Below are 72089 nucleotides of genomic sequence, written 5' to 3' on the forward strand. Positions count from 1 at the left end.
CATTTCCAGCATTAAGCTCGGCTAAACTCCTTCAAACTTCTTTGAACCAAGGTGATTTACGACACCTTGGATATAGTCCAGCGTTGGAGCTTGGATACATAGTCCGGCTTTGGAGCTCGGATACATAGTCCAGCGTTAGAGCTCGGATACATAGTCCGGCATTGGAGCTCAGATGCAGTCCGGCGTTGGAGCTCGGACGCAAGAGGACACTGCCTCCCGGGAACAACTTCAAACCCGAGGTGTGTCATAAAAATAACAAGGCATTGATAAAGGCCGGAAACTTAAAGGGGCTCCTCGGATACCCGACGTGTAAACCTGTCGAATGCATTTCGGCGATCCTCAAGATCGAAGATGAGAAGATTTGTTGAACCAGTTTTCAAGACCGACGACCGAAGATGAAGAACGGTTCGGAAGAATCGAGGAGCATCCGTAACTTGAAGACCAGTTCAGGGGGCTACTGACAGTGTCCTGGACTAGGGGGTACTCACCATGTCATCTCCTGATCTGTTAGATTGGGCCGAAGACCGCCATGGCCGTATACTCATGGGCCAGTTCGGACACCTGCCGCATACAAGGAAGATTCCGCAAGACTTAGCGATCAAGACAAGGACTCCTCCCCACCGGCGTATTCGGCTAGGACTCTTGTTATTCTAGGCCTCTGGTGCATTATATAAACCGAGGCCAGGCTAGTCGATAGATCATATACATACAATCATACCATAGGCTAGCTTCTAGGGTTTAGCCTCTACGATCTCGTGGTAGATCAACTCTTGTACTACCCATATCATCAATATTAATCAAGCAGGACGTAGGGTTTTATCTCCATCAAGAGGGCCCGACCCTGGGTAAAACATCGTGTCCCCTGCCTCCTGTTACCATCGATCCTAGACGCACAGTTCGGGACCCCCTACCCGAGATCCGCCGGTTTTGACACCGACAGCGTGGGATCCAGGGAACCAGGTTTGAAGCCTTTGCTCTTCAGGAAGTCCTTAAGTGTGTCATACCAAGCACGAGGGGCTTATTTGAGGCCATACAGTGCCTTGTTGAGCTTGTAAACCATGTCAGGATGTTTTGGATCTTCAAAGCCAGGCGGTTGTGCAACATACACTTCTTCAATCTTGCCATTGAGAAAAGCACTCTTCACATCCATTTGATACAAAAGTATGTTATGATGATTTGCATAGGCTAGCAGTATGCGTATGGCTTCAAGCCTAGCCACAGGAGCAAATGTTTCATCGAAGTCAATTCCTTCAACTTGAGTGTATCCTTGAGCAACGAGACAAGCCTTGTTTCTAACAACTTGACCATGCTCATCTTGCTTGTTGAGATATCTGCATTTAGTGCCTATGATATTGTGCTTACGAGGATCAGGACGCTTGAGCAGTTCCCATACATTATTCAGTTCAAACTGTTGAAGCTCTTCTTGCATAGCTTGAATCCATTCAGGTTCCATGAAGGCTTCATCAACTTTCTTGGTTTCTGATATTGAGACGAATGCAAAGTGTCCACAGAAATTTGCTAGTTGTGTTGCCCTTGATCGAGTGAGTGGACCAGATGCATTGATGCTATCGATTATCTTCTCAATTTGTACTTCATTTGCAACACGAGGATGAACTGGACGAAGATTTTGCTCTTGCTGTTCATTGTCATCGTTTGAAGGATTGTCTTCAGGCTGAGCATTGTCTTCAGGTTGATCAGGTGCAGATATGATAAGTTCCTCTTCAGGCTATACTTCAAACGGTATGATTTCTCAAGTTCCCATAAGCTTGATGGATTCACTGGGTGGAATTTCATCTAGCACATTTAGCAGGTGATCTCTTTGCGAGCCGTTAGTCTCATCGAACCGCACATCCACACTTTCAACCACTTTATAGTGAAAGAGGTTGAAGACTCGGTAGGAGTGTGAATCCTTTCCGTAACCAAGCATAAAACCTTCATGTGCTTTCGGTGCAAATTTAGAAGTGTGATGTGGATCCTTGATCCAGCACCTAGCACCAAATACTCTGAAGTAATTGACGTTTGGCTTCTTACGAGTGAGGAGTTCATAGGATGTTTTCTTCAGAAGCTTGTGAAGATAAACACGGTTGATGACATGGCATGCAGTATCAATAGCTTCAGGCCAGAACTTCCTTGGAGTCTTGTATTCACCAAGCATCGTCCAAGCCATCTCAATGAGTGTTCTGTTCTTGCGTTCCACGATGCCATTCTGCTGAGGCGTGTACGGAGCTGAGAACTCATGAGTGATGCCCAATGTATCAATATAAGTGTCGAGGCTGGTGTTCTTGAATTCAGTGCCATTGTCACTTCGGATGTGCTTGATCTTGACGCCATAGTTGTTCATGGCTCGATTGGCGAAGGGTCTGGAGACATCCTGCACTTTAGTCTTGTAGAGGATTATATGCACCCATGTATATCTTGAATAATATCAACAATGATGAAGCCATAGAGACAAGCAGTAGTAGTAAGGGTTGACTAGTGAGTAGGTCCAAAGAGGTCCATGTGTAACAGTTCAAAGGGTTGAGTCGTTGTCATGATTGTCTTCGAGGGATGCTTGGCCCTCGTCATCTTTCCAGCTTCGCAGGCACCGCATAAGTGATCCTTCTTGAACTTGATGCCCTCTATGCCTATGACGTGCTTCTTATTTGCAAGAGTGTGCAAGTTCCTCATGCCAGCATGCCCTAGCCTCCGATGCCAGAGCCAGCATTCAGAAGCTTTTGCAAGAAGACATACGGCAAGCTGTGGTCCTGCTGAGAAATCTACCATGTACAAATCATCTTTCCGATACCCTTCAAAGACTAGAGACTTGTCGGATTCCATTAGAACTAGGCAATGATACTTTCCAAATATCACAATCATGTTCAAATAACAAAGCATTGAGACAGACATTAAGTTGAAACCAAGGGATTCAACAAGCATCACTTTATCCATGTGCTGATCCCTTGAGATTGCAACTCTACCTAGACCCAATACCTTGCTTTTACCAGTATCAGCAAATGTGATGTGACTCTTGTCAGATGGACGTAAGGTTGAGTCCATGAGAAGACTTCGATTGCCAGTCATGTGATTAGTACATCCACTATCAATAATCCATTCTGAAGCAGCTAGTGTCATACCTTACAGTGCAGTTAGGGGGATAGGCTTCACGAAGAGAATTGTGAAGCATAAACATTTGACGAGCAAGTGGATTATGAAAGCTTAGATCGAGGTTAGGACTGATAGGGCAAGTAGCAAGCGACTCAGGAACAAAATACATTATAAGACCATTTGGGCATTTGATCTTGCGCCCTACAAGATGTTTAAGGTCCCTAGCAATAGCTTCAGACGCATTTGATTTTCGGCTGGAGACCCTTCCCTGCAAAAGAGAGTTAAGCTTTCTTAGCCACCCACATCTTCAAGGGTGGCTTCGAAGCAATGAGTCTAAGTGCAGCATCTGAGAACTTTGGCTTTGGAGCCCTAGCAAATAGTCTTGCAGGTGGACAATAGTACTCATAAGAATAAGCAGAGTAGTTCTTGGTCTTATGAACATGGCGGTTTGATGAAACACGCTCATATTCATAGGCCTGAGTATGGTTTCCCTGCAAAACATTTGCGTTAGTGCGACTCAGGTGAGTCCTTTGTCTGTATGAAGCCTTTGGACCATATGAAGCCTGTGGTCTAGGGTTTGTCTTCTTCACTTATGGTGTCATGACGAAATTCACAGGAAGATTCTCCAGACACTTCTTCGGCACCCAGACTTTCTTCATAGGTGGCCCATTCCTGCAGTTAGTACCAATATACCTGGCAAACACTTCACCATTCTGATTATTAAACAGTTTATAGTTTGCATCAAAGGATTCATCAATGACAATGGGATTAGTACAAGTGAAGCCAGATAGGGTGGATGGATCCACTAAAGGTTCCTTTGCAGCAACCCATGTGGTTTTGGGGTACTGCTCAGGTTTCCAGTAAGAGCCATCAGCATTCATTTTCCTTTCGAACCCAACACCCTCTTTCCTAGGGTTTCGGTTCAGGATCTTCCTTTTGAGGACATCACATAGTGTCTGATGCCCTTTGAGACTTTTGTACATCCCTGTTTCAAGCAATGTCTTCAACCTAGCATTTTTCATCAGCAATAGCAGTGGTATCCTCAGCAGAGGGGTTAGTTACCACATCAACAGTTGAAGATATTGCAACAGTAGCAGCAGTAGAACATCCAGCAACAGAAGTAGCGTTATCACGCTCAATGCATTTAAGACATGGTGGTTCAAATCCTTCCTGAGCAGAACTGATTTGTTTGGCGCGAAGTGACTTGTTTTCCTTTTGAAGATCTTCATGAACCGCTCTCAATTTCTCAAGATCTTGCTTCCTTTGAAGATAATCATAGGAAAGCTTCTCATGAGTTGTTGAGAGCGTTTCATGACGACTTTCAAGTTCCTCATACTTAACATGAAGATTTTTAATGTCTTCAATTAAGGACTGAGATCGAGTCATTTCAGTGTCTAACAGGTCATCGCTTTTGTCTAACAGTTTTTGAATATGTTCCATAGCTTTCTGTTGTTCAGTTGCAATTTTAGCAAGTGTTTTGTAGCTGGGTTTGGAACCACAATCAGAGTCATCTTCACTGGATGTTTGATAGTGAGTAGTGCGTGATTTTACCTTGGCACCACGTGCCATGAAGCAGTAGGTGGGAGCGGAGTTGTCCTTGTCATTAGCATCGGCGTCGGTAACGAAGTCATTGTCTTCATGTTGAAGATGGACCTGGCAACGTAGGCTGTAGCCAGACTTGCAACGCCAGAATTGGACTCCTCCTCAGACTCCACCTCTACCTCCTCAGAAGCATACTCCTCCTCTGAATCCATTTCCTTGCCGACAAATGCACGGGCCTTGCCAGATGAGCTCTTCTTGTACGATGAAGACTTTGAGGAAGACTTGGAGGAAGACTTTGAGTATTTCTTCTTTTTCTTGTCGTCAGAATCATTTTCCTTACTCTTCTTCTTGTTGTTGTTCTCATTGTCCCACTACGGACACTCAGAGATGTAGTGACCAGGTTTCTTGCACTTGTGGCATGTTCTCTTCTTGTATTCATGAGCAGAAGCTTCATCATTCCTTGAGCTGGATCATGAGGACTTTCTGAAGCCTTTCTTCTTGGTGAATTTATGGAATTCTTCACAAGCATAGCAAGCTCCTTTCCAATGTCTTCAGGATCATCAAAACTGTAGTCAGATTCTTCTTCAGATGAGGAAACAACTTTTGCCTTCCAAGCACGAGTTCGCCCATAGTTGGGACCGTAGATCTCTCTTTTCTCAGAAAGCTGAAACTCATGTGTGTTGAGCCTTTCAAGTATGTCAGAAGGATCGAGGCTTTTGAAGTCAGGGTGTTCTTGAATCATCAGGGCTAGGGTGTCAAATGAGCTATCAAGTGATCTCAGGAGTGTCTTCATGATTTCATGTCTGGTGATCTCAATAGCACCGAGAGCTTGAAGCTCATTTGTGATGTCAGTGAGTCGATCAAACGTGAGCTGAACATTCTCATTGTCGTTTCTCTTGAAGCAGTTGAAGAGGTTGCGAAGGACACTGATCCTTTGATCTCTCTGGGGTTGAGTCGCCCTCGTTGACCTTGGAGAGCCAGTCCCAGACTAGCTTAGATGTTTCCAGAGCACTCACACGGCCATACTGCCCTTTGGTCAGATGACCACAGATGATGTTCTTGGCAGTGGAGTCCAGTTGAATGAACTTCTTGACATCAGCAGTGGTGACACCTTCACCAGCCTTGGGGACGCCATTCTTGACGACATACCAGAGGTCAACATCAATGGCTTCAAGATGCATGCGCATCTTATTCTTCCAGTAGGGATATTTAGTTCCATCAAAGACAGGGCACGCAACGGAGACTTTGATTATCCCTGCAGTCGACATAGCTAAAACTCCAGGTGGTTAAACCGAATCACACAGAACAAGGGAGTACCTTGCTCTGATACCAATTGAAAGTGCTAGTGATTGACTAGAGGGGGGTGAATAGGCGATTTTTATGAAAGTCTTCAAAACATGGAAGTTTCAAAGACAAACGATAGAAATAAACCTATTACCATACAGCGGAAGGTAGACTACACTAGGCAAGCCATAGTCAAGTATTCAATGAAGTGAAAGCACAAAGACTAATAGCAACTAGGCAGTATGGATCAGGATGGAAGATAGTATGAAGCCAATCAGAACAAGTAGTCACACAGTGAAGACAAAAGGATAATGAAAACATGCAATGACTTCAGAAGGACCAACTACAAATAAAGAGATGGGAAGGATAGAACCAGTGGCTCGTTGAAGACAATGATTTGTTGGACCAGTTCCAGTTGCTGTGACAACTGTACGTCTGGTTTGGGAGGCTGAGATTTAACTCAGAAGACCGTGTCTTCACCTTATTCCCCTTGAGCTAAGGACACCCAGTCCTCGCACAATCACTCTGGTAAGTCTTCAAGGTAGACTTCCAAACCTTCACAGACTTCATTCACCGGCGATCCACAATGACTCTTGGATGCTCAGAACGCGACGCCTAACCGGCTGGAGGATTCACAGTCCTCAAGTGTAATAAGTCTTCAGATCACATAGACAGGAAGACTTAAGTGATGCCTAACACTCTTTGTCTCTGGGTCTTTAGGGCTTTGTCCTCGCAAGGATTTCTCTCTAAAAGGCTTCGAGGTGGGTTGATCTCAAACGACAAAAGTCGTGCACTAACTCTAAGTAGCCAACCAATTTATGGTGTAGGGGGTGGGCTATTTATAGCCACTAGGCAACCCGACCTGATTTGTCCAAAATGACCCTGGGTCACTAAGGAACTGACATGTGTTCCAACGGTCAGATTTCATACACACACGACAACTTTACTTGAGCTACAAGCAAAGCTGACTTATCTAGCTCTAGATAAGATTTGCTCTCATTGTCTTCGCTCGAAGACATAGGATTTTGGTTAAGCATCACTTCAGTCATTCTGACTGTTTCACTTGGACCCCACTTAACAGTACGGTGGTTCCTATGACTCAACAAAGAAGAAAAAGAACGACGAAACAACTAAGTCTTCGCGCTCCATAGTCTTCACGCGATGTCTTCTTCTCTTGTCATAGTCTTCAATGTGAATGTCTTCACATACCACCTTTGACTTCAATGTCTTCATACATTTTTAGGGGTCAACTCCGGTAGGAAAACCAAATCAATGAGGGACTTCTACCTGTGTTATCCTGCAATTCTCACAAACACATTAGTCCCTCAACCAGGTTTGTCATCAATAGTCCAAAACCAACTAAGGGTGGCACTAGATGCACTTACACTCCCCCTGACAGCCGGGACCCACCAGCTATATCTTCACACGCAAGGAAGTGCATCCTTATCCTCCCTAACATCTGGGACCCACCCGGTCGAAGCGTACGTAGTGTTGTCACGAATGTGTACGTACATACTGGTCGATCGATCTCTCTGCAACGATGAACCGTGGCCGAGCAACCAGTGGCACATGAAGTAGTAGATGACCTCGAGTTGGTGGCGAAGGAAGAATCGGCATGCCCCCGACATAGCAGTTTAGGCAGTCCCTTCTAAACTGTGTACACGTACGTATAGCCAGATACCAAAAAATACGGCAACCTACGTACATACAGGCGGGGTCTCGAACGCCTACTCGCGCATACATACGGCTAGTGCTCATGTACATGGAGAGGCAGCAGACGGCAGCAACGGCGTCATGTTCATCGGGAACCAACCGGCTTGGACAGAACAGGCAGAACGAAGTCTGGCGTACCGCAGAACGGAGGAAACGGGCCTTATGTTCGACTGCGTGCGGTCGAAACGGGGTCCTGTTCATCGGGGAGAGTCTGGCGTAGCGCAAAACAGAGGAAACGGACATGTGTTGGAGTGCGTACGGTCGAAACAGGGTCCTGTTCAATGGGAGGGGTGTAGCGTACCGCAAAACGGAGGAAACGGACTTGTGTTGGAGCGCCTACAGTTGAAACGAGGTCCTGTTCATCCACTGTCTACTGCCTCACTCCAGCCTCCACTGACTATTGTTCATCCACCGTCGACCTCTTCCAGCCTCCACGGGCTACTGTTCATCCACGGGTACTGTTCATCTAGCCTCCATCGGCTGCTGTTCATAGAGCCTCTACAGGGTCCTGTTCATCCACCCCCAACCGTGTGGGATGCGGCGGCCTCCTAGGGGTCCTGTTCATCCAACGGCAACGGCCTACTACCATGGGGTTGTAACGCCCCGGATGTAACTTTCCATAATTGTAACTCCAACTCTTGCCATTTCCGGCTATGTGATATGCTATATCCTTCGTGGTTGAATTTTTTGCCTTTCGTTTTGCATTTTGTTCATGTCATGTATTTCATCTCATGTCATCATGTGCATCTCATTTGCATCGTGTTTGTCTCATGCATCCGGTCTTTTTACCCGCTGTCCGTTTCAGAATTCAACACTCCCACATGCACCCGTTGCACCTCTCAGATCTCGCTTCGTGAGCGCGAGAAAAACATTCTCGGAATGGGACGAGATTTGTCGAGTGGCCTTGGTACATCACTGGTAGGCCGCCTGTCAAATTCCGTTCCATTTGGAGGGTAGTTTGATGCCCCAACGGTTAACCTGGTAACCGCAAAAGCCCTTCTCTCTTTGCTTCCCAACACCTCTCCAAATATCCCACTAGCCCATCTAAACCCCCTCCATGCTCTCCGTCGTTGTATCACGATCGTGTGGGCAAAAACTGCACCTCATTTGGACTCTCCTAACTCCCCCTACCTATAAATATGCCTCCCCCTCCTCATTTTGCGGATGAAACCCTAGCTCCCACCACCTCCGCATCGCCGGACGCACCCGCCGACGGCCGGACACGTCCGCCGCCACCGCCTGGACCTATCGCGCCTCGCCACATGTGGCCCCGCCGCCTCCACCGCCGCCAGCCCGCCCGAGCCCGTAGCGGCCCCCTCCGGCCCATCGCCCGCGCCGCCGCCTCCCGTGCTCGCCGCCCGCTGTCACCTAGCACCGCCGACGACACCGCCTATCGCCGCCGTTGCGCCAGCGCCGCTCCTCGCCCCGCCGCCGACGCGCACCGCGCAACCGGACGCCGCCACCGGATCCAGCACCGACTGGCCAGATCCGGCCAGCCCCTCACCGGCGACCTCTTCCCCGGCCATCTCCGGCGTTCGCCGTCGACTCCGGCCACCTCTCCGGCGACTTTTCCGGCGACCTCGGTTCATGTGCCCCGGACAAACCCTAGATCCGCGAGGTGATATTTCCGTCCAAGTCCCTAGGATCCAACATTATATGCACCCCTTTGACATGCCATATCTCCATGCTTGTAGCTCCATTTTGCGTGCATGATATATCGAAATGTTCGTCTCGTGATGCTCTTCATGTTAGTGTCATTTCCATGCATGTTACTATCAATATCGATGCCCTAATCCTTGTTGCAAAAGTGCAATATGATGTTGTCTACTGGGATTTATCATAACTTGTTGATTTATCATTTTCATTGCATTTTGTGTGTGCATCCTATGAGGATGATGTCTGCATGTTTCTGGAGCATCTCCATGCCATCTTTAAAGTGGTGCAAGCCTTGTATTTTTATGTGCTCTGTGGTGACTAGCACAAGCATGCAAAGTAGGCTATATGATGTTGCTGATTTCAGGCACTTAGTATTTTTGCGAAGTCCTTTCCTGTCAGATTATGATGCTATGTTGTCTTGCTGCTACAAGTAGATCCATGCACATTTTGAGGTAGTTCAGTAAGAGTGTTGTGAAGATATGGTTATGCTCTATTCGTTCATGCCTCTGGTTGCAATTATGGAGTCCTCTAGATTGTCATTACCATGCTCTACATTTGCTAAATATTGTTACTTGCAGATTGTTAACATGAAGTTCATTTTTGCCATGTGTTTTGCTATCGATCCATGCACCCTATGAACTTGCTCTTGCCATGTTTAGCTTCATAAATGTGTCTACTTACTGTTGGTTACTGAGGGAGTCCTGGATTAGGGGCTGTCCGGATGGCCGGACTCCTGGACTATGAAGATACAAGATTGAAGACTTCGTCCCATGTCCGGAAGGGAGTTTCCTTGGCGTGGAAGGCAAGCTTGGCGATACGGATATGTAGATCTCCTACCATTGTAACCGACTCTGTGTAACCCTAGCCCTCTCCGGTGTCTATATAAACCGGAGAGTTTTAGTCCGTAGGACGAACAACAATCATACCATAGGCTAGCTTCTAGGGTTTAGCCTCTCTGATCTCGTGGTAGATCTACTCTTGTACTACCCATATCATCAATATTAATCAAGCAGGACGTAGGGTTTTACCTCCATCAAGAGGGCCCGAACCTGGGTAAAACATCGTGTCCCCTGCCTCCTGTTACCATCCGACCTAGACGCACAGTTCGGGACCCCCTACCCGAGATCCGCCGGTTTTGACACCGACATTGGTGCTTTCATTGAGAGTTCCTCTGTGTCGTCACTTTTAGGCCCGATGGCTTCTCCGATCATCAATAGCGATGCAATCCATGGTGAGACTTTTCTCCCCGGATAGATCTTCGTATTCGGCGGCTTTGCGCTGCGGGCCAATTCTCTTGGTCATCTGGAGCAGATCGAAAGCTACGCCCCTGGCCATCAGGTCAGATTTGGAAGTTTGAACTACACGGCCGACATCCGCGGAGACTTGATCTTCGACGGATTCGAGCCACAGCCGAGCGCGCCGCACTGTCATGATGGGCATGATTTAGCTCTGCTGCCGAACAGTGCCCTGGAGGCCGCACCTGTGTCCGCTCCGACCCCTAGCTCGGAGCCGATCACACCAACCGAGGATGGTTGGTTAGACACCACCTCGGGGGCTGCAATTTCTACGGCAATCGAGCAGAACACCAGCCCTTTTCTCTGCGAAGCCTGTGACTCCAAGGAGCCGGACTCCTCTCCAGACTCCGAGCCCTCCGCATCCCGACCGATCGAACCCAATTGGGTGCCGATCATGGAGTTCACCGCCGCGGACATCTTTCAGCACTCGCCCTTCGGCGATATTCTGAAGTCACTAAAGTCTCTCTCTTTGTCAGGAGAGCCCTGGCCGGACTATGGTCGGCAAGGTTGGGATGTGGATGATGAAGAAATTCAAAGTCCACCCACCACCCACTTCGTAGCCACTGTCGATGATTTAACCGACATGCTCGACTTCGACTCCGAAGACATCGACGGTATGGACGCCGATGCAGGAGACGATCAAGAACCAGCGCCTATAGGGCACCGGAAAGCCACCTCGTCATATGATATATACATGGTGGACACCCCAAAAGAAGGCAATGGCGATGGAACAGCGGAGGATGACCCCTCCAAGAAGCAGCCTAAGCACCGGCGTCAGCGACGCCGCTCTAAATCCCGCCAAAACAAAAATGGTGATTCCGGCACGGTGGATAATAACACCCCGACAGTGCCGAAGACAACCACCTCCAGCAAGATTCAACACAGGAGGATAGAGAAGCCAGCCCTCATGAGAGAGCGGCAGACAGAGAGGTCGAGGACGATAATTATATGCCTCCCTCCGAAGACGAGGCAAGCCTCGACGACGATGAATTTGTCGCGCCGGAGGATCCCGTCGAACAAGAGCGTTTCAAACGCAGGCTTATGGCCACGGCGAGCAGCCTCAAGAAAAAACAGCAACAGCTTAGAGCTGATCAAGATTTGCTAGCCGAAAGATGGACTGAAGTCCTTGCGGCCGAAGAGTATGAACTCGAACGCCCCTCCAAGAGCTACCCAAAGCGCAGGTTGCTACCCCAATTAGAGGAGGAAGCACCTAAACCTACATCACCAACACATGATGCGGCCGACCGGCCACCCCGTGGCCGCGACAGAGAGGCCTCTCGGCCCTCCACTCAAGTCGCACCTCGGCGCCGCTCTACAACTACCAAGGCATGGGAAAATGCGCCAGACCTGCGAGATATATTGGAGGACAAGGCAAGGCAAAAAAGATCGATCTACGGATCACGTGGGCACCCCACGGCACGAGACGGTACTCGTCACGCCAGATACAGTAAATCCGGCCGGGCTGAACACAGTAGACAAAGCTCGTTTGAGCTGCGTCGTGATGTAGCCCAATACAGAGGCGCCGGGCACCCACTATGCTTCACAGATGAATTAATGGATCATCAAATCCCCGAGGGTTTCAAACCCGTGAACATCGAATCATACGATGGCACAACAGATCCTGCGATATGGATCGAGGACTATCTCCTTTATATCCCCATGGCTCGCGGTGATGACCTACACGCCATCAAATACCTCCCGCTCAAGCTTAAAGGACCAGCCCGACATTGGCTTAACAACTTGCCAGCAGAATCAATTGGTTGTTGGGAGGACCTAGAAGCTACATTCCTCGACAATTTCCAGGGCACTTATGTGCGACAACCAGACGCCGATGACCTAAGCCACATAATTCAGCAGCCAGAGGAATCGGCCAGACAATTCTAGACACGGTTCCTAACCAAGAAAAATCAAATCGTTGATTGTCCGGACGTAGAGGCCCTAGCAGCCTTCAAGCATAACATCCACGACGAGGTCTTGCACGGCACCTAGGACAGGAAAAGCCGAAATCTATGGCAGCCCTCACGACACTTATGACCCGCTTTTGCGCGGGAGAAGAGAGATGGCTAGCTCGTAGCAATAACATGACTAAGAGCCCTGGTAATTCAGATACCAAGGACAGCAGTGGCAGGACGCGTCGCAACAAGCAAAAGCCCCGCATTAACGGCGACAATGCTGAGGATACGGCAGTTAATGCAGGATTCAAAGGCTCTAAACCCGGTCAGCGGAAAAAGCCATTCAAAAGAAATACTCTGGGCCCGTCCAGTTTGGACCGAATACTCGACCGCTCATGCCAGATACATGGCACCCCCGAAAAACCAGCCAATCACACCAACAGGGATTGTTGGGTGTTCAAGCAGGCAGGCAAGTTAAATGACGAAAGCAGAGACAAGGGGCTGCATAGCGATGACGAGGAGGAGCCCCGGCTGCCGAACAACAACGGACAGAAAGGTTTTCCCCCACATGTGCGGACGGTGAACATGATATACGCAACCCATGTCCCCAAGAGGGAGCGGAAGCGTGTGCTAAGGGACGTATACGCGATGGAGCTAGTCGCCCCAAAGTTCAACCCATGGTCTTCCTGCCCAATCACTCTTGATCGAAGGGACCACCCCACTAGCATCCGTCATGGCAGATTCGCCGCATTGGTTCTAGACCCAATTATTGACGGATTTCACCTCACTAGAGTCCTTATGGACGGCGGCAGCAGCCTGAACCTGCTTTATCAGGATACAACGCGGAAAATGGGCATCGATCCCTTGAGGATTAAACCCACCAGAATGACCTTTAAAGGCGTCAAACCAGGTGTAGAAGCCAACTGTACAGGCTCAGTTACACTTGAAGTGGTCTTCGGATCTCCGGATAATTTCCGAAGCAAGGAGTTAATCTTCGACATAGTCCCGTTCCGCAGTGGCTATCACGCACTGCTCGGGCGAACCGCATTTGCCAAGTTCAATGCGGTGCCGCACTACGCATATCTCAATCTCAAGATGCCAGGCCCTCGAGGCGTCATCACGGTCAATGGAAACACCGAACGCTCTCTCCGAACGGAGGAGCATACGACGGCTATCGCAGCGGAAGTACAAAGCAGCCTCTCAAGGCAATTCTCCAGTCCGGCCATTAAACATCCAGACACCGTCAAGCGCGCCCGGAGTAACCTACATCAAGACCGCCTGGCAGGTTCCAAGCAAGCGTAGCAATGCGGCCCCAACCCTAGCCCTCGCGAACTTGCGAAACCAGTGTTGCACGTACATAACTACGCTCTAGAAATACCATGGGCACAGGGGGAGGGGCACCATCACGACACGCCCGAAACGCGGCTTAAACCGCACTAGGGGCTGCCAATTTCTTAATTTTCTCTTATTTTCAAGACTCCATTCTTCGGAAGGCTTGTCCGGCAGTACAATTGCCGCACAAACGATACAACCAGGGAAGCAGAAAGCCACGCCGCACTACGGAACTCTAAGGTGGTCTCTATAACGAGCAGTATACCTGTTTCGCATAACATTCCGCAGCTCGCCCCTGGAAAGGACATATTTGATAGTCCCATCTTTTGCTTATCGCACTATTTGTATCGTTCTGCTTTGATCGCAGCTTTTTTAAATAAACAATGCATAGCTTCCGTCTATTATCGCATTACCTCTTTTTTTATGAATATATGTTCATTAATGACATGTTGCACCCGTACACTTTTGTACGGCCAATACGCCAGGGGCTTAAGTACCCCACAACATGGTGTGAGAAGTCCGAACACTTTCACAAGTGCGGCACCCCGAACTTATAGCATTATATGCATCGGCTCCAAATCATGTCTTGGGTCAATAGTTGGGTTTGCCCGGCTCCTATGTTTTGGTACCTTACGTTCCGTCATATCGGCTAAGGTAGCACTAGGAGAACAACTACGATTGTGCCCCAGTTGAGCTAGGCTAAGCACCTCAGTAGAGAAAGCTAAAACTGACCGTCATGATGAGGCGAGAGCTGGTCGCTGTTCGAGAGGTTTTCGAGTCCCTAAAGACTTATGCCGCTTAGAGCGAGGAGTCGGCTTTGTCTGGCCTAGGCGTCAATAGCGCCCCGAACTCGGTCTTCCGAACACTAGGGGATTCGCCAAAACTTAAAATTATAGGATTCTATGGCTAAGTGAGAGTGTTCAAGCATTATAGTCTGATTGCCTTGTTCGTTGTGTTGAGCGCCTCCCTCGAAGGACCCAAGAATGGGAAAAAGAGCGCTCATGTTTATCCCGAACACCCCAGCACTCGTGGCATGGGGGCAGAAGCCGACGACTCGCCATCTCTCAAATTTGATAAACGGCCGCACAGAAGGTAATACTTTAAATTCAAAAGTGTTGCTTAGCGCATATGAACAAGTTTTCAGCGTACAGGATCACAAATGCAAGTTTACTCAAAAATTACATCTTTGGAGCATTTATCCGCTATAAGGCGGGCACCCTTCAGGACGCCCTCATAATACGCTTCGGGGACGCGATGCTCCTTGCCCGGCGGCGGCCCGTCCTTCACCATCTTCTCCGCATCCATCTTGCCCCAGTGCACTTTAGCACGGGCAAGCACCCTACGGGCACCTTCGATGCAGACGGAGCGCTTGATTACTTCAAGCCGTGGACAGGCATCCACCAGCCGCCTCACCAGCCCGAAGTAGCTCCCAGACAGAGCCTCTCCAGGCCACAGCCGAACTATGAGGCCCTTTACGGCCTGTTCAGCAACCTTGTGGAGCTCGACCATCTGCTTCAGCTAGTCGCTCAAAGGCACCAGGTGTCCGGCCTCAGCATACTGAGACCAGAACACCTTCTCCGTCGAGCTCCCCTCCTCGCCTCGGTAGTAGGCGGCGGCATCAGACGCACTGCGGGGCAAATCTGCGAATGCTCCTGGAGAGCTCCGGACTCGGGTAAGTAACAAATAATTCACTTTCACGTGCTTGCTTTGCATAATGAATGCCTTACCCGTCGCTATCTTCTTCATCGCGTCAATTTCTTTGAGGGCTTTCCGGGCTTCGGCCTTGGCAGACTTCTCGCTTTTGAAGGCTGTCACAAGCTCGGACACTTGCGTCTTTGAGTCAAGCTCCAAACTCTCGTGTTTTTTCACGAGAGCCTCGAGCTCTTTCTGCACCTCCTCCACCCGCGCCTCCTATTTCTCACTCTCCGTGCGCTCCGCGGCCGCCCTGTTTTCGGCCTCGGTGAGCCCTTGCTTAAGGGTTGCCACCTCGGCCGTGGCCCCTATAATAGCACGTTGATCCTGTCATTTTTTGCAACCAAATCTTCTCTCTATAATTGCGCAAGGTATTACTTACCTTCCTTCTCCTCGAGTTGCCTCTTGGCATGGCCGAGCTCGTTCTCGGACCGCGTGAGGTTCTGCTTCAGCGTATCCACCTCCGCAGTCAGTGCGGCGGAGGCCAGCAGCGAAGCCTGCATAGGCATATTGACTTGATTATGTTAGACTCATGCGATTATTAGATCCTCTATTTGGCTCTTCTTTCCGAACGCCGAACAGAGCATCAGGGGCTACTATCTATGCAGTAATATTTTTACATATTCTTTACCTACCTCAAAGCCTGTTAGAAGGCTGGCACATGCTTCAGTCAGTCCGCTCCTGGCAGACTGAACCTTCTGGATCACCGCACTCATAATAGTGTGGTGCTCCTTGTTGATGGAGGCGCCGTTAAGTGTCTCCAGCAAATTGTCAAGTGCCTCCGGTTGGACGGAGGTCACCGGCTCGGTAGGCTCGCTCCTCTTGGAAGGAGGCCGCCAACTGGAGTCCGGAACCATTGAAGGTTCCGGCGCAGTGTCTGGCTCAAGGCAGGACTCGGAGCCCTTGGGGGTTTTATCCCCTTTGCGCCTGGAGTCCGGGAGGTCGCCTTGCGGCGCCTCCAGGACCACCTCCTCCTGGCTTGGAACCTGTTGGGACAGCACCTCGGCGTCGTCCGTAGGGTGGGGGGAGGTAGCCGTCGGAAGAGAATTCACATCCGACGAATCCAGGGAACCGCTCGACGACACGTCGAGCTGGTCTTTGGGTGGACTGCATAAACATGTTCGACATGAGGAAAAGTTGTGCAATGGAAGAATACTATGAATCACTCTGGTATCCGGACACTTACGATCTCGCCAGGGGCTTGGCCCTGTGCGTCCACTCCTCTTCACCGTCGTCGGCGTTTGTGGAGCCGTCCGGAGGAAGGGTATTCCCCTTCTTGGACCCTTCGGCCTCCCCAGTTGGGGCGGCCTTCCTTTTCTTCTCTCCCCCCGCTGGAGGGGGAGAGGTCTCTTCTTCCTCCTCCTCGTCTTCATGGGAGGAGTGCGTCTTGGAGTCGTCGGATGATGAATCCGACACCCCCAGGCGCCGGGCACTCTTCCGAGTCCCCGTGGCCTTCTTCTTGGCCTTCTTCTCCGGCACCACATAGGGTGCCAGAACTAGCAGCTTCGCCAAGCGAGCGTCCGCTGGGCCTTCGGGCAAAGGAGCCGGACAGTTGATCTCTCCGGACGTCTCCTGCCAATCCTGTCAAAGGTAAGGGAGCTTAAGATCCCGCATGGAGTCAAACTATGAAAAACTAATACCCTATAAAGATAAAAACAGCTTACCGCACGAGCGCGACGCTGCGTGCTGAATCCGCGATCCTCGGTAGCGGATGCGGGGGCCTCGGCGCCCTTGAAAAGCACCCTCCAGGCATCTTCGTACGTTGTGTCGAAGAGCCTGCTTAGAGTTCGGTGCTGCACCGGGTCAAACTCCCACAGGTTAAAAGCCCGTTGTTGACACTGGAGGATCCGGCGGATGAGCATAACCTGGACTACGTTGACAAGTTTGAGCTTCTTGTCCACCAGGGTTTGGACGCATGTTTGGAGTCCAGTTAGCTCTCCTTATTTACCCCACGACAAGCCCGTCTCTTTCCAGGAGGTGAGCTGTGTTGTGATGCCCCAAGACCGGACCTTCAGATGCCTTCCATGTTTTCCGAGTTCCGTCGGGTGTTTTGTTTTGTCTGTTGCATGCATCATTGCATATTTTGCGTTGCATCATGTCATCATGCCATCATGTCATTTCTTTTCATTACTCAACTAAATAAATGGCATGGATCTTTGATCCATTTAAATCGAGGGAAGGGTGACTTCTCTTTATAACATATCCTCCCGATATTAGGGAGCTATAGTAAATATTTCTTTAATTTGGAATTCACCTTAACACAGTTGCATATTAAATCCCTTGGCCTTTTTCTTCTTCAACTGTTGACTCTCTAACCTTGCCATTTATTCTTTCATCATTTTCCGGAGCTCTACAAAAATTCTCAATATTTTTTGGAAACTCCTAAAACCTCGTCCTAGTTCAAACCCATTTGAATAAAATTCAAATGAGTTTGAATTCTTATCGTTCGATCTGGCATTTTCTAATTTTCTCGGACCAAGCATTTTTTTGTGAGTCCAAGAAAATTAGCCACATGCCCTAATTCTTCTTCCAACCTTCTCTTGTCTTCTTTCCTTCTAGTTCTCTGTTAATGTAAAGAGAAAGGAGGAAGAGAGAAACCCAGCCGCCACTTGTGTCCAGTCGGACCAATTTGGCCCAAGGCCTAGGCTACTGCAAGCCCTTTAGCCAGGCCGGCCCATTCTGCTTCACGGCCTGCTAGACCCAGCCGCCTCCCACTAGTGTCGCAACCCTAGGCCGACCGAAACCATCTCCTTCTCGATCCCTCTCTCCCTCCTAGCGCCGTCACCAGGAGACCCATGCTCGACCCCCTCCTCTCGCCGTGATCCTTTCTCCCTTTCTCGATCTCCCACGCCCGAACCTCCCATCTCCCTCTCGTGCCCTATGATGCAACCCCGTCGTCGTGCACCACCTTTCGCACCTCCCGCCGCCTCCCATGGCGCCCTCACCCGCGCACGAGACCTCCCCGTCGCCAGCACCGCTGCCTTGCCGCGCCTGAGTCCTCGTGCGCCTCCCTGCTTCGTCCGGCCGCAGCGCCGCCAAGCTCCTCCAACTGCCACTGCCGGAGACCGGCAGGTCGCTTCCGTCCGTCTCCTCCACATGGAGCATGCGCAGCCACGCGCCCAGAGGCCGCCGCCCACTCCTCCCTCGATCCCGCCGGATTCAAGCGCCGCGAAGCAGCTCCCTCTCCTGCGCATCTCGCTGCCGTCTCCCCGCATCAGACCTGGCCTCCACCACCTCGCCTTCATCTGCCTCCCCACCAGGGTCCCTCGCAGTCTCCACCTTGTCGCCTTGCCTCGTCGCTGGCCCTGCTCCACCTCGTCGCCTCGCTTCCCCAGAACCAGGCCACGGCCGCGCCATGGCCGCCTCCCTGCTTTGCACCCGGCCTCGACTGGAGTCGCCCCTGTCATCAACCAGCACGACCACGAGGCTGCACTCTCCTTCCCCTGCACAGGAGCTCGCAGCTACCACCATCGCCTCCTTGTTGTTGGCATCCTGAGGCCCTTTTGTTGTTTTGTGTTGGACGCGGCAAGATCGACTACAACGACGCCAAGTTCCACCACCGACAAGACCCGGACTCTGAATGCAAGTACAACTACAAACCTGAAGAACTCAGATGCATCATGTCCCCGAGGAGACCCGTTTTTTCGTCAAGTTCGACTACATTGTGACGCGTCAAGTACCTATGCCGTGTCTCCGGAATCGCCAAGACCGTCCTGAATATTGCCAAGTACCACTTCGATTCCAGAACGCGACAAGTACCATGACGCCCGGAGTCCTCTGATCCGTCAAGTTCCATTATGAGATATACAACTACCGTCGACCTCGAAGACCTCGGATTCACCAAGTTCTCGCGACGACAAGTGGGACCCTTAGGATGCGCCAAGTTCGTCCACAAAAAATGCCAAGTACCACTCATGTCAGCAAGACCCGCAAGTCGGACCCCGAATGATTGACGTCTCGTGGACCGTGTACAACTACCGTCGCCCCGAAGACGTTGGAGTCATCAAGAACCTCTCCAAACGAACGTGAACGACTACCGTCGCGAGATCGCGAGAACCTCTACCGTCGACCCTAGAGCGTGCAAGAACGACTACTTCCACTACCGTCGTCGCGAGAACGTCTACTTCCTCTGCTTTGCACCAAACAAGAACTGTCCCGCTTGCACGCTTCGAAGGTATAACCCTGAGACGACCGCCCGTGAACGAATGCATGTGTGATGCATGAGATGCTCGTGTTTGCTCCGTGCTCGAATTGCCGGTGCACGTTGCCCCTCTTTTGCCTGTCACCATCGTCGACTCATGGGACACCCGGTATCCGGGAGTGCCCCACCATATTTTGCACGCATCCGCACACTTCTCCTTTGCATCGGTATCTCAATCGAGTTACCGGAACCAGGACATTGTCGTGGCACCGTTTCGGTATCGTTGCCGTGGCACCCCTTTCCTTTCCACCATGGTGACAAATGCTTCATAATGCTCTTGTCAACTTGTAATATAAATTGCATAAACTTGTTCATGTCATCAGCATCATGATAACAACAATTAAAATGTTTAGATTGTTGTTGCAATAAATTACTAAGGGATATGGGGATTTACCGGATTCGTTATTTGTTATATCCGGCCCCATTTAAATTGTTAGATGGTATAGTTTTGTTATGCTTCACCTCTTGCCATGTTAATCAACATTTAATATTGTTGAGTACCTAAATGAGAGAGAACTAAATAATTGATGTGGTGTTTCGTCAATATGCAACTCGTTGCATATTGAGCTCCACTTAACTTGTAGTTTTGTTTGTGCCCATATTGACATGTCATGCATATTTAAACCAAACATGCATCATACTTGATTGTGCATCATGCCATGATTCTGTGGTGGTTGTTTACTATGTTGTTAGTATCTTTCCGGTGTTGCTTCTTCTGGTCGTTTCCGATAACGTCGCGTTTGTGAGGATTCGTTCGACTACGTCTGTTTGTCTTCTTCATGGACTCGTTCTTCTTCCTTGCGGGATCTCAGGCAAGATGATCATACCCTCGAAATCACTTCTATCTTTTCTTTCTAGTTGCTCGCTCTTTTGCTATGCCTATGCTGCGATACCTACCACTTGCTTATCATGCCTCCCCTCTTGTTGAACCAAGCCTCTAACCCACCTTGTCCTAGCAAACCGTTGTTTGGCTATGTTACCGACTTTCTCAGCCCCTCTTATACCGTTGTTAGTTGCAGGTGAAGATTGAAGTTTGTTCCTTGTTGGAACATGGAGATGTTGTTCCTTGTTGGAACATGTTTACTTGTTGGGATATCACAATACCTCCTATTTAATTAATGCATCTATATACTTGGTAAAGTGTGGAAGGCTCGGCCTTATGCCTGGTGTTTTGTTCCACTCTTGCCGCCCTAGTTTCCGTCATATCGGTGTTATGTTCCCGGATTTTGCGTTCCTTACGCGGTTGGGTTATAATGGGAACCCCTTCACAGTTTGCCTTGAATAAAACTCCTCTAGCAAGGCCCGACATTGGTTTTACAATTCGCCACCTAGCCTTTTTTCCCTTGGGTTAGGCCATCCCAAGGGTTATCTTTATTTTTAACCCCCCCCCCCCCGGGCCAGTGCTTGTCTAAGTGTTGGTCCAACCGAGCGATGTCCGGAGCTACCAGGGGCAACTCTGGGCTGGTCCACCCGATGTCTTGCTCATCCGGTGTGCCCTGAGAACGAGATATGTGCAGCTCCTATCGGGATTTGTCGGCACATCTGGGTAGTCTTGCTGGTCTTGTTTTACCATTGTCGAAATGTCTTGTAACCGGGATTCCGAGTCTGATCGGGTCTTCCCGCTAGAAGGAATATCCTTCGTTGACCGTGAGAGCTTGTGATGGGCTAAGTTGGGACACCCCTGCAGGGATTTGAACTTTCGAAAGCCGTGCCCGCAGTTATGGGCAGATGGGAATTTGTTAATGTCCGATTGTAGAAAACCTGAAGTTGACCTTAATTAAAATGCACCAACCGCGTGTGTTACCATGATGGTCTCTTCTCGGCGGGGTCCGGGAAGTGAACACGGTGTTGGAGTTATGCTTGACGTAGGTTGTTCTAGGATCACTTCTTGATCATAGTTGTTAGACCGTGCTTTGCTTTCTCTTCTCGCCCTCTTTTGTGAATAGGTTAGCCACCATATATGCTAGTCGCTTGCTGCAGCTCCACCCCATACCTTTACCTTACCCATAAGCTTAAATAGTCTTGATCGCGAGGGTGTGAGATTGCTGAGTCCCCGTGACTCACAGATACTTCCAAAACCAGCTTGCAGGTGCCCATGAGTTCGTGAAGATGACGCAACCAAGCTCAGGAGGAGCTCAATGAAGATCTTGTCCTTTTTGTTGTTGTGTTTTCCATTTGATTAGTAGTGGAGCCCAGTTGGGATGATCGGGGATCTGTGTAGCATTTGGGGTAGTCTTCTTTTATTTTGATTCCGTAGTCGGACCTTGAGTGTATCTGGATGAATGTAATGCTTTATTCATGTAATTGTGTGAAGTGGCGATTGTAAGCCAACTATTTATCTCTTTCCCTTATGTATTACATGGGTTGTGTGAAGATTACCTCACTTGCGACATTGCTTTCAATGCGGTTATGCCTCTAAGTCGTGCTTCGACACATGGGAGATATAGCCGCATCGAGGGCGGTACAAGTTGGTAATCAGAGCCTTCCCCGACCTTAGGAGCCCCCTGCTTGATCGAATTAGCTGACGAGTTGAGTCTAGAAAAATGTTTTTAGTCATTTAGGAATTATATATCGGAGAGTTAGGAATTCTTTTACTCCTCAGTCCCTTCATCGCTCTGGTAAGGCATCCTGATGTAGAGTTTTGACTCTTCTCTTCTCAAATTTCACTAAAAAAATTTAGGATCACGCGGGTATCTTGGAATCGTTCCGATCGATTTGTGACGAGAACATTGTTCTTGGTGCCTCCTGTCATTTAGGGGTTGTGGCAGTGTCCCGGGGAGTTGAGCTCCGAGGTGTTGTCGTCACAATTTTATCGTTGCAGTTCTGGAATACCTGAGTTTAGTTTCGCCGACATCGAAAATCTCTTTTATGCAGTTGTTGGTGAGATAACCTCAACGCCACCCAGTACTGGGGCGGGAGTTCGGGAGTATTTCCATAACTCGTATAACGGATGCTTTTCGAAGGTTGAGGTAGACGATTTCTGAAGGTTTCTTGGTTATGTGTTGAAGGATGGATACAGCTGGATGTAGGATTTGCTAGTTTTGGGTGAGATATTATGCTTCCCCTGTATCCCCAACACCTGATTGCATAACCGGAAAATTTCGGGAGTTTATAAGTGGGAATTCAAGTAGCTCTTAGGATATCTTTCCGACAGATGTATGATACAAAATTGGGGTTCGACGTCTAGTGGTCCGCCTATTCACGGTTGGTTTTACAGTGGTCTCGTTGTGTCTTAAAGAGTCCTTGGCTATGCCGACTCGGGGACGCTTCGTATGTCATGTGCACTGCCTTGTACATGATGGTGCTGTACGATCGAGCCCGTGTAGGCCCCACCACGAAAACTTCGGACGAAATCTCTATCATATGTTTGTTCAGGCTTATTCTGCAAGCCAATCCTTTGTTTGTTTTGAGTTGTGGTATTTGAGTTGCTTCGAAGTCAAATGTTAATTTCATACCTTCTCTACACGGTGTTCTCATACTCCGATGTGAATACCAATCCTTCATGATCATCGATATTGTCATGTCAATCCTTTTCAACCGGCGTGTTTTCTTTTCAAGTGGATCGAACATTTCAACGTCCGCAAGATCAAGTATCAGTTCTTCTCAACGGTGTTCATTTCTTCCGTCTCCAAGTTGCCTTTGTTTTTCCCACCCTCCCTCCCTTTGTTTTCTTCAAGGACTCTCCATTCTTTTTCGTTAATGTTCTTACCTGGTGGATCTCACGAAGATTCTAATGGAGCTTCAAGTTCTTCATTCTTCATTCTTTTCTTCTCCGGTGGATTCAATTCAATTTTTTGGTGTTGATCATATCCTTTCCTCGTTTCAGAAGTTTTATCATACCGGTGCACCTCTTAATCATCCACTTCTCGCTCTTCAATTATTTCGGAGTGCTCAAGATATCCCGAAGATTCGTGTTTCCACTCTAGATTCGTTCAAGATCTTTCGAGGATGTTACCTCTTTCAAGCCATTTATTTCAAGCGGCGCAATCTATCTTCTAAATCATTCAACAATGTATCTTTTCAGTGGGCCCTAACCCACAGGTCTTTTTTCCAGGATCTTACCTGACTCTTCTTATTTTCCGGAGCTATCCTCAAATTTCATTTCGAAGTTTGACGTAAGAATGAATTATCATCAGTCAAATGTCTTTCTCCAAGATCGGTTAAATTCTTTTCATCGTTGGCTCAACATTCCATTTTTCATCCCGGAGTATCTCAATAATTTGGTGGTGTTTTTCATCGTCATTCTCAGATTTTGAAGACCGAAGAAGAGTTCCTCCTAAGTCCTTATCCGTTCTCTTGAAGATTCATGGTGCTAGCTTGTTGCCATCCTCTCATAATTATTTTTGATGGTGAGAATCCTTTTCACCCATCAGGAGATATTCAAGGGTATTTTCAGTTCGATTATCCAGAGCCCATCATTTCAGAAGACTTGTTCATTCTCATCTTTCAGCTCTCGTTCCCCAAATCTCACCGGTGCATCATTCAATATTCTTTAACCAACGCATGATCTCTTCGTTCTCATGTATCTAAATCCTAGCAAGTATTTTTGTTCATTTGCTAATTCCTCCCGGTATTTCTTTATCTTCTCTTCGTTCATTTTTAATTCTTACGGTGGTTCGTTCAAGATTTCTCTTCCTTATCAATTCATTCGTGGTTTCAATTCTACCGGTGGTTCGTTGAAGACCTTCCTCAAGTTTGCGCTATATCTATATTAATCCTTTTTACGAGAATAAGTAGTATGCCAATTCCATTGCTTGTCATCAATTTAAATTGGTGAAGGATAAGCATAATGTAATTCTTATTCTTGTTTCATCCAGATGTTAATCTTTTCTTCCGGAGTTTGTTCACGATGATTATATTCTTGGTTTCAAGTGCTCGTCTTTCTTTCCCTAAGTTCCAAGCTCTAATTATCACGGAGATCCATCTAAATCATTACAAGGTGTCACCTTGTGTTTCCGACTTCTCTTTATTTTCGTTATTCTTTTTTGTCTACCGGAGTTCTTCATGAAGGTTCTACATGTTGGTTCATCAAGGATTTATATCCCTTCTCCAAGTGTTCATTGAGATTCTTTTCTGAGGAGCTCAAGCATTCTTCATCTTGCTATCTGGAGTGCAATTCTTTCTATCGTATCATTGGAGGTGGTATTATGTCATTCTTGATAATTTGAGTTCATGTTTCATGATTCACACGTTGTTAAGAATGAGATATTTTAAATCCATCAACCTTTTCGTTGGAGTTATCTTGGGTTATATTTCACCTAAAGCCTTCCCTAAGGATTGTTGCTATTTATGGTGCTCATAAAGGACCCAAGTTCGTCTTTTATCCTCCCGGTGAAATAAGTTTTCTCGTCTCCTTGTTCATACCAGTCCAATTCTTCTTCCCGTGAGTGGCAGGGTGTCACCTCATAATTTGAGATGTATTCCATAAGACCATATCAAGATTATTCTTTTCGTTGTTTGGTTTTTTTCCAACAACTCTGTTTGACCCTTCTCCTAAGGATACCTTCTCAAGCTCTTTTGTGGCAGAAGTTGTTTTTTTATTCTCCATTCTTTTATTTAAATTATCTATCTTCTATCTTTTTGTTCCGGAGGCATTGTGTTGTTGCTCTCTTCAACCCTTCTTCTTGTTCTTGTCAGGACCTTGTTCTTTTCATGCTTATCTATTTAACCAGAGTGTCGCGTCCTCTTTTCAAGTATCCTCTCATCTTGTCAAGATCATGTTCAACTCCTTTCTTTTCCAACTAGAGTGTTGTCGTATTTGATCTCTATTCTTCTGTGTGCTCCTTCTTTCAACAAGAGTGTTTGCATGTACTTCTTTTTCATTGCAACCTTTTTCTTATGCCTTTCAACCTACAAGGTTCTAGTATTGTTCCTTGTTTCTCTTTTCTAACGGAGGTTTTCAACTTTATTCATCTTAGTTGTTTTCTTCCTTTCAATTTGGCTTAACCTTTTCAAGGTTCTTTGGTTTCACTCGTTTGTCAAAGGAGCAACTTAGTTTTTACCTCTTCTCTTCCTTTTCCGTTTCCGTCCGGTGCCATTCTAGATCTCGGGACGAGATCCTCTTGTAGTGGTGGAGTGTTGTGACGCCCCAAGACCGGAGCTTCAGATGCCTTCCATGTTTTCCGAGTTCCGTCGGGTGTTTTGTTTTGTCTGTTGCATGCATCATTGCATATTTTGCGTTGCATCATGTCATCATGCCATCATGTCATTTCTTTTCTTAACTCAACTAAATAAATGGCATGGATCTTTGATCCATTTAGATCGAGCGAAGGGTGACTTCTCTTTATAACATATCCTCCCGATATTAAGGAGCTATAGTAAATATTTCTTTAATTTGGAATTCACCTTAACACACTTGCATATTAAATCCCTTGGCCTTTTTCTTCTTCAACTGTTGACTCTCTAACCTTGCCATTTATTCTTTCGTCAAATTCTGGAGCTCTACCAAAATTCTCAACATTTTTTGGAAACTCCTAAAACCTCGTCCTAGTTCAAACCCATTTGAATAAAATTCAAATGAGTTTGAATTCTTATCGTTCGATCTGGCATTTTCTAATTTTCTCGGACCAAGCATTTTTTTGTGAGTCCAAGAAAATTAACCACATGCCCTAATTCTTCTTCCAACCTTCTTGTAACGCCCTCGATGCGGCTATATCTCCCACGTGTCAAAGCACGACTTAGAGGCATAACCGCATTGAAAGCAATGTCGCAAGTGAGCTAATCTTCACACAACCCATGTAATACATAAGGGAAAGAGATAGATAGTTGGCTTACAATCGCCACTTCACAAAAATACATGAATAAAGCATTACATCATCCAAATACAATCAGGGCCTGACTACGGAGCCAAAATAAAAGAAGAACCCCAAATGCGACAAGGTCCCCGATCAACCCCAACTAGGCTCCACTACTGATCAATTAGAACGAAACAACACAAAGGACAAGATCTTCATCGAGCTCCTCTGTGAGCTTGGTTGCGTCATCTGCACGGTTCAACGACACCTGCAAGCTGGTTTGGAAGTATCTGTGAGCCACAGGGACTCAGCAATCTGTGAGCCCATATAAGGGGATAAGGATCCACCTTTTCATCCACGCCTTCTTCCTCCTTTTCCTATCCATTTCCGCGCACTCGAGCTCCAGCGCCCAAGTCCACACACCCCACCTCAACCTTCTCCAGCCATGTCCAGAGCGGGAGGCAAGTGGATGGTCTCCTCCGTCACGGAGGAACACATCAAAAAACTAAGGAAGGCCGGATACTTGTCTAACGACATTGCGCACCGGCTTCCCGAAGAGGGGCAGCTCATCCCCACCCCCAGGCCCCATGAGAGGGTGGTGTTCCTCCCCCATTTCCTCCGCGGACTGGGCTTCCCTCTCCACCCATTTGTCCGGGGGCTCATGTTCTAATATGGCCTGGATTTCCACGATCTGGCCCCAAACTTTGTCCTCAATATCTCGGCGTTTACCGTCGTATGCGAGGCTTTCTTCTGCATCCGCCCCCATTTCGGCCTATGGCTCAAGACTTTGATTGTCAAGCCGAAGGTGGTGCGCGGCACTCAGGCGGAGTGCGGAGGCGCCATGGTGGGCAAGATGCCCAACGTCCTATGGCCCGAGGGCTCCTTCGTGGAGTCCCTAAAGGGGTGGCAATCGGGGTGGTTTTACATCACCGAGCCGCGCGACCCTGGATGGGTCGCAGCCCCTGAGTTCCGAACCGGACCCCCTATGCGTGTAACTCCCTCGATGCGGCTATATCTCCCACGTGTTGAAGCACGACTTAGAGGCATAACCGCATTGAAAGCAATGTCGCAAGTGAGGTAATCTTCACAGAACCCATGTAATACATAAGGGAAAGAGATAGATAGTTGGCTTACAATCGCCACTTCACACAAATACATGAATAAAGCATTACATCATCCAAATACAATCAGGGCCCGACTACGGAGCCAAAATAAAAGAAGAACCCCAAATGCGACAAGGTCCCCGATCGACCCCAACTGGGCTCCACTACTGATCAACTAGAACGAAACAACACAAAGGACAAGATCTTCATCGAGCTCCTCTGTGAGCTTGGTTGCGTCATCTGCATGGTTCAACGGCACCTGCAAGCTGGTTTGGAAGTATCTGTGAGCCACAGGGACTCAGCAATCTGTGAGCCCATATAAGGGGATAAGGATCCACCTTTTCATCCAGGCCTTCTTCCTCCTTTTCCTATCCATTTCCGCGCACTCGAGCTCCAGCGCCCAAGTCCACACACCCCACCTCAACCTTCTCTAGCCATGTCCGGAGCGGGAGGCAAGTGGATGGTCTCCTCCGTCACGGAGGGACACATCAAAAAACTAAGGAAGGCCGGATACTTGTCTAACGACATTGCGCACCGGCTTCCCGAAGAGGGGCAGCTCATCCCCACCCCCAGGCCCCATGATAGGGTGGTGTTCCTCCCCCATTTTCTCCGCGGACTGGGCTTCCCTCTCCACCCATTTGTCCGGGGGCTCATGTTCTAATATGGCCTGGATTTCCACGATCTGGCCCCAAACTTTGTCCTCAATATCTCGGCGTTTATCGTCGTGTGCGAGGCTTTCTTCTGCATCCGCCCCCATTTCGGCCTATGGCTCAAGACTTTGAATGTCAAGCCGAAGGTGGTGCGTGGCACTCAGGCGGAGTGCGGAGGCGCCATGGTGGGCAACATGCCCAACGTCCTATGGCCCGAGGGCTCCTTCGTGGAGTCCCTAAAGGGGTGGCAATCGGGGTGGTTTTACATCACCGAGCCGCGCGACCCTGAATGGGCCGCAGCCCCCGAGTTCCAATCCGGACCCCCTACGAGTGTAACGCCCTCGATGCGGCAATATCTCCCACATGTCGAAGCACGAATTAGAGGCATAACCGCATTGAAAGCAATGTCGCAAGTGAGGTAATCTTCACGCAACACATGTAATACATAAGGGAAAGAGATAGATAGTTGGCTTACAATTGCCACTTCACACAAATACATGAATAAAGCATTACATCATCCAAATACAATCAGGGCCCGACTATGGAGCCAAAATAAAAGAAGAAATCCAAATGCGACAAGGTCCCCGATCGACCCCAACTGGGCTCCACTACTGATCAACTAGAACGAAACAACACAAAGGACAAGATCTTCATCGAGCTCCTCTGTGAGCTTGGTTGCGTCATGTGCACGGTTCAACGGCACCTGCAAGCTGGTTTGGAAGTATCTGTGAGCCACAGGGACTCAGCAATCTGTGAGCCCATATAAGGGGATAAGGATCCACCTTTTCATCCACGCCTTCTTCCTCCTTTTCCTATCCATTTCCGCGCACTCGAGCTCCAGCGCCCAAGTCCACACACCCCACCTCAACCTTCTCCAGCCATGTCCAGAGCGGGAGGCAAGTGGATGGTCTCCTCCGTCACGGAGGAACACATCAAAAAACTAAGGAAGGCCGGATACTTGTCTAACGACATTGCGCACCGGCTTCCCGAAGAGGGGCAGCTCATCCCCACCCCCAGGCCCCATGAGAGGGTGGTGTTCCTCCCCCATTTCCTCCGCGGACTGGGCTTCCCTCTCCACCCATTTGTCTGGGGGCTCATGTTATAATATGGCCTGGATTTCCACGATCTGGCCCCAAACTTTGTCCTCAATATCTCGGCGTTTATCGTCGTGTGCGAGGCTTTCTTCTGCATCCGCCCCCATTTCGGCCTATGGCTCAAGACTTTGAATGTCAAGCCGAAGGTGGTGCGCGGCACTCAGGCGGAGTGCGGAGGCACCATGGTGGGCAAGATGCCCAACGTCCTATGGCCCAAGGGCTCCTTCGTGGAGTCCCTAAAGGGGTGGCAATCGGGGTGGTTTTACATCACCGAGCCGCGCGACCCTGAATGGGTCACAACCCCCGAGTTCCAATCGGGACCCCCTACGCGTGTAACGCCCTCGATGTGGCTATATCTCCCACGTGTCGAAGCACGACTTAGAGGCATAACCGCATTGAAAGCAATGTCACAAGTGAGGTAATCTTCACACAACCCATGTAATACATAAGGGAAAGAGATAGATAGTTGGCTTACAATCGCCACTTCACACAAATACATTTATAAAGAATTACATCATCCAAATACAATCAGGGCCCGACTACGGAGCCAAAATAAAAGAAGAACCCCAAATGCGACAAGGTCCCCGATCGACCCCAACTGGGCTCCACTACTGATCAACTAGAATGAAACAACACAAAGGACAAGATCTTCATCGAGCTCCTCTGTGAGCTTGGTTGCGTCATCTGCATGGTTCAACGGCACCTGCAAGCTAGTTTGGAAGTATCTGTGAGCCACAGGTACTCAGCAATCTCGCACCCTGGCGATCAAGACTATTTAAGCTTATAGGCAAGGTAAAGGTCTGAGGTGGAGCTGCAGCAAGCGACTAGCATATATGGTGGCTAAACATATGCAAATGAGAGCGAGAAGAGAAGGCAAAGCACGGTCGATAAAAGTATGATCAAGAAGTGATCCTATAGCAACCTACGTCAAGCATAACTCCAACACCGTGTTCACTTCCCGGACTCCGCCGGAAAGAGACCATCACGGTTACACACGCAGTTGATTCATTTTAATTAAGTTAAGGTTCAAGTTATCTACAACCGGACATTAACAAATTCCCATCTGCCCATAACCGCGGGCATGGCTTTCGATAGTTCAAATCCCTGCAGGGGTGTCCCAACTTAGCCCATGACAAGCTCTCGCGGTCAACGAAGGAATAGACCTCCTCCCGAGACATTCCGATCAGACTCGGTATCCCGGTTCTACAAGACATCCTCGACAATGGTAAAACAAGTCCAGCAAGACCACCCGTTGTGCCGACAAATCCTGATAGGAGCTGCACATATCTCGTTCTCAGGGCACACCGGATAAGCTAAGCGTACAGGAGCCGACGTAACCCAAGTTGCCAAGGGATGACCCTTCACGGTGCTCTGGGTCGGACCAACACTCAGAGGAGCACTGGCCTGGGGGTTTAATAAAGATGACCCTTGGGCTGGCCGACCCAAGGGAAAGAAAAAGGCTAGGTGGCAAATGGTAAAACCAATGTTGGGCCTTGCTGGAGGAGTTTTATTCAAGGCGAACTATCAAGGGGTTCCTATTATAACCCAACCGCGTAAGGAACGCAAAATCCGGGAACATAACACCGATATGACGGAAACTAGGGCGGCAAGAGTGGAACAAAACACCAGGCATAAGGCCGAGCCTTCCACCCTTTACCAAGTATATAGATGCATTGATTAAAATAAGATATATTGTGATATCCCAACAAGTAAACATGTTCCAACAAGGAACAACATCTCCATCTTCCAACAAGGAACAACCTTCAATCTTCACCTGCAACTAACAACGCTATAAGAGGGGCTGAGCAAAGCGGTAACATAGCCAAACAACGGTTTGCTAGGACAAGGAGGGTTTGAGGCTTGGTTCAACAATATGGGAGGCATGATAAGCAAGTGGTAGGTATCGCAGCATAGGCATAGCAAAAAAGCGAGCAACTAAGCAAGCAAAGATAGAAGTGATTTCGAGGGTATGATCATCTTGCCTGAGATCCTGCAAGGAAGAAGAACGAGTCCATGAAGAAGACAAACGGACGAGGTCGTATGGATCCTCACAAACGCGACATTAACGGAACTAACCCGAAGAAGCAACACCAGAAAGAAGCAAACAACATAGTAAACAACCAACACATAAGCATGGCATGATGCACAACCAAGTATGATGCATGTCCGGTTTAAATATGCATGACATGGCAAGTGCAACAACCAAAACTACAAATTAAGTGGAGCTCAATATGCAACGGGTTGCATATTGACGGAACACCACATCCATTATTTAGTTCTCTCTCGGTTATGTACCCACCAATATTAAATGTTGTTAAACATGGCAAGAGGGTGAAGCAAAAGAAAACTACCCATCTAGTCCAATTTAAACGAGGCTAGGAACAACAAACAACAATTCCGGAAACTCCTCATGTGCATATGTTAGGTTAGGTCCTGTTCTGCCCAAAACCATATTTTAGAGTTATTACGCATGCAAAACAAAGTCAACATGATAAACTAGGCAAAATCCTACCCCATTTACATATAAAGTTTGTTAGGTTTGGAGCTACGGTTAAATAGTTATGAATTAAATCATTTTAGCATGGCATAGGGGCAAATTAAAACAAACAACATTTTAAACATTTTAAACATGGATGAAAAAGACATATTATTAAACTAGACACAATTCTAAGCAAGTTTCATATATAAAAGATTTTAATCCGATGCACGGTTAGTGAGTTATTAAATGCATGAACTAGGGGGACTTTTCTGTAAAACTGTAGTCTGAGGAAATTAGCAAAATTCGCAAGACCAGGAAAAAAACACAACGGGCCAAATCTAGATCAGAGCGTGGGCGCAGGATAGTATGCAGCACACAATGCGAGGGAAAAAGGTGGCTTCTCACACTGGGCCAACGGGCCGAAGGGGAAGCAGAGCGGCGGGCCGGCGGATCTGGCGAAGAGGAGCTGGGCCTTGGAGACCGAGCGGGGAGCTGGGCCAGGCCAGGGCGCTTCCCAAAATCCGAATCCCGCGACATTTGCGGGCCACAAAACAACTTGTCAAAACAGAAGACCCCGATCGCGCCGGCGCTCGGTATGTCACAAGCAAAGAAATTCACTCGACGAAAGGCCTGGAATGGATCAAGGCGACTGAAAAAGGTTGGCAACGTCATCCGTGACGATTGACCCAAAACGAGGCGCTCACGTAGCCCGAAGAACCAGTCAGAAAGATCTCCAACTCTTTCCCCACTCTAACCTCGATCCATTCGGGGGCTAATGATGAAGACATGTACCTAGGGTAGGGACACGGACCTGACCAAAGAGTCCTACCCTAGGACATCCCTAGGAGAAGTCACCTTTCAATCGACTTAAAGGTATCCCACTCGACGGGCTCAAGACACTCGACTAGAAAGCTATCACTCGACCATGAAGCCAACCAGACGACCGCCAGGAGACCCACAGTCACTCCGCAGGCAAACGGTCAGCTGTTAAGTTGTCTTTATGGTCATCATAGCACTTTATTAGGGGCGTTACCAGTAACGCCCAACCTTAAATGTACCTTAAACCCTGCATTACTGAGGGCAGGAGGGGGCCAGCGAACTCTATATAAGCCACCCCCCTCCTCAGTATGAAGGGTTCGCACCCCAATTATTCACACGCCAGTAATCCAATCGACCGCCTCCGGGCACCGAGACGTAGGGCTGTTACTTCCTCCGCGAAGGGCCTGAACTCGTACATCTTGGTGTGTTTACAACTTCCCAATAGCTGAGATCTAGCCTCTCCATACTTACCCCCCTACATCACTGTCAGAGTTAGAACCACGACAGTTGGCGCCCACCGTGGGGCAGGAATCTTAGCGCCTGGTTGGGGAAGTTGCGGTTTCTCCGATCCCTCTGATCATGGTTTCGTGCGGAGTTTTGGTGGAGGGCCGCGAGATCCGTCTCGGCGTGCTCACGTTCATCGCCAACGACTCCGCCTGGCTTCAAGAGGCGCCACTCGACGTCGACGCGCTCCCCGTCCGCGGTGCGACGCATTTCCGCGCATTCGTTCGTGCCGTCCTCCTGCGGCAACCGTCGACCCAGTATCGGTCGGCCCCCGTATCGTCTCCCCGCTCTGTCTCCCACCGGCGCAAGCGCTCCAGTCGGTCGAGACTTCAGAGGTGGGTGAGGCATGCCGTGGCTCGCCAGTCGGCCACCCCGCAAGTCGCGGCAATCGAGCCCGACGAATCCCTCTGCGGCCTGTTCGACTTGTCGACTGGCTCCGCGGAGACCGCATCCGAGTGCGACAGCAGCGACCCAGCGGCTGAGATCCTGGCGGTCGATGGAACGCATAGTCCTCCCGGTTTCCCTCGCGCTGATGGAGGCGCGGGCGGGGGCGGCCCGTCGCATCCCCACGATGAGTATCTCCCCGAACCTCTCACGTCATCACAGCGAGAGGAGCTTCGCCGCCGGAACACGGACGCCCTCCGCACCCCTATTGTCGGAGAGTCCCCCGAGGCCCGGGCCTTGGAGGACGCACGTTTGGCTAATTTGGCCGAGCGCACTCGACTAGAGAATCTCCAGCGAGCACTCGACGAGCGAGTGCGTCAGCGGGCTCCCGAGTCTAGTCGACGCCAGCTCTTCCCGCCGACGCAGGTATATCAACCCCAGTTCAGAATTTGGCCGCTGCGGCCCGTATAGCAGAATCAATTCAGCCCTCCCAGTCGGAGGCTGGCAGGGGCTTGTTACAGATGAGAGCGTTGCTCCGGGCGGCGGGAAACCAGAATTCCGCTATTTCTCAGTCGCGGAACAGGATCCACAGTCGATCTGTTGCAACCGATACAGTCCAGTCGTCTCACAGCCCGCGGTCGCCCCCGAGGCGTGAGGGACATGGCGACCGGCATGATCAGTACGGAAGGAACGAGCAGTATGATCACCGATCCGATCGTGATGATCGACGTCGAGTGCCAACCCCTCCCCCATGGAGTGGGTCATATGCGCCTCGACATCGAGATGACAGACGCCCTCGTAGCGTTGGGCAAAGGGTTCCCGTCGACCCCAGGGACCCAGGCTTTGACGCGAGATCTGTCCTCGTTCAAGGCTTGGTTGACAGGAACAGGGCTCATCGGGAAGGCCAGAACAGAGATGCGCCCGCCAGCAGCAGAGTACATGCTTCAGGGCCAGAGTGTTTCAGTCGAGCCATCAGAGCCGCAGTGATTCCTCCCAATTTCAGGCTGGCGACTGGAATCAGCAAGTTCACCGGTGAATCTAAGCCTGACACTTGGCTCGAAGATTACCGAGTGGCTGTACAGATTGGCGGTGGCAATGATGAGGTGGCCATGAAGCATTTAGCTCTCATGTTAGAGGGCTCAGCCAGAGCGTGGCTAAATCAGTTGGCGCCCAGTAGCATTTACACTTGGGAGGATCTCTCACGAGTGTTTATCACAACCTTTGAAGGAACATGCAAGCGACCTGCAGGCCTTACAGAGTTGCGGTCTTGCGTGCAGAAGCCGAATGAAACCCTGAGGGAATACATCCAGAGGTGGATCACACTGCATCACTCGGTTGAGAATGTGCCAGACCATCAAGCAGTCTGTGCCTTCAAGGAAGGCGTTAAATACAGAGAGTTGAATCTGAAGTTCGGTCGAACTGGAGAGATTTCTCTAAATCGGATGATGGAGATTGCCACCAAGTACGCTAATGGTGAAGATGAGGACCGACTCCAGAGTGGCAAGCACAAGGCAGTCGCCCAAGAAACCGGAGGAAATTCTAGTCGGAAACAGAAGCGGAAGGCCGAGCCAGCCGCTCCTGGGGAGGCCCTGGCCATAGCCCAGGGAAACTTCAAGGGAAAACCCAAGGGCACCTGGAAGCCCAAGAAAGTCAAGTATCAGGATGGAAACGATGTTTTGGACCTGCCGTGTCACATCCACACCAAGAAAGATGAAGAGGGTAATTTTATTTACCCAAAGCATACCACTCGACAGTGCCGGCTCCTAATCCAGCAGTTTCAAGGAAAACAGTCCAAGGATAAGGAAAAAGAGTCAGACAGAATCGAGGACAAGGAAGATAGCGACGATGGATACCCCCAAATCAATTCCACCCTGATGATTTTTGCTGATGTCGAAAGCAAAAGTCGACTGAAAGTCATCAACCGTGAGGTGAATATGGTTGCTCCGGCAACACCCAGTTATCTGAAGTGGTCTCAGACTGCCATCACGTTCGACCAGTCTGATCACCCTACGCACATTGCCACCCCTGGGAGGCAAGTGTTGGTGGTCGATCCAATTGTCGAAGGCACTCGACTGACCAAAGTCTTGATGGATGGTGGCAGCGGCCTGAACATACTGTACACTGAAACTTTGAAAGGAATGGGCATTCCGATGTCCAGACTAAGTACCAGTAACATGAGCTTCCACGGAGTCATTCCTGGCAAGAAAGCCGAATCACTCGGCCAGATTGCTCTTGATGTGGTTTTCGGTGATTCAAAGAATTACCGCAAGGAAAAGTTGACATTCGAGGTTGTGGACTTCCAAAGTGTTTATCATGCCATTTTGGGCAGGCCAGCTTACGCACGCTTCATGGCTCGACCATGTTACGTGTACCTCAAACTGAAGATGCCTGGCCCTAAAGGGGTAATCACTGTTATAGGCAATCAGAAGAAGGCAGAAGAGTGCTTTCAGAAAGGCTCATAGATTGCAGATGCTTAGATGGCAGTGGTCGAGCTGTAAGAGTACCAAAAGACTGCCGATCCGAGTGAATTGCTACGGGCCAAGAAGCCTGCTTCAGAGTTAGCTTTTCAGTCGTCCGGTGAAACAAAGACAGCTCACATTCACCCGACCGACCCCGACGCTGCTCCGACTCACATCTCGATGATGCTCGACTCCAAATAGGAAGAAGCGCTCATCCAGGTCCTCCGTGAGAACTGGGACGTCTTCGCATGGAAGCCTTCTGACATGCCTGGAGTTCCCAGGGGGCTGGCTGAGCACCGTCTACGAGTCGACCCGAAGTTCAAGCCTGTGAAAGAACATCTTTGACGGTCCGCCGTCCAGAAGAGGAAAGCCATTGGCGAGGAGGTGGCTCGGCTCTTAGCAACGGAGTTCATCCGAGAGATTTACCACTCCGAGTGGCTCGCCAATGTCGTCATGGTCCCCAAGAAGGACAAGTCACTTCGCATGTGCATTGATTTCAAACATATCAATCGGGCCTCCCCGAAAGATCATTTCCCTCTCCCCCACATCGACCAGATAGTGGACTCGACCGCGGGATGTGAGCGTTTGTCTTTTCTAGATGCCTATTCCGGGTACCATCAGATCCGTCTGTATGGGCCCGACGAGATCAAAACAGCTTTCATCACTCCATTCGGATGCTTCTGTTACGTCACCATGCCGTTCGGCCTCAAGAACGCCGGAGCCACGTTCATGAGAATGATTCAGAAGTGTCTACTCACTCAAATCAGTCGGAATGTGGAGGCATACATGGATGATATTGTGGTCAAGTCACGGAAAGGTTCCGACCTGTGGGCTGACCTTGCTGAAACCTTTGCCAACCTCAGGAGGTATGATATTAAGCTCAATCCATCAAAGTGCACGTTCGGAGTTCCAGGTGGAAAGTTACTCGGTTTTCTCGTTTCCGAACGGGGGATCGATGCCAATCCTGAAAAAGTTGGCACCATACTCCGGATGAAGCGTCCTGTATGCGTGCACGATGTCCAAAAGCTTACAGGCTACTTGACCGCTCTAAGTCGATTCATTTCTCATCTCGGTGAAAAGGCGTTGCCCCTTTACCGGCTGATGAAGAAGTCTGACAAGTTCGAATGGACTCCAGAAGCTGACGCAGCATTTGTAGAGCTCAAAGCTCTGCTCTCCACCCAGCCGGTGCTTGCTGCCCCAATCAGCAAAAAGCCTTTGCTGCTTTACATTGCAGCCACAGGACAAGTTGTCAGCACAGTACTTACGGTCGAGCGGGAAGAAGAAGGAAAGGCCTTTAGAGTTCAGCGCCCAATCTATTATCTGTCCGAAGTTTTGACCCCTTCAAAACAAAGATACCCTCACTACCAGAAGCTTGTATATGGGATTTACATGACCATGAAGAAGGTTGCACATTACTTCTCTGACAACTCCATTACAGTCGTCAGTGATGCCCCACTGTCAGAGATTCTGCATAACAGAGATGCAACTGGTCGAGTGGCCAAGTGGGCGATTGAACTCCTTCCCTTAGATATCAAGTTTGAAGCAAAGAAGGCTATCAAGTCCCAAGCAATCGCAGATTTCATCGCCGAGTGGATTGAACAGCAACTTCCGACTCAAGTTCACTCGGAGCACTGGACCATGTTCTTCGATGGATCTAAGATGCTGAATGGTTCCGGTGCTGGGGTAGTTCTAGTCTCTCCCCGAGGAGATAAGCTCAGATATGTTCTCCAGATTCTCTTCGATTCCTCCAATAATGAAGCAGAGTATGAAGCACTTTTGTATGGGTTGCGCATGGCAATTTCACTCGGCGTCCGTCGCCTCATGGTCTATGGCGACTCAGATTTGGTGGTTAATCAGGTGATGAAGGAGTGGGACGTCAGAAGTCCAGCTATGACTGGTTATTGCAATGCAGTGAGAAAGCTAGAAAAGAAATTCGAGGGGTTAGAGCTTCATCACATCCCCCGACTGAAAAATCAAGCAGCTGATGATCTGGCAAAGATAGGCTCCAAGAGAGAAGCCATTCCCAGCAATGTGTTTTTGGAGCACATCCGTTCGCCGTCAGTCCAGGAGGATCCTTTCACAGAAGAAGCCCCACAACCGAAAAGTGCCACAGATCCGACTGAAGTCGAAGTTCCTGCTGTGGTCGACCTAATCATGGAAGTCTTGGCAATCACTCCCGACTGGACGATACCGTACATCATGTATATCCTAAGGAAAGAGCTCCCAGAAGACGAGGAAGAGGCTCGACAGATCGTCCGCCGATCCAAGGCCTTCACAGTCATAAAGGGGCAGTTGTATAGAGAAAGCGCGACTGGAATCGGTCAGAAGTGCATAACACCAGAAGAAGGTCGGATAATCCTTGATGATATCCACTCGGGGACCTGTGGCCACCATGCGTCCTCTCGGACCATTGTGGCTAAAGCATACCGAGCGGGATTTTACTGGCCTAGAGCAAATGAGATGGCAAAAGAGATAGTCGACAAGTGTGGAGGCTGCCAGTTCTACTCCAACATGTCACACAAGCCTGCATCAGCCCTGAAGACCATTCCACTCGTCTGGCCCTTTGCTGTCTGGGGACTGGACATGGTTGGTCCACTGAGAACAGGCAGGAGCGGATTCACGCATGTGCTTGTGGCATTCGACAAGTTCACCAAATGGATTGAAGCCAAGCCTATCAAAAATCTTGATGCTAGCACTGCTATCGGTTTCATCAGAGAGTTGATATTCAGGTATGGGGTCCCACATAGCATCATCACTGACAATGGGTCAAACTTCGATTCAGACAAGTTCAGAGCTTTTTGCGCCTCTCAAGGCACACGAGTCGACTACGCGTCGGTCGCGCATCCTCAGTCGAATGGACAAGCTGAAAGAGCAAATGGTCTGATTCTCAAAGGACTGAAGCCTCGACTGATGCGTGATCTCAAGCACGCGGCAGGTGCTTGGGTCGACGAGCATCCGTCAGTTCTGTGGGGATTGAGGACCACCCCTAACCGGTTGACTGGAAGAACTCCATTCTTTCTGGTTTATGGAGCCGAAGCGGTTCTGCCAAGTGATCTTCTTCACAACGCGCCCCGAGTCGAGCTTTACACCGAAGATGAAGCAGAACAGGCCCGGCAAGACGCAGTCGACCTCCTAGAAGAAGAGAGGGAGATGGCCATGATCAGATCGACCATATATCAGCAAGACTTGCGTCGATTCCATGCCCGGAATGTGAAGAGTCGGGCCTTCCAAGAAGGAGATTTGGTCCTCCGAGTGGATCAACAGAAACCACACAAGCTTGCTCCTACTTGGGAAGGCCCCTTCATCATCACCAGAGTCCTCCACAATGGAGCGTATCACCTCTACAATGTTGATCGCCAGATCGATGAGCCACGAGCTTGGAATGCGGAACTACTCCGCCCCTTTTACACTTGAGCTCTCCCTTGGACGAGATGTAATAAGAAAAATTCTTGCAGTTCGTTTTTATCAAAGGCAAGAGTGTTCCATTAATTGTTGTCACTTTTGTTTACATACGAAATCCCCCAGTGGGTGACTTAGCTACGAATCCGTTTCGCCTAAGTTTGAAAAAACCCTACCGAGTGGAGAGCAAACCTCCCACTCGGGGGCTTAGCTGCAGCCCAGTGCTCGCCTAAGTATTGAAAAAAATCCTACCGAGTGGAGAGCAAACCTCCCACTCGGGGGCTTAGCTGCAGCCCAGTGCTCGCCTAAGTGTTTAAAAATCCTACCGAGTGGAGAGCGATCCTCCCACTCAGGGGCTTAGCTGCAGTCTAGCACTCGCCTAAGTTCTCTCACTTAGAGACTTAGCTGCAGTCCGGCACTCGCCTAAGTTTGAAAAAATCCTACCGAGTGGAGAGCGATCCTGCCACTCGGAGGCTTAGCTGCAGTCCAGCACTCACCTAAGTTCTCTCACTTAGAGACTTAGCTGCGGTCCGACACTCGCCTAAGTTTGAAAAAATCCTACCGAGTGGAGAGCAAACCTCCCACTCGGGGGCTTAGCTGCAGCCCAGTGCTCGCCTAAGTTCTCTCACCTAGAGACTTAGCTGCAGTCCGGCACTCGACTAAGTTTGAAAAAATCCTACCGAGTGGAGAGCAAACCTCCCACTCGGGGGCTTAGCTGCAGCCCAGTGCTCGCCTAAGTGTTTAAAAATCCTACCGAGTGGAGAGCAAACCTCCCACTCGGGGGCTTAGCTGCAGTCCAGCACTCGCCTAAGTTCTCTCACTTAGAGACTTAGCTGCTGTACGGCACTCGCCTAAGTTTGAAAAAATCCTACCAAGTGGAGAGCGATCCTCCCACTCGGAGGCTTAGCTGCAGTCCAGCACTCACCTAAGTTCTCTCACTTAGAGACTTAGCTGCGGTCCGGCACTCGCCTAAGTTTGAAAAAATCCTACCGAGTGGAGAGCAATCCTCCCACTCGGGGGCTTAGCTGCAGTCCAGCACGCTCCTAAGTTCTCTCACCTAGAGACTTAGCTACAGTCCGGCACTCGCCTAAGTTTGAAAAAATCCTACCGAGTGGAGAGCAAACCTCCCACTTGGGGGCTTAGCTGCAGCCCAGTGCTCGCCTAAGTGTTTAAAAATCCTACCGAGTGGAGAGTAAACCTCTCACTCGGAGGCTTAGCTATAGCCCAGTGCTCGCCTAAGTACAAGACTCGACCCAATCCGCGAGTCGACCGCTACCTTCTCCCTCGGAGCTGCGTCGCAAATACAAGATTATTCCGAGTGAAGATCAAGTTCCACTCGACGAATCAAACCGTGAAGATATCCAACGAGAAATCAAGTTCAGAAAAAGCCCAAAAGGTCCCAGACCTCAAAGTACTCAAGCCCTCGGCTCGGCGGAGTTTAAACGGTTACAAATCCACTCGGCATCCCGAGGTAAATTCAAAGTTTTTCACTCCTCGGGAGGAGGACTGGAAGGGGCGACGAACTCATCCAAGTCGATCCCGTCGGCAATGCGGGTGGCAGCAGCGATGAAGGTCTCCATGAAGTCTTGAAAGCTATGCTTCCTGGTATTGGCAACTTGGATGGCCGCCAGCTTTTCTTCTTGCGCCTCCTTGCAATGGACGCGGACCAGAGACAGAGCGACATCAGCACCACATCTAGCAGAAGATTTCTTCCATTCCGCCACTCGACCTGGGACTTCGTTAAGTCGAGCCATCAGAGACTCGAGGTGTCGATCCGCGACATCGCCACTTTCAGTCGAGCCAGATAGTCAACGACGTTGGCAGTACGAGACTCCAGACGGAGCTCGTTCATTGCAGCCTCGTCCTTCACAAGAGAGTTAACAGGGTCCAAGCTTGGCTCCACTCGACTGGTCTCCTCTTAAAAATTCTGGCAAAGCTCTACATACACGATCCAAGGATAAGTCAATTTTCATAGACTGAGTCGACACAAAAACCAGTCGGAACTGAATGTGCTTCAAGCTTAAGGTACAACTTCTTGGCGAGGCTCCCCAAGTAGCTCTCCAGGTCGTCCCTCCTGCGAGCGATGCCTTCCAGCTTCTCGCTCAGGGTGAGGTTCTCCTTCTTCCAACGTGAACACTCCCTGTTGGCTTCATTCAGAGCGGTCTTCAGCTTGGTATTCTCTTCTTCTAAGTGGTCGGCCGAAGCCAGCTTCTGTGTGGCCAGAGCGGTCTTGTCATCAGCCTCCTTACGGGCAACAGCCAAGTCCTGATCCTTCTTCGCCAGAGCTTCGTTCCGTTTTTTTCTGCGAAGAAATGATGATTGAATCGGAAATAACAAAAGGGTACTCAAGCCCAAAGACTAACCAATCGACAAAGTCGTCTTACCTGCGGCGCCGTCTCTGACCTTCTGCAGCTCTGTTCTGGCCAGCTCCAGATCAAGGTTCAGTTGAATCTTCTACTTCTCCAACTCAGTATAGTGAGCTACGAGTTCGTAGGATTTCTGTAAAAGCAAAATCAGTCGACAGACGTCCAAGATAAGTTGCTTCCGAGTAACTAAGGGACAATGACGACGTTTCTAAGACCACAGCCGAATCAAAAACATTCGACAGTAGTCTCGGGGACTACAACCAGTGGGTGCACTCAGCGTGCCCCCACTGGTTTGACCAAAAAAAGTTCCACTCGACCTGGCCCGACCAAACCGAGTGAAGAAATATAGCTACAGCAACACAATGTAAAGACTACAGTCGACTGCCAGCAGTCCACCATAGTCTCGGGGACTACACCCAGTGGGTGCACTTAGCGTGCCCCCACTTGTCCAAGGATTGGCAGACAGACCCAGTGGGTGTACAGATACAAAGATCTTCGGGAAAGAGACTCTCCAAGCAGCATATCATAACAGACCAAGTGTTGAGTCGACTGACCTGGACGTTGCTCTGAAGAGCCGAACTCGCGTCATAGGCTGCTTGGCTGGCCTCCTGAGCCATCTTCACTTGCTCCATCATGATCCCCGCCTGGCGTATAGCCTCCTTTGCAGCAGCCGCTTGGTCCTTAGGGACGGGGTATGTGGCAAAAAGCAAAGACGGATCCGCAGTCGACGACGAGGGCCGCGCACTCGCCAGAGGAACGGCGAAGGTCACTGAAGCCCGAGTGGTGTCACCACCATCCCGAGCCTCGGCCTCGGACGCCGGAGTGGATTGGGGGGTCTTGTCAGCCGACGCCCTCTTGTGCCTCCTCACTCTCAACGGACCGTTGTCATTGTCATCCGGGAGGTCGAGAACATGAGGAGGGGCTACAAAGGAAAGGTTCAATCGACCAGGGTTGCAATAAATGATCAGTCGACTCAAAGCAGAACGTGAGTAACCGTACCAGGGTTGGAGGTAACAGCATCCTCCATCTCTTGGTCACTGTCCTTGGCGGAGACCTCAGAAGTAGCAGCGCTGCAAATCTCGGAAGTCAGTCAGTTGGCTCAATGAATCGACCAAGGATCTGTCCATGGTCGACGAAGGAAAGCAAGTTTTATTATTACCCGGAAATGGTAGGGACAGCTATCTTCATCTTGGGCAGAGCCTTGGGCGGCTTGGACAGCGTCGTGCGTGGGTGCTTGGGAACCTTCCCAATCGGCGTAGGAGAAGAGGTCCGAGGGCGTTTCGACGACTGCCCAACAGAATCAGTCGCCTTACCACGTTCCCGCGCTGGGTCATGTGCGTGCTTGGACCGCCCCTCTGGGCGAGGGGGCTCGACCTCCTCCTCCTCCTCTTCGCTGGAGTCGACGTCGTCGTCTCCCTCTCCTTCCCCGTTGGACTCCCACTCGCCTTGGTCGTCCCCACTCTCACCTCCGCTCGCCTCCCCTTCCTCAGTTGGCTCCTGAGCCCCGTTGGGCGTCGAGTACATCTCGGTGGTCGCCTAGAAGATAATAGACAAGACGAAAGTCAATCGACCAACTCAAAGAAGACCAATGCAGAAAACAAGATTTCAGTCGGGAACATAAAGACATACCTGGTCCACCTCATACGAATTGTCGAGTGGAACCACCCTCCTGGCTCCTCGGGGGTTTTCTTTGTTCCCCGTAATGCTCGACAGCCACCCCTCCAGCATCTCGTCGGTGACCTCCTCCGGGTGGACCCGAGTGGTGTCGTCAAGGCCCGCGTACAGCCACATCGGGTGATCACGGGCCTGGAGCGGTTGGATACGCCTCCGGAGGAAGACCTCCAGCAGGTCCATGCCAGTCACACCCTCACGGACGAGCTCAACCACTCGACCCGCCAACACTTTGACCTGGGCCCTTTCCTCCGGCGACACTTTCAGAGAAGCAGGCTTTTCAGCTCGGTCGAGAGAGAATGGAGGAAGTCCAGTCAACTGCCCTAGGGTCGCCTGGTCTTGACAGTAGAACCAGGTTGCCTGCCAACCGCGGACCGACTCCGGGAAAGTGATGGAAGGAAAACAACTCTTCCCCCTCGCCTGGATCGCCAGACCCCCGCACAGCTGGATCACCTGCGTCCTCTCGTCACTCGACTTGGCCTTCTTGACCGATTGAGAGCGACAGGTAAAGATGTGCTTGAAGAGTCCCCAGTGGGGGCGGCAACCCAAGAAGGCCTCGCACATAGAAATGTAAGCGGCGAGGTAGACGATGGAGTTGGGAGTGAAGTGATGGAGCTGCGCTCCGAAGAAGTTCAGAAAACTCTGGAAAAAGGGATGGGGCGGCAGAGAAAACCCTCGGTTGATGTGGGTGGCAAGGAGCACGCACTCACCGTCACGGGGTTGAGGTTCGATCTCTCCCCCCCGGAAGACGCGCGGCTTGGTGGGGGATGACTCCCCCCTCGACCATGTCGTCGAGATCCTCTTGACGGAGCACCGACGGCATCCAGTCGCCCTGAATCCAACCTTTGGGCAGAGCGGTCCTAGAGGAGGATCCGCCCCGAGCCAATCTTCTTCCCTTCCCCTGCGTTGCCGCCTTCTCCGCGCGCTCCAGAGCGGAGGTCTTGCCCTTCGTCATCGTCGCCGGCGAGGTCTCGCATGAGCCTGCTGCGTTAGGGTGAGAATGGAGGTGGCGGAAGGACTTGCGAAGGGAGAGAGGAAGAAGAAAGGAGGAGAAGAGAGCGCACTGCTGGGAAACCCCGAGCCGGCGATTTATAAGGGACCGCTTCCGAGTGGCTGACTGGTAGGCCCAGGCCATCCAGTCAAATCCCGCAGCAGATGCGCACGTAGTACGTGGCGAAAAAGGCAACACGGGGATCGAGGAGCTTCCGCTTTATCGCTTCCGATTACTGCGGCCGCTCCCGTCCCATGCGCTTCCCAAAATCCGAATCCCGTGACATCCGCGGGCCACAAAACAACTTGTCAAAACAGAAGACCCCGATCGCGCCGGCGCTCGGTATGTCACAAGCAAAGAAATTCACTCGATGAAAGGCCTGGAATGGATCAAGGCGACTGAAAAAGGTTGGCAACGTCATCCGTGACGATTGACCCAAAACGAGGCGCTCACGTAGCCTGAAGTACCAGTCGGAAAGATCTCCAACTCTTTCCCCACTCTAACCTCGATCCATTCGGGGGCTAATGATGAAGACATGTACCTAGGGTAGGGACACGGACCTGACCAAAGAGTCCTACCCTAGGACATCCCTAGGAGAAGTCACCTTTCAATCGACTTAAAGGTATCCCACTCGACGGGCTCAAGACACTCGACCAGAAAGCTATCACTCGACCATGAAGCCAACCACTCGACCGCCAGGAGACCCACAGTCACTCCGCAGGCAAACGGTCAGCTGTTAAGTAGTCTTTATGGTCATCATAGCACTTTATTAGGGGCGTTACCAGTAACGCCCAACCTTAAATGTACCTTAAACCCTGCATTACTGAGGGCAGGAGGGGGCTAGTGAACTCTATATAAGCCACCCCCCTCCTCAGTATGAAGGGTCCGCACCCCAGTTATTCACACGCCAGTAATCCAATCGACCGCCTCCGGGCACCGAGACGTAGGGTTGTTACTTCCTCCGCGAAGGGCCTGAACTCGTACATCTTGGTGTGTTTACAACTTCCCAATAGCTGAGATCTAGCCTCTCCATACTTACCCCCCTACATCACTGTCAGAGTTAGAACCACGACAGGCGGCAGCGGGCACCTGTGAGAGAGAGGGAGAATTTAGAGGGAGAGGCCGAAGCAGGGAGGAGAAGGAAGTAGAGAGGCGGGGCGACGAGGCTGTCTTTCTGGAGGTCTCCGGCGATGGGCGGCGCTCGTCGCCGGCGAGCGCGGACGACGGGTCAACGCGGCGGAGGATCTCGGATCGGGATCTCCTCTCCTGATCTGGAGCTCGGGGAGCAGGGGCGGCGCGGTGCGGGCCTCAGAGCCCAGATCGGGGCCCGGGCGGGCCTGGAGCGGGCCTGGCGGCGCGGGGCGATGTGGGGCGCGGGGAGGCGACGTGGCGGCTTCCCGTTGGCTGCGGGCGTCCTGGGTGGTGGCGGCTGGCCACCAGGATGGCGCCAAGTGGCAGGGACGAGGTGGCCGGCGGTGGAAATAGAGGAGAGGAGGTGGGAGGCGGCTGGCTAATGATTGGGGCCCGGATTTCGAGGAGGAGGAAGGAGAAGGCCAAAAATGGCAAGGGAGGCTGCTATATATAGCAGCAGGAGCTAGGGTTGGGGGTTTTAGTCCGTTCCGGAGCCGTTCGATCTCGATCGGACGACCCGGAGTGGAGGGGTGTTAGATAGGTGGGCTTGTGGGCTGTGAAGAGAGGTTGGGGTGAGATGATAGGAGAGGAGTGCAGCCCGGCAACTGTTTCCGGAGACTGAAAACGTCCGATGTTAGACCGACTATATTGTCACTATAGTTTAACGGTTGGGCTATCAAACGAACTCTGAATGCGATGAAACTTGACACGCGGTCTATCTACACTATAATAAGACCGCACGCCAAATTTCGACCCATTCCGAGAACATTTTTCTGGCCACTTATAAAATGCTATTTCGGACATGCCGCGAGCGCGTGCAAGTGTGTCTGGGCTCAGAACGGACAACGGAGAGAACGAGGAGGCCGGGACGCATGCAAGTTTTAAAACATGATGATGCAATGCACATGATGACATGATAAGATGCAACACGCAAGCAAATGACATGGCAACGTCAGCGAATAACTGGAAGACACCTGGCACATCGGTCTCAAGGCGTTACACTTCTCTTGTCTTCTTTCCTTCTAGTTCTCTGTTAATGTAAAGAGAAAGGAGGAAGAGAGAAACCCGGCCGCCACTTGTGTCCAGTGGGACCAATTTGGCCGAAGGCCTAGGCTACCGCAAGCCCTTTAGCCAGGCCGGCCCATTCTGCTTCAGGGCCTGCTAGACCCAGCCGCCTCCCACTAGTGTCGCAACCCTAGGCCGACCGAAACCATCTCCTTCTCGATCCCTCTCTCCCTCCTAGTGCCGTTACCAGGAGACCCATGCTCGACCCCCTCCTCTCGCCGTGATCCTTTCTCCCTCTCTCGATCTCCCACGCCCGTACCTCCCATCTCCCTCTCGTGCCCTATGATGCAACCCCGTCATCGTGCACCACCTTTAGCACCTCCAGCCGCCTCCCATGGCGCCCTCACCCGCGTGCGAGACCTCCCTGTCGCCAGCACCGCTGCCTTGCCGCGCCTGAGTCCTCGTGCGCCTCCTTGCTTCGTCCGGCCACAGCGCCGCCAAGCTCCTCCAACCGCCCCTGCCAGCGACCGGCAGGTCGCTGCCGTCCGTCTCCTCCACTTAGAGCCTGCGCAACCACGCGCCCAGAGGCCACCGCCCACTCCTCCCTCGATCCCGCCGGATTCAAGCGCCGCGAAGCAGCTCCCTCTTCTGCGCGTCTCGCTGCCGTCTCCCCGCATCGGACCTGGCCTCCACCACCTCGCCTTCATCTGCCTCCCCGCCAGGGTCCCTCGTAGTCTCCACCTCGTCGCCTTGCCTCGTCGCTGGCCCTGCTCCACCTCGTCGCCTCGCATCCGCAGAACCAGGCCACGGCCGCGCCATGGCCGCCTCCCTCCTTTGCACCCGGCCTCGACTGGAGTCGCCCCTGTCATCAACCAGCACGACCACGAGGCTGCACTCTCCTTCCCCTGCACAGGAGCTCGCAGCTACCACCATCGCCTCCTTGTTGTTGGCATCCTGAGGCCCTTTTGTTGTTTTGTGTTGGACGCGGCAAGATCGACTACAACGACGCCAAGTTCCACCACCGACAAGACCCGGACTCTAAATGCAAGTACAACTACAAACCCGAAGAACTCAGATGCATCATGTCCCCGAGGAGACCCGTTTTTTCGTCAAGTTCGACTACATTGTGACGCGTCAAGTACCTATACCGTGTCTCCGGAATCGCCAAGACCATCCCGAATATTGCCAAGTACCACTTCGATTCCAGAACGCGACAAGTACCACGACGCCCGGAGTCCTCGGATCCGTCAAGTTCCATTATGAGATATAAAACTACCGTCGACCTCGAAGACCTCGGATTCACCAAGTTCTCACGACGACAAGTGTGACCCTTAGGATGCGCCAAGTTCGTCCACACAAAAACGCCAAGTACCACTCATGTCGGCAAGACCCGCAAGTCGGACCCCGAATGATCAACGTCTCGTGGACCGTGTACAACTACCGTCGCCCCGAAGACGTCGGAGTCATCAAGCACCTCTCCGAACGAACGTGAACGACTACCATCGCCGAGATTGCGAGAACCTCTACCGTCGACCCTAGAGCGTGCGAGAATGACTACTTCCACTACCGTCGTCGCGAGAACGTCTACTTCCTCTACTTTGCACCAAACGAGAGCTGTCCCGCTTGCACGCTTCGAAGGTATAACCCTGAGATGACCGCCCATGAACGAATGCATGTGTGATGTATGAGATGCTCGTGTTTGCTCCGTGCTCGAATTGTCGGTGCATGTTGCCCCTCTTTTGCCTGTCACCATTGTCGACTCATGGGACACCCGGTATCTGGGAGTGCCCCACCATCTTTTGCACGCATTCGCACACTTCTCCTTTGCATCGGTATCTCAATCGAGTTACCGGAACCGGGACATTGCCGTGGCACCGTTTCGCTATCGTTGCCGTGGCACCCCTTTCCTTTCCACCATGGTGACAAATGCTTCATAATGCTCTTGTCAACTTGTAATATAAATTGCATAAACTTGTTCATGTCATCCGCATCATGATAACAACAATTAAAATGTTTAGATTGTTGTTGCAATAAATTACTAAGGGATATGTGGATTTACCGGATTCGTTATTTGTTATATCCAGCCCCATTTAAATTGTTAGATGGTATAGTTTTGTTATGCTTCACCTCTTGCCATGTTAATCAACATTTAATATTGTTGAGTACCTAAACGAGAGAAAACTAAATAATTGATGTTGTCTTTCATCAATATGCAACTCGTTGCATGTTGAGCTCCACTTAACTTCTAGTTTTGTTTGTGCCCATATTGCCATGTCATGCATATTTAAACCGGGCATGCATCATACTTGATTGTGCATCATGCCAAGATTCTGTGGTGGTTGTTAACTATGCTGTTTGTTTCTTTCCGGTGTTGCTTCTTCCGGTCATTTCCGATAACGTCGCGTTTGTGAGGATTCGTTCGACTACGTCCGTTTGTCTTCTTCATGGACTCGTTCTTCTTCCTTGCGGGATCTTAGGCAAGATGATCATACCCTCAAAATCACTTCTATCTTTGCTTTCTAGTTGCTCGCTCTTTTTCTATGCCTATGCTGCGATACCTACCACTTGCTTATCATGCCTTCCCTCTTGTTGAACCAAGCCTCTAACCCACCTTGTCCTAGCGTTGTTAGTTGCAGGTGAAGATTTGCTCAGCCCCTCTTATAGTGTTGTTAGTTGCAGGTGAAGATTGAAGTTTGTTCCTTGTTGGAACATGTTTACTTGTTGGGATATCACAATACCTCTTATTTAATTAATGCATCTATATACTTGGTAAAGGGTGGATGGCTCGGCCTTATGCCTGGTGTTTTGTTCCACTCTTGCCGCCCTAGTTTCCGTCATATCGGTGTTATGTTCCCGGATTTTGTGTTCCTTACGCGGTTGGGTTATAATGGGAACCCCTTGATAGTTCGCCTTGAATAAAACTCCTCCAGCAATGCCCAACATTGGTTTTACCATTCACCACCTAGCCTTTTTTCCCTTGGGTTAGGCCAGCCCAAGGGTCATATTTATTTTTAACCCCCCCCCCCCGGGCCAGTGCTTATCTAAGTGTTGGTCCAACCGAGTGATGTCCGGAGCTACCAGGGGCAACTCTGGGCTGGCCCACCCGACGTCTTGCTCATCCGGTGTGCCCTGAGAACGAGATATGTGTGCAGCTCCTATCGGGATTTGTCGGCACATCTGGGTGGTCTTGCTGTTCTTGTTTTACCATTGTCGAAATGTCTTGTAACCGAGATTCTGAGTCTGACCGGGTATTCCCGCTAGAACGAATATCCTTGATTGACCATGAGAGCTTGTGATGGGCTAAGTTGGGACACCCCTGCAGGGATTTGAACTTTCGAAAGTCGTGCCCGCGGTTATGGGCAGATGGGAATTTGTTAATGTCCAGTTGTAGAAAACCTGTAGTTGACCTTAATTAAAATGCACCAACCGCGTCTGTTACCGTGATGGTCTCTTCTCGGCGGGGTCCGGGAAGTGAACACGGTGTTGGAGTTATGCTTGACGTAGGTTGTTCTAGGATCACTTCTTGATCATAGTTGTTCGACCATGCTTTGCTTTCTCTTCTCGCTCTCTTTTGCGAATAGGTTAGCCACCATATATGCTAGTCGCTTGCTGCAGCTCCACCCCATACCTTTACCTTACCCATAAGCTTAAATAGTCTTGATCGTGAGGGTGTGAGATTGCTGAGTCCCTGTGACTCACAGATACTTCCAAAACCAGCTTGCAGGTGCCGATGAGTTCGTGAAGATGACGCAACCAAGCTCAGGAGGAGCTCGATGAAGATCTTGTCCTTTGTGTTGTTGCGTTTTCCATTTGATCAGTAGTGGAGCCCAGTTGGGACGATCAGGGATCTGTGTAGCATTTGGGTTAGTCTTCTTTTATTTTGGTTCCGTAGTCGGTCCTTGAGTGTATCCGGATGAATGTAATGCTTTATTCATGTAATTGTATGAAGTGGCGATTGTAAGCCAACTATGTATCTCTTTCCCTTATGTATTACATGGGTTGTGTGAAGATTACCTCACTTGCGACATTGCTTTCAATGCGGTTATGCCTCTAAGTCGTGCTTCGACACGTGGGAGATATAGCCGCATCGAGGGCGTTACACGCGTAGGGGGTCCGGATCGGAACTCGGGGGCTGCAACCCATTCAGGGTCGCGCGGCTCAGTGATGTAAAACCACCCCGATTGCCACCCCTTTAGGGACTCCACGAAGGAGCCCTCGGGCCATAGGACGTTGGGCATCTTGCCCACCATGGCGTCTCCGCACTCCGCCTGAGTGCCGCGCACCACCTTCGGCTTAACATTCAAAGTCTTGAGCCATAGGCCGAAATGGGGGCGGATGCAGAAGAAAGCCTCGCACACGACGATAAACGCCGAGATATTGAGGACAAAGTTTGGGGCCAGATCGTGGAAATCCAGGCCATATTAGAACATGAGCCCTCGGACAAATGGGTGGAGAGGGAAGCCCAGTCCGCGAAGGAAATGGGGAGGAACACCACCCTCTCATGGGCCCTGGGGGTGGGGATGAGCTGCCCCTCTTCAGGAAGCCGGTGCGCAATGTCGTTAGACAAGTATCCGGCCTTCCTCAGTTTTTTGATGTGTCCCTCCGTGACGGAGGAGACCATCCACTTGCCTCCCGCTCCGGACATGGCTGGAGAAGGTTGAGGTGGGGTGTGCGGACTTGGGCGCTGGAGCTCGAGTGCGCGGAAATGGATAGGCAAAGGAAGAAGAAGGCGTGGATGAAAAGGTGGATCCTTATCCCCTTATATGGGCGGACGCGACTATGCGCCCCCACCAGCCTGGTAAAACTATCTTATCTCCCAAGCGCCGTAGTCAATGGCGCAGTTGGGTTACCCACACCCGTATTGATGAGAATCCCAGAATAAGGGGACATGATCTCTTCTTTAACAAGACGTGCCGAGGAAACCGCCTCGCTAAACACGCTGAGGTGGGATAATAAAACAATTCGAATAAAGACTTGGCCGTGGTGTGATGTCACGCTACGGAATACGCCAGCAGATTAGATTTGTGTAAATATTATTCTCTCTATGGAAATATGTGGAAACTTATTTTTGCAGAGCCGGACACTACCTTTGTGTTCAAAATCTTCTATGAAGTACTTGGAGGAGGAACCTGCCTTGCAATGCCGAAGACAATCTGCGCGCTGGACTCGTCGTCATTGAATCCTGGTTCAGGGGCTACTGAGGGAGTCCTGGATTAGGGGGTGTCCGGATGGCCGGACTATACCTTCGGCCAGACTCCTGGACTATGAAGATACAAGATTGAGGACTTCGTCCCGTGTCCGGAAGGGACTTTCCTTGGCGTGGAAGGCAAGCTTGGCGATATGGATATGTAGATCTCCTACCATTGTAACCGACTCTGTGTAACCCTAGCCCTCTCCGGTGTCTATCTAAATCGGAGAGTTTTAGTCCGTAGGACGAACAACAATCATACCATAGGCTAGCTTCTAGGGTTTAGCCTCTCTGATCTCGTGGTAGATGTACTCTTGTACTACCCATATCATCAATATTAATCAAGCAGGATGTAGGGTTTTACCTCCATCAAGAGGGCCCGAACCTGGGTAAAACATCATGTCCCCTGCCTCCTGTTACCATCCGACCTAGACGCATAGTTCGGGACCCCCTACCCGAGATCCGCCGGTTTTGACACCGACAGTTACCTTGTGATGCCATGTAATGTCTTGTGGTGAGTGGCATGAGCTTGCAAAGTTGCTATCATGAATCTGTTTCTGCCATGTCATGTTTTTCTTCCAAGTCTGAAACTGATCATATCACTTGTCATGTTTGCATGGGTGCTACCTCATTTTCCATGCATCTTTGGTTAAAGTTCAGTAAGGGAGTTTTGTTCTTTGTCTTTATTACTAGCGTGCCATGCCTTTGTTTGCCATGATATGTTCCTATAACATATTGTTTTCTAGCTCTTAACATTGCTACCTGATGTTGTTTATACCATGTTTAGTATTTTCTCTAAGTCTATGAAGTTGTTATCATTTGCAATTTTGCCATGCTATTTTAAGCTTGTTCTAGTGAGTTCTAGCAGGAGCTCAGTGTTCATGATTTGTAGAGCTTCACTTGTACTTTACTGTCGTGTGCTTTGTTGCTATGTTGGAGTGTTGTAGCATAGTTTCTTATTGCATCTTAAGTGTTATGATGTTGTTAAGCGCAGTTTTGCATCATTCTTGTTTTGCTTGTGATTTGCAAATCGTGCATCCGTTTCCAGTGATCCTTATATCGATTTTGAGCGAAATCACCCCATCTTTCTAGCGGCATGCTTGGTTTGCCAACTTGATTCCTTTATCATATTTTCCCTTCCGGAGTACCCTTATGCATTGCACATCATACCTTGCATTCCATGCCATGTCTTGCATCTTGTTGCTTGTGCATTGCACCGCGATTGATTGTTGTTCTGTTGCTTGTGTTCTTGCTTTGGGTAGAGCCTAGAGACGAGTTCATGAATGAGGAACCTGTTGATTATGTTTCCAAGGAGCAAGCTTTCGACATCTCTGAGAACTCTGTAGGCAAGATGATCATCACCCTCGATATCACTTCTATATTTGCTTCCTAGTTGTTCGTTCTATCGCTATGTCGCGCTACCTACCACTTGTTTATCATGCCTCCCATATTGCCAAGTCAAACCGCTAACCCACCTTCCTAGCAAACCGTTGTTTGGCTAAGTTACAGCTTTTGCTCAGCCCCTCTTATAGCGTTGCTAGTTGCAGGTGCCTTGCAGGTTGTTCCATGTTAGAACATGGATATGTTGGGATATCACAATATCTCTTATTTTAATTGATTCATCTATATACTTGACAAAGGGTGGAAGGCTTGGCCTTGTGTTCGGTGTTTTGTTTCACTCTTGTCGCCCTAGTTTCTGTCATACCGGTGTTATGTTCCTTGATTTTGCGTTCCTTATGCGGTTGGGGTTATGGGACCCCCTTGACAGTTCACTTTGAATAAAACTCCTCCAACAAGGCCCAACCTTGGTTTTAACATTTTTCTAACAACAACCTAAAATTTTTCCTAGGGAGTAATTAACCCGATGCCCTCTATGCGGCTATATCTCCCACGTGTCGAAGCACAACTTAGAGGCATAACCGCATTGAAAGCAATGTCGCAAGTGAGGTAATCTTCGCAAACAACCCATGTAATACAATAGGGGAAAAGATACATAGTTGTCTTAAAATCGCCACTTCACACAATGACATGAATAAAGCATTACATCAACCAGATACAATCTAGGTCCGACTACGGAACAAAAATAAAAGAAGAACCCCAAAAGCGACAAGGTCCCCGATTGACCTCAACTGGGCTCCACTACTGATCAACTAGAACGAAACAACACAAAGGACAAGATCTTCATCGAGCTCCTCCTTGAGCTTGGTTGCGTCACCTGGAATGGCATCATCGGCACCTGCAAGCTGGTTTTGGAAGTATCTGTGAGCCATGGGGACTCAGCAATCTCGCACCCTCGCGATCAAGACTATTTAAGCTTATGGGTTAGGTAAAGGTATGAGGTGGACTGCAGGAAGCGGCTAGCATATATGGTGGATAACAAACACAAATGAGAGCGAGAAGAGAAGGAAAAAGCACGGTCGAACAACTATGATCAAGAGGTGATCCTAGACAACCTACGTCAAACATAACTCCAACACCGTGTTCACTTCCCGGACTCCGCCGGAAAGAGACCATCACGGTTACACACGCGGTTGATGTATTTTAGTTAAGATAAACTTTAGGTTTTCTACAACCGGACATTAACAAATTCCCATCTACCCATAACCACGGGCACGGCTTTTGAAAGTTCAAATCCCTGCAGGGGTGTCCCAACTTAGCCCATCACAAGCTCTCACGGTCAACGAAGGATATTCCTTCTAGCGGGAAGACCCGATCAGACTCGGAATCCCGGTTACAAGACATTTCGACAAGATAAAACTAAACCAGCAACACCGCCCGAATGTGCCGACAAATCCCGATAGGAGCTGCCCATATCTCATTCTTAGGGCACACCGGATTATCTAAACTTCCGGTAGGCCAGCCCAGATTTGCCCCTGGTGGCCACCGGCGGCTGACGAGGTGGACCAACACTCAGAGGAGCACTGGCCTGGGGGTTTAAAATAAAGATGACCCTTGAGTCCGCGAAACCCAAGGGAAAAAGAGGCTAGGTGGCAAATGGTAAAACCAATGTTGGGCATTGCTGGAAGAGTTTTATTCAAGGCGAACTATCAAGGGGTTCCCATTATTACCCAACCGCGTCAGGAACGCAAAATCCGGGAACATAACACCGATATGACGGAAACTAGGGCGGCAAGAGTGGAACAAAACACTAGGCATAAGGCCGAGCCTTCCACCCTTTACCATGTATATAGATGAATTAAGTAAATAAGCGATATTGTGATATCCCAACATGTAAACAATGTTCCATCAAGGAACGATCTCCATGTTCCAACAAGGAACAAACTTCAGTCTTCACCTGCAACTAACAACGCTATAAGAGGGGCTGAGCAAAGCGGTAACATAGCCAAACAACGGTTTGCTAGGACAAGGTGGGTTAGAGGCTTGGTTCAACAATATAGTAGGCGGGGTAATCAAGTGGTAGGTATCGCAGCATAGGCATAACAAAAGAGCGAGCAACTAGCAAGCAAAGATAGAAGTGATTTCGAGGGTATGATCATCTTGCCTGAGATCTCGCAAGGAAGAAGAACGAGTCCATGAAGAAGACAAACGGATGAAGTCGAACGGATCCTCAAAAACGCGATGTTACCGGAACCAACCGGAAGAAGCAAATACCGGAAAGAAGCACACAACATAGTAAACAACCAACACATGAACATGGTATGATATGCGAGATGCGGTATGCGATGCATATGCATGATTTGACAAGGAATGATTGAACCTGGCCTCAACTTGGAAATACAAGTGTGCCACTGGAAAGGTGAGGTGATTTCGGTTGAAATCGATATAAAGTTCACCGGAATCGGAGGCACGGTTTGGAAATGACAAGCAAAACAAATATGGCACAGGTCTGCGATAAACAGAAAGTAGCCATCTAAATGCAACAAGATAAACATGCTACAGCACACAAAAAGACAACAAAATACATGGCAGGGATCCACTCATGATGTGTGACAAAAGATGAACACTCAGCTATGGCCAATTCATCCATTAATAGGTTCAAACAAGCATGGCAAAAGTGCAATTGATAAACAGGTTTCAGACTTAGTGAAATTAACACAAGCCTGGAATTCATATCAGGTAGCACACTTTGGAGCAATAAAACTATATGCTACAGGAACATAACATGGCAAAGTAAAGCATGGCATGGAGCTACTCAAATAGCTTAACAAAAGTCCCTTAGTGACCTTGAGCCAAAAGGGACCAGAAAATACAATTGCAAGCATGTGAACATGGCAAAAACATAATCAGATCTCAGACTTAGAGAAAAACTGGAGCATGCAAATCTGTTAACGAGTAGGCATGTTCGCGAGCTCGATGCACTCACTACAGAGAAAGGCATGACAACCTAAGCATGCACCCATCAAGAATACACATTGTATAAGCTAGACATGGTAAGAGCAACAACATAGCATGCACGGATCAACAACAACATCCTCGGCAAAATTGCTTACAAGTAGATAATCTGCCCAGATTCACGAAATAGAAAAAGTAGAGCTCGATTGACTCACGCTAGGATGCTCCATAAATGCAAACAAATACATGGATGGATAGAGAACCACAATACTAACAAATCACCCTTACTGATCATCCTCAAAAGAGGCACGGATCACTAGGAAACAACATGAACATATGGCATATTGATAAAAACAGATCAAGGACTTAGTGAAATCCTAAGTCCCTGAAATCAGCATTAACGAATGCACTAGTTTGCAAGCTTGTGCTAGTCACCACACACATCACAAAAATACATGGATAGCACCTCTGGAAAGATGGCAAAGCATATAACAAAACACATGTAGAGCTCAGGAGCATATCATGCACACATTAATCATGGCAAAAATGACAAATAGCTATTTGGAGCAGCAGATCTGACAATTAACTCAAATAGCACTCTTCCAACAGCATTTCGGGCATCAAGATGAGCTCAAATGAAAATGATGCAATGAGATGAAATGAGATGCTCTCTGAGTCGAACATTTTGATATGCTACATGCTCGAAACGGATCTACCGATGCAAAGTTACGACAAGATGAAGATGGCAAAATAATTAGTGTTAGGGATGAAAAAGTCAATCGAGGGGGGATTTCAGATCCAGATCCAGCGCGGGTACTGTTCACGCACGCAGCACGAGGTTCGATGGAGACGGATCTCAACGGAGAAAAATTCGCCGGAGTGAGGGAGCTTGTCGGGGCGGCTCGCCGGCCGGGAGAGGAGGGCGGTGTCGTGGAAGCCGGGCGGTGGCGCGGCGTTCGGCGGACGCCGGCGAGGCGGCGGAGGAAGCGGGTGGAACGGCAGAGGTCGGCGACGGCGACCACGGCGGTGAGGTACCGGCGATGGCGCACGGCGGCGTTCCTTCGGGCGTGGGCGGAGCTCGGGGGAAGAAGGAGCCGGGCGCGGGCGGCAAAGGAACGGGCTGGGAGGGCCGGATCTGGGCCCGTCGGGCCTCGACGGCGCGCGGATCGGCGGCGGTGACGTGGCGGCGCGGGAGTGGCTGAGGTGGCGGGGTGGACATCTCCGGGCGGCGAGGTTTTTGTCCGGTGGCGCGGGGAAGAAGAGGCTAGGGTTTGGACCCAAACTCGTAACTCAAATATTCTCCTCCACGATCAGATCGTAGAAACTTTATTTCTTGTCACGATGATTTTCCACTTCACTCTGAAATTCTTTGAACTTTTCAAATGTTTCAGACTTATGTTTCATTAAGTAGATATACCCATATCTTCTTAAATCATCTGTGAAGGTCAGAAAATAACGATACCCACAGCGAGCCTCAACACTTACCGGATCGCATACATCAGTATATATTATTTCCAATAAGTCAGTTGCTCGCTCCATTGTTCCGGAGAACGGAGTCTTAGTCATCTTGCCCATGAGGCATGGTTCGCAAGCATCAAGTGATTCCAAAAGTCCATCATCATGGAGTTTCTTCATGCGCTTTACACCAATATGACCTAAACGGCTGTGCCACATTGTAACGCCCTTGATGCGGCTATATCTCCCACGTGTCGAAGCACGACTTAGAGGCATAACCGCATTGAAAGCAATGTCGCAAGTGAGGTAATCTTCGCAAACAACCCATGTAATACAATAGGGGAAAAGATACATAGTTGGCTTACAATCGCCACTTCACACAATGACATGAATAAAGCATTATATCAACCAGATACAATCTAGGTCCGACTACGGAACAAAAATAAAAGAAGAACCCCAAAAGTGACAAGGTCCCCAATCGACCCCAACTGGGCTCCACTACTGAACAACTAGAACGAAACAACACAAAGGACAAGATCTTCATCGAGCTCCTCCTTGAGCTTGGTTGTGTCACCTGGAATGGCATCATCGGCACCTGCAAGCTGGTTTTGGAAGTATCTGTGAGCCACGGGGACTCAGCAATCTCGCACCCTCGCGATCAAGACTATTTAAGCTTATGGGTTAGGTAAAGGTATGAGGTGGAGCTGCAGCAAGCGGCTAGCATATATGGTGGATAACAAACACAAATGAGAGCGAGAAGAGAAGGAAAAAGCACGGTCGAACAACTATGATCAAGAGGTGATCCTAGACAACCTACGTCAAACATAACTCCAACACCGTGTTCACTTCCCGGACTCCGCCGGAAAGAGACCATCACGGTTACACACGCGGTTGATGTATTTTAGTTAAGATAAACTTCAGGTTTTCTACAACCGGACATTAACAAATTCCCATCTGCCCATAACCATGGGCACGGCTTTTGAAAGTTCAAATCCCTGCAGGGGTGTCCCAACTTAGCCCATCACAAGCTCTCAAGGTCAACGAAGGATATTCCTTCTAGCGGGAAGACCCGATCAGACTCGGAATCCCGGTTACAAGACATTTCGACAAGATAAAACTGAACCAGCAACACCGCTCGAATGTGCCGACAAATCCCGATAGGAGCTGCACATATCTCATTCTTAGGGCACACCGGATTATCTAAACTTCCGGTAGGCTAGCCCAGATTTGCCCCTGGTGGCCACCGGCGGCTGACGAGGTGGACCAACACTCAGAGGAGCACTGGCCCGGGGGTTTAAAATAAAGATGACCCTTGAGTCCGCGAAACCCAAGGGAAAAAGAGGCTAGGTGGCAAATGGTAAAACCAATGTTGGGCATTGCTGGAAGAGTTTTATTCAAGGCGAACTATCAAGGGGTTCCCATTATTACCCAACCGCGTAAGGAACGCAAAATCCGGGAACATAACACCGATATGACGGAAACTAGGGCGGCAAGAGTGGAACAAAACACTAGGCATAAGGCCGAGCCTTCCACCCTTTACCATGTATATAGATGAATTAAGTATATAAGCGATATTGTGATATCCCAACATGTAAACAATGTTCCATCAAGGAACAATCCCCATGTTCCAACAAGGAACAAACTTCAGTCTTCACCTGCAACTAACAATGCTATAAGAGGGGCTGAGCAAAGCGGTAACATAGCCAAACATCGGTTTGCTAGGACAAGGTGGGTTAGAGGCTTGGTTCAACAATATAAGAGGCGGGGTAATCAAGTGGTAGGTATCGCAGCATAGGCATAACAAAAGAGCGAGCAACTAGCAAGCAAAGATAGAAGTGATTTCGAGGGTATGATCATCTTGCCTGAGATCCCACAAGGAAGAAGAACGAGTCCATGAAGAAGACAAACGGACGAAGTCGAACGGATACTCACAAACGCGATGTTACCGGAACCAACCCGAAGAAGCAAACACCGGAAAGAAGCACACAACATAGTAAACAGCCAACACATGAACATGGTATGATATGCGAGATGCGGTATGCGATGCACATGCATGATTTGACAAGGAATGATTGAACCTGGCCTCAACTTGGAAATACAAGTGTGCCACTGGAAAGGTGAGGTGATTTCGGTTGAAATCGATATAAAGTTCACCGGAATCGGAGGCACGGTTTGGAAATGGCAAGCAAAACAAATATGGCACAGGTCTGCGATAAACAGAAAGTAGCCATCTAAATGCAACAAGATAAACATGCTACAACACTCAAAAAGACAACAAAATACATGGTAGGGATCCACTCATGATGCGTGACAAAAGATGAACACTGAGCTACGGCCAATTCATCCATTAATAGGTTCAAACAAGCATGGCAAAAGTGCAATTGATAAACAGGTTTCAGACTTAGTGAAATTAACACAAGCCTGGAATTCATATCACGTAGCACACTTTGGAGCAATAAAACAATATGCTACAGGAACATAACATGGCAAAGTAAAGCATGGCATGGAGCTACTCAAATAGCTTAACAAAAGTCCCTTAGTGACCTTGAGCCAAAAGGGACCAGAAAATACAATTGCAAGCATGTGAACATGGCAAAAACATAATCAGATCTCAGACTTAGAGAAAAACTGGAGCATGCAAATCTGTTAACGAGTAGGCATGTTCGCGAGCTCGATGCAATCACTACAGAGAAAGGCATGACAACCTAAGCATGCACCCATCAAGAATACACATTGTATAAGCTAGACATGGTAAGAGCAACAACATAGCATGCACGGATCAACAACAACATCCTCGGCAAAATTGCTTACAAGTAGATAATCTGCCCAGATTCACGAAATAGAAAAAGTAGAGCTCGATTGACTCACGCTAGGATGCTCCATAAATGCAAACAAAGACATGGATGGATAGAGAACCACAATATTAACAAATTACCCTTACTGATCATCCTCAAAAGAGGCACGGATCACTAGGAAACAACATGAACATATGGCATATTGATAAAAACAGATCAAGGACTTACTGAAATCCTAAGTCCCTGAAATCAGCATTAACGAATGCACTAGTTTGCAAGCTTGTGCTAGTCACCACACACATCACAAAAATACATGGATAGCACCTCTGGAAAGATGGCAAAGCATATAACAAAACACATGTAGAGCTCAGGAGCATATCATGCACACATTAATCATGGCAAAAATGACAAATAGCTATTTGGAGCAGCAGATCTGACAATTAACTCAAATAGCACTCTTCCAACAGCATTTCGGGCATCAAGATGAGCTCAAATGAAAATGATGCAATGAGATGAAATGAGATGCTCTCTGAGTCGAACATTTTGATATGCTACATGCTCGAAACGGATCTACCGATGCAAAGTTACGACAAGATGAAGATGGCAAAATAATTAGGGTTAGGGATGAAAAAGTCAATCGAGGGGGGATTTCAGATCCAGATCCAGCGCGGGTACTGTTCACGCACGCAGCACGAGGTTCGATGGAGACGGATCTCAACGGAGAAAAATTCGCCGGAGTGAGGGAGCTTGTCGGGGCGGCTCGCCGGCCGGGAGAGGAGGGCGGTGTCGTGGAAGCCGGGCGGTGGCGCGGCGTTCGGCGGACGCCGGCGAGGCGGCGGAGGAAGCGGGTGGAACGGCAGAGGTCGGCGACGGCGACCACGGCGGCGGGGCGGCGAGGTACCGGTGATGGCGCGCGGCGGCGTTGCTTCGGGCGCGGGCGGCGCTCGGGGGAAGAAGGAGCCGGGCGCGGGCTGTAGAGGAACGGGCCGGGAGGGCCGGATCTGGGCCCGTCGGGCCTCGACGGCGCGTGGATCGGCGGCGGTGACGTGGCGGCGCGGGAGTGGCTGAGGTGGCGGGGCGGACATGTCCGGGCGGCGAGGTTTTTGTCCGGTGGCGCGGGGAAGAAGAGGCTAGGGTTTGGACCCGAAAATTCGGAGGAGTGCACCTATTTATAGATAGAGGGAGCTAGGAGAGTCCAAATGAGGTGCGGTTTTCGGCCACGCGATCGTGATCGAACGTCTAGATGATGGAGAGGGTTTTGGTGGGTTTTGAGCCAAATTGGAAGGGTGTTGGGCTGCAACACACACGAGGCCTTTTCGGTCCCTCGGTTAACCGCTGGAGTATCAAACGAAGTCCAAATGGTACGAAACTTGACAGGCGGTCTACCGGTAGTAAACCAAGGCCGCTTGGCAAGTCTCGAGCCAATCCGGAAATGTTTAACACCCGCACATGAAAAAGAGGTAGAAAGGGACACCGGGTGACATAGGAGCGTCGAATTGCAAAACGGACAACGGGGAAAATGCTCGGATGCATGAGACAAACATGTATGCAAATGAAATGCACATTATGACATGATATGCAATGCATGACACGCAAGCAATGACAACGCAACAACAGCAAATAACAGGAGGACACCTGGCACATCGGTCTCGGGGCGTTACAACACTCCACCACCACGAGAGGATCTCGTCCCGAGATATAGAATGGCACCGGAGGGAAAACGGAAGAGAGAGAGAAGAGGTAAAACTAAGTTGCTTCTTTGACAAAGGAGTGAGACCAAAGAACCTTGAAAAGTTTAAACCATATAAAGAAAGAATGCAACGAAGAAGAAACAAAGTTGAAAGCACTCCGGTAGGGAAGAGAAACAAGGAATTACCAATTCGGACAGCACTTCAGTTGAAAAGAGATGAAAGACTTGATAAGATGAAAAGAACTAGAAGAGATGACACAACACTCCGGTTAGATGGATAAGCACGGGAAAAAACATGATCTTAGATGAAACGAGATGATGGTTGAAGAAAGCAACATCGCAATGCCTCCGGAACAAAAGAATAGAAGATAGATAATTGAAATAGGATAATGGAGAAGAAAAGCCAACTTCTGCCACAAAAGAGCTTGACAAGGCATCTTTTAGGAGAAGGGTCGAACGGAATTGTTGGAAAGCCAACAACGGAAGGACAAGATTGAAGTGGGCTTATAGAAGGCATCTCAACATTATGGGGTGACAACTTGTCACTCACGGAAAAGATTTGATTGGATTGATATGAACAAGGAGATGAGAAGTTTATCTCACCGGAAAGGATAAATGGAGAAATTGGATCATATATGAGCACCATGAGAGCGACAATCCTTAAAGGAAAACCTTTAGGTGAAATATAACCCAAGATAACTCCAACGAAAAGGTTGATGGATTTAAAATACCCCATTCCTGATAACTTGTGAAACATGAAACAAGAACTCAAATTATCAAGAATGACATAATACCACCTCCAAAGATACGGTAGAAAGAAATTGCACTCTGGATTGCAAGATGAAGAAAACTTGAGCTCCTCTGAAAAGAACCTTGATGAACACTTCGAGAAGGAATTAAATCATTGGTGAACCCTCCTGTAGAACCTTCATGAAGAAATCCGGTAGTAAAAGAATGATCAACCGAGAGAAAAGACAAGTTGAAAACACAAGATGAAGACTTGCAATGATTAGATGGATCTTCGTGATAAATTAGAGCTCGGAACTCCGGGGAAGAAAAGACAAGGCATCTCGAACTAAGAATATGATATGATGAACCACTCCGGAAAAAGGAATTAATCACTTGGATGGAACAAGAATAAGAATTATGTTATGCGTATCCTTCACCAACTAAATTGATGACAAACAATGGATTGAATACAACTTACTCTTGTAGAAAGGATTAAGATGGATATAGCACAAACTTGAGAAAGGTCTTCAATGATCCACCGGTTGGATTGAAAAGAATGAAAGGGTTGATATGATAAACGAATGATGAGAAGTCTTGAACGAACCACCGTAAGAATTGGTTATGAACGAAGAAAACATAAGGAAGACACCGGGAAGAATTTAGCCAATACACGAAGGTGCTTGAGAGGATTTAGATACATGAGAACGAAGAGATCACGAGCCGATTAAAGATCACTTGAACGAAGCACCGGTAAAATTTGAGAATGATAACTGACAGCTGAGAATGAATAAACCTGAATTGATGGACTCCGGATAATCAAACTGAGAAGACTCTTGAATTTCTCCAGATAGGTGAAAAGAAATTCTCACAACCGAAACAATTATGAGAGGATGGCAACAATCTCGAATGACGAGTCTTGAAGAGAATGGAGCAAGGTTGAACGAAGAATCTTCTTCGGTCTTCCAAACTGAAAATGACGACGAGAAATACCATCATGACTTATTTAGGCACTCCGGAAGAATCAAAACAAAGAGGTTGAGCCAACGATGAAAAGAATTTGAAAGATCTTGGAGAAACCCTCTGACTGATGAAAATTCATTCTTACGTCAAACTTCGAAAATAAAATTTGAAGATAGCTCCAGGAAAATAAGAAGAGTCGGGTAAGATCCTGGGAAAAGACCTGTGGGTTAGGGCCCACTCAAAAGATACACCGTTGAACGATTTAAAAGAGAGAAAGCACCGGTTAAATAAAATTGCTTGAATGAGATAACAACCTCGGATTAGGTTTGAACGGATCTTGAAGGAAAAAACAAGCCTTCCGAGATATCTTCAGCACTCCGGAACAACTGAATAGCGAGAGGTGAATGATTAAGAATTGCACCGGCATGAGAAAGCATTGAAATGAGGAAAAGGGTATGATCAACACCAAAAGCTTGAATAGAATCCACCGAGAAGAAAAAGAATGAAGAATGACGAACTTGAAGCTCCAATAGAATCTTCCTGAGAATCATCGGATAAGAACATTGACGAAAAAGGAATGGAGAGACTTCCATCAATAAAATGGATACTTGAATAAGAAATCTGGGTCCTTGAAGAAACAAGGGTGGGAGGGTGGGAAAAACAAAGGCAACATGGGATGGATGAAAACAACCAACGTTGAGAAGAACTGATACTTGACTTTGCTGATGTTGACATGATCGGAACCACTAGAAGAGAAACACACCGGTGAAAAGGATTGACACGACAAACTCGATGATCGAGAAGGATTACTATCCACATAGAAATATGAGAACACCACTTAGGAAAAGGTATGGAATCAACATTTGACATTGAAGCAACTCGAATACCACAACTCAAAACAAAACAAGTATTGGCTTGCAGAATAAGCCGGAACAAACATATGATAGAGATTTCGTCTGAAGTTTTCGTGGTGGGGCCTACGCGGGCTCGATCATACAACACCATCATGTACAAGGCAGTGCACATGACATATGAAGCATCCCCGAGTCGGCATAGCCAAGGACTCTTTAAGACACGACGAGACCACTGTAAAACCAACCGTGAATAGGAGAACCACTAGATGTCGAACCCCAATTTCATATCATACATCTGTCGGAAGGATATCCTAAGAGCTACTTGAATTCCCACTTATGAAACTCCCGAACCTTTCCGGCTCTGCAATCAGGTGTTGGGGATACAGGGGAAGCATAATATCTCACCCAAATCTAGCAAATCCTACATCCAGCTGTATCCATCCTTCAACACATAACCAAGAAACCTTCAGAAATCATCTACCTCAACCTTCGAAAAGCATCCGTTATACAAGTTATGGCAATACTCCCGAACTCCCGCCCTAGTACTGGGTGGCGTCGAGGTTATCTCACCAACAACTGCATAAAAGAGATTTTCGATGTCGGTGAAACTAAACTCAGGTATTCCAGAACTGCAACGATAAAATTATGACGACAACACCTCGGAGCTCAACTCCCCGGGACACTGCCACAACCCCTAAATGACAGGAGGCACCAAGAACAATGTTCTCTTCACAAATCCATCGGAACGATTCCAAGATACCCGCGTGATCCTAAATTTTTTTTAGTGAAATTTGAGAAGAGAAGAGTCAAAACTCTACGTCAGGATGCCTTACCAGAGCGATGAAGGGACTGGGGAGTAAAAAGAATTCCTAAACTCTCCGATATATAATTCCTAAATGACTCAAAACATTTTTTCTAGACTCAACTCATCCACTAATTCGATCAAGCAGTGGGGGCTCCTAGGGTCGGGGAAGGCTCTGATACCAACTTGTAACGCCCTCGATGCGGCTATATCTCCCACATGTCGAAGCACGACTTAGAGGCATAACCGCACTGAAAGCAATGTCACAAGTGAGGTAATCTTCGCAAACAACCCATGTAATACAATAGGGGAAAAGATACATAGTTGGCTTACAATCGCCACTTCACACAATGACATGAATAAAGCATTACATCAACCAGATACAATCAAGGTCCGACTACGGAACAAAAATAAAAGAAGAACCCCAGAAGCGACAAGGTCCCCAATTGACCCCAACTGGGCTCCACTACTGATCAACTAGAACGAAACAACACAAAGGACAAGATCTTCATCGAGCTCCTCCTTGAGCTTGGTTGCGTCACCTCGAATGGCATCATCGGCACCTGCAAGCTGGTTTTGGAAGTATCTGTGAGCCACGGGGACTCAGCAATATCGCACCCTCACGATCAAGACTATTTAAGCTTATGGGTTAGGTAAAGGTATGAGGTGGAGCTGCAGCAAGCGACTAGCATATATGGTGGATAACAAACGCAAATGAGAGCGAGAAGAGAAGGCAAAAGCACGGTCGAACAACTATGATCAAGAGGTGATCCTAGACAACCTACGTCAAACATAACTCCAACACCATGTTCACTTCCCGGACTCCGCCAGAAAGAGACCATCACGGTTACACACGCGGTTGATGTATTTTAATTAAGATAAACTTCAGGTTTTCTACAACCGGACATTAAAAAATTCCCATCTGCCCATAACCGCGGGCACGGCTTTCAAAAGTTCAAATACCTGCAGGGGTGTCCCAACTTAGCCCATCACAAGCTCTCACGGTCAACGAAGGATATTCCTTCTAGCGGGAAGACCCGATCAGACTTGGAATCCCGGTTACAAGACATTTCGACAAGATAAAACTAAACCAGCAACACCGCCTGAATGTGCCGACAAATCCCGATAGAGCTGCACATATCTCGTTCTCAGGGCACACCGGATTGTCTAAACTTCCGGTAGGCCAGCCCAGATTTGCCCATGGTGGCCACCGGCGGCTAACGAGGTGGACCAACACTCAGAGGAGCACTGGCCCGGGGGTTTAAAATAAAGATGACCCTTGAGTCCGCGAAACCCAAGGGAAAAAGAGGCTAGGTGGCAAATGGTAAAACCAATGTTGGGCATTGCTGGAAGAGTTTTATTCAAGGCGAACTGTCAAGGGGTTCCCATTATTACCCAACCGCGTAAGGAACACAAAATCCGGGAACATAACACCGATATGACGGAAAGTAGGGCGGCAAGAGTGGAACAAAACACCAGGCATAAGGCCGAGCCTTCCACCCTTTACCAAGTATATAGATGCATTAAGTAAATAAGTGATATTATGATATCCCAACATGTAAACAATGTTCCATCAAGGAACGATCTCCATGTTCCAACAAGGAACAAACTTCAGTCTTCACCTGCAACTAACAACATTATAAGAGGGGCTGAGCAAAGCAGTAACATAGCCAAACAATGGTTTGCTAGGACAAGGTGGGTGAGAGGCTTGGTTCAACAATATAGGAGGCAGGGTAATCAAGTGGTAGGTATCGTAGCATAGGCATAGCAAAAGAGCGAGCAACTAGCAAGCAAAGATAGAAGTGATTTCGAGGGTATGATCATCTTGCCTGAGATCCCGCAAGGAAGAAGAACGAATCCATGAAGAAGACAAATGAACAAAGTCGAACGGATACTCACAAACGCGATGTTACCGGAACCAACCCGAAGAAGCAAACACCGGAAAGAAGCACACAACATAGTAAACAACCAATACATGAACATGGTATGATATGCGAGATGCGGTATGCGATGCATATGCATGATTTGACAAGGAATGATTGAACCTGGCCTCAACTTGGAAATCCAAGTGTGCCACTTGAAAGGTGAGGTGATTTCGGTTGAAATCGATATAAAGTTCACCGAAATCGGAGGCATGGTTTGGAAATGTGAAAGTGCAACTATCCCTAGGTGGTTTTGGTAATTCATAACAACATATAGCTCATTGAGCTAATGCTATTCCAAGATGATTATTTCAGGAAAGCTCAATGATTGGCATGGCATGGATGTGAAAGTGGAACCCTCAAAATGCTAAGGACAAAGGGTTGGCTCAAGCTCAAAATCTCAAGACTCTTGATTTTATATTTTAGTGATCCAAGATCACATTGAGTCTTTAGGAAAAGCCAATACTATCAAGGAGGGATGAGGTGTTGCTTAATGAGCCTCTTGCTTCATGTGCTTAGTGATATGCTCCAAAACCCTCAACTACTTTCCCATATCCACATCTGAACTAAACCCTAAGCCAAACTCGGTCCTACCGATTCTTCCTATCCGGCGCCACCGAGTTTTCACTTGTCATAAGCCACTGCCAAACCCTTGCAATTCGGTTCTACCGATAAGGATCTCGGTCTCACCGAGATAAGGTTGCAAACTCTCTGTTTCCCTTTCGTAACTTTTCGGTCTCACCGAAAGAGCGAATCGGTCCCACCGAGATTGCAATGTAAACTCAGTGTTTCCCCTTTGTAACTTTTCGGTCTCACCGAGTTCCACTCGGTGTCACCGAAAGAGCAAATTGGTCCCACCGAGTTTGCCTGACCAACTCTCTGGTTAGCTAATTACCAAATTCGGTCTCACCGAGTTTGTGCAATCGGTCTCACCGAGATTACGTTATGCCCAAACCCTAACCATATCGGTCCTACCGAGTTGCATGTCAGTCCCACCGAAAATCACTAACGGTCACTAGGTTTACATTTTCGGTCCGACCGAGCTTATTGATTCGGTCCCACCGAGATTGGAAAACTGTGTAACGGTTGGATTTTGTGTGGAGGCTATATATACCCCTCCACCTCCTCCTCATTCGATGAGAGAGCCATCAGAACATATACACCATTCCAACTCATATGTTCTGAGAGAGAACCACCTACTCATGTGTTGAGACCAAGACATTCCATTCCTACCATATGAATCTTGATCTCTAGCCTTGCCAAGTTGCTTTCCACTCAAATCTTCTTTCCACCAAATCCAAATCCTATGAGAGAGAGTTGAGTGTTGGGGAGACTATCATTTGAAGCACAAGAGCAAGGAGTTCATTACCTACACACCATTTGTTACTTCTTGGAGAGTGGTGTCTCCTAGATTGGCTAGGTGTCACTTGGGAGCCTCCGACAAGATTGTGGAGTTGAACCAAGGAGTTTGTAAGGGCAAGGAGATCGCCTACTTCGTGAAGATCTACCGCTAGTGAGGTAAGTCCTGTGTGGGCGATGGCCATGGTGGGATAGACAAGGTTGCTTCTTCATGGACCCTTTGTGGGTGGTTGCTTCTTCGTGGACCCTTCGTGGGTGGAGCCCTGTGTGGACTCGCGCAACCGTTACCCTTGGGTGGAGCCCTGTGTGGACTCGCGCAACCGTTACCCTTCGTGGGTTGAAGTCTCCATCAACGTGGATGTAGGATAGCACCACCTATCCGAACCACGGGAAAAACATCCGTGTCTCCAATTGCGTTTGAATTCTCCAAACCCTTCCCTTTACATTCTTGCAAGTTGCATGCTTTACTTTCCGTTGCCAATATACTCTTTGCATGCTTGCTTGAATTATGTGATGATTGTTTGACTTGTCCTAAATTAGCTAAAATCTGCCAAGAACTAAAATTGGGAAAAAGTTAAGTTTTTATTTGGTCAAGTAGTCTAATCACCCCCCTCTAGACATACTTTCGATCCTACAAAATGGCAAGCAAAACAAATATGGCACCGGTCTGTGATAAACAGCAAGTAGCCATCTAAATGCAACAAGATAAACATGCTACAGCACTCAAACAAGACAACAAAATACATGGCAGGTATCCACTCATGATGCTTAACAAAAGATGAACACTGAGCTACGGCCAATTCATCCATTAACAGGTTCAAACAAGCATGGCAAAAGTGCAATTGATAAAGAGGTTTCAGACTTAGTGAAATTAACACAAGCCTGGAATTCATATCAGGTAGCACACTTTGGAGCAATAAAACTATATGCTACAGGAACTGAACATGGCAAAGTAAAGCATGGCATGGAGCTACTCAAAGAGCATAACAAAAGTGCCTTAGTGACCTTGAGCCAAAAGGGATCAGAAAATACAATTGCAAGCATGTGAACATGGCAAAAACATAATCAGATCTCAGACTTAGAGAAAAACTGGAGCATGCAAATCTGTTAACGAGTAGGCATGTTCGCGAGCATGATGCACTCACTACAGAGCAAGGCATGACAATCTAGGCATGCACCCATCAAGAATACACATTGTATAAGCGGAGTCCTGTTCAATCACGGTCGAAACGGGGTCCTGTTCAATGGGAGGGGTGTAGCGTACTACAAAATGGAGCAAACGGACTTGTGTTGGAGCGCCTACAGTCGAAACGAGGTCATGTTCATCCACCGTCTACTGCCTCGCTCCAGCCTCCACTGGCTATTGTTCATCCACCGTCGACCTCTTCCAGCCTCCACGGGCTACTGTTCATCCACGGGTACTGTTCATCTAGCCTCCACCGGCTGCTGTTCATAGAGCCTCTACAGGGTCCTGTTCATCCACCCCCAATCGTGTGGGATGCGGCGGCCTCCTAGGGGTCCTGTTCATCCAACGGCAACGGCCTACTACCATGGGGTTGTAACGCCCCGGATGTAACTTTCCATAATTGTAACTCCAACTCTTGCCATTTCCGGCTATGTGATATGCTATATCCTTCGTGGTTGAATTTTTTATCTTTCATTTTGCATTTTGTTCATGTCATGTATTTCATCTCATGTCATCATGTGAATCTCATTTGCATCGTGTTTGTCTCATGCATCCGGTCTTTTTACCCGTTGTCCATTTCGGAATTCGACACTCCCACATGCACCCGTTGCACCTCTCAGATCTCGTTTCGTGAGCGGGAGAAAAACGTTCTCGGAATGGGTCGAGATTTGTCGAGTGGCCTTGGTACATCACTGGTAGGACGCCTGTCAAATTCCGTTCCATTTGGAGGGTAGTTTGATGCCCCAACGGTTAACCTGGTAACCGCAAAAGCCCTTCTCTCTTTGCTGCCCAACACCCCTCCAAATAGCCCACTAGCCCATCTAAACCCCCTCCATGCTCTCCGTCGTTATATCACGATCGTGTGGGCGAAAACTGCACCTCATTTGGACTCTCCTAACTCCCCCTACCTATAAATATGCCTTCCCCTCCTCATTTTGCGGATGAAACCCTAGCTCCCACCACCTCCGCATCGCCGGACGCGCCCGCCGACGGCCGGACACGTCCGCCACCACCGCTTGGACCTATCACACCTCGCCACATGTGGCCCCGCCGCCTCCACCGCCGCCAGCCCGCCCGAGCCCGTAGCGGCCCCCTCCGGCCCATCGCCCGCGCCGCCGCCTCCCGTGCTCGCCGCCCGCTATCGCCTAGCGCCGCCGACGACACCGCCTGTCGCTGCCGTTGCGCCAGCGCCGCTCCTCGCCCCGCCGCCGACGCGCACCGCGCCACCGGACGCCGCCACCGGATCCGGCGCCGACTGGCCAGATCCGGCCAGCCCCTCACCGGCGACCTCTTCCCCAGCCATCTCCGGCGATCGCCGTCGACTCCGGCCACCTCTCCGGCGACTTTTCCGGCGACCTCGGTTCACGTGCCGCGGACAAACCCTAGATCCGCGAGGTGATATTTCCGTCCAAGTCCCCAGGATCCAACACTATATGCACCCCTTTGACATGCCATATCTCCATGCTTGTTGCTCCATTTTGCGTGCATGATATATCGAAATGTTCGTCTCATGATGCTCTTCATGTTAGTGTCATTTGCATGCATGTTACTATCAATATCGATGCCCTAATCCTCATTGCAAAAGTGCAATATGATGTTGTCTACTGGGATTTATCATAACTTGTTGATTTATCATTTTCATTGCATTTTGTGTGTGCATCCTATGAGGATGATGTCTGCATGTTTCTGGAGCATCTCCATGACATCTTTAAAGTGGTGCAAGCCTTGTATTTTTATGTGCTCTGTGGTGACTAGCACAAGCATGCAAAGTAGGCTATATGATGTTGCTGATTTCAGGCACTTAGTATTTTTGCGAAGTCCTTTCCTGTCACATTATGATGCTATGTTGTCTTGCTGCTACAAGTAGATCCATGCACATTTTGAGGTAGTTCAGTAAGAGTGTTGTGAAGATATGGTTATGCTCTATTCGTTCATGCCTCTGGTTGCAATTATGGAGTACTCTAGATTGTCATTACCATGCTCTACATTTGCTAAATATTGTTACTTGCAGATTGTTAACATGAAGTTCATTTTTGCCATGTGTTTTGCTATCGATCCATGCACCCTATGAACTTGCTCTTGCCATGTTTAGCTTCATAAATGTGTCTACTTACTGTTGGTTACTGAGGGAGTCCTGGATTAGGGGGTGTCCGGATGGCCGGACTCCTGGACTATGAAGATACAAGATTGAAGACTTCGTCCCGTGTCCGGAAGGGACTTTCCTTGGCGTGGAAGGCAAGCTTGGCGATACGGATATGTAGATCTCCTATCATTGTAACCGACTCTGTGTAACCCTAGCCCTCTCCGGTGTCTATATAAACCGGAGAGTTTTAGTCCGTAGGACGAACAACAATCATACCATAGGCTAGCTTCTAG

The sequence above is a fragment of the Triticum urartu genome, chromosome 2A (assembly GCF_056163025.1).
Source record: "Triticum urartu cultivar PI428250 chromosome 2A, HENAU_Tu73, whole genome shotgun sequence".
In the NCBI taxonomy this organism is placed as follows: Eukaryota; Viridiplantae; Streptophyta; class Magnoliopsida; order Poales; family Poaceae; genus Triticum; species Triticum urartu.